The 72,089-nt window shown below is 39.9% G+C and overlaps 3 protein-coding genes across 4 annotated transcripts in view; 1 reads left to right on the top strand and 2 right to left on the bottom strand.

The window, feature by feature from the left end:
* Positions 1 to 1,549, bottom strand: part of LOC115020333 ((E2-independent) E3 ubiquitin-conjugating enzyme FATS) — a 6,775-nt gene extending 5,226 nt beyond the window's left edge. The window contains exons 1-2 of the mRNA XM_029450294.1: positions 1,471 to 1,549; positions 12 to 192 (exon numbers count right to left, since the gene is read on the bottom strand). Coding sequence (XP_029306154.1) covers positions 12 to 192; positions 1,471 to 1,494 — 205 coding nt within the window. The 5' untranslated portion in view covers positions 1,495 to 1,549. The remainder of the gene's footprint in view (positions 1 to 11; positions 193 to 1,470) is intronic.
* A 25,059-nt stretch (positions 1,550 to 26,608) lies between these two features.
* Positions 26,609 to 31,252, top strand: LOC115020208 (indoleamine 2,3-dioxygenase 2-like). Its single transcript, XM_029450164.1, has 10 exons — positions 26,609 to 27,093; positions 27,917 to 28,012; positions 28,168 to 28,287; positions 28,743 to 28,861; positions 29,050 to 29,064; positions 29,158 to 29,257; positions 29,431 to 29,548; positions 29,664 to 29,715; positions 29,932 to 30,080; positions 30,255 to 31,252. The coding sequence occupies exons 1-10, from the start codon at positions 27,004 to 27,006 to the stop codon at positions 30,596 to 30,598; spliced, it is 1,203 nt and encodes a 400-aa protein (XP_029306024.1). The 5' UTR covers positions 26,609 to 27,003; the 3' UTR covers positions 30,599 to 31,252.
* Positions 31,253 to 33,157: 1,905 nt separating this feature from the next.
* insyn2ab (inhibitory synaptic factor 2Ab) lies at positions 33,158 to 54,465 on the bottom strand. Of its 2 annotated transcripts, XR_003833550.1 has the most exons (5): positions 54,426 to 54,465; positions 46,342 to 47,500; positions 42,776 to 42,847; positions 33,997 to 34,455; positions 33,158 to 33,836 (listed from the first exon to the last, which is right to left on the bottom strand). XR_003833550.1 is itself a non-coding variant. In XM_029450163.1 (4 exons), exons 2-4 carry the CDS (start codon positions 47,493 to 47,495, stop codon positions 34,272 to 34,274), a joined length of 1,410 nt encoding a protein of 469 aa, XP_029306023.1. In that variant the 5' UTR covers positions 47,496 to 47,500; positions 54,426 to 54,465; the 3' UTR covers positions 33,158 to 34,271. The 2 variants fall into 2 exon arrangements, 1 of the variants encoding a protein (XP_029306023.1); XM_029450163.1 differs by having other exon boundaries at positions 33,158 to 34,455.
* Positions 54,466 to 72,089: the final 17,624 nt, after the last annotated feature.

Below are 72,089 nucleotides of genomic sequence, written 5' to 3'. Positions count from 1 at the left end.
GCTGCACTTACCACTGAGTGGATTCGGTGTGGTGCAGTTCCTCTTTTGCCTGCCTCGATCCTCCCCGAGGCCCTGCATCAGGTCTGGATTGGAGTCCTGCAGCGATCTCCTTTTCCGAGCCTTCTGCTCCAACCTCATCACTCGACCTTGAGATCGGCTGATGAAGTCTGGCCTGAAGAGCTCCAAAGCCTCCTGAGGTGGGGAGAGGGATACATAAGCTGCTAGTTGATGGGAAGAATACAGTACAACTCATAGACATTAATCCTGCGGAAAGAGAATGAGAATCATTTGGTTTGAATCTATTCTGAACGTATCCTTAATCTATTCCTTAACCTTGGGGAATCCTATTCACAGCCTTGTCAAAGGTAAGAGGTATAGGCAGCATTATAATATTATGCTTAGCTTTAGTGGGGATAAAGGTAAGAGAGCTTTACTCTCAGGGGGAATGTGAATCCTTTACAAACCTCAATGGATCTTTACCCCTGACAACACTGAGATAAAACTTGCAACATCAACTGGGTAGAAATAAAAATAAAATTCAAAAAAAGAAAGGAGGCAAAACAAATGTAAATTGCAAATTATTAAATATTGTTTTTTTTTCATACCCCCTTTACTTGGCAGAGGCTGTGTCAAACACCAACTAAAGCAAGAATCCCTCCAAGTGTATAAATCTCCCCTCAAGAGACGCCGCTTCTGCGAGGATAATGTTTATTCCAAAGAGTAAACACATTAAGATTCTCTGTGTGTTAAACCTTAATTGAAATAGTCTAAAACATCATTCCTGAGGGTTTAAAGGTTTCATATGGCACATCCACTTTTCCAAATCTGATCATAAACCTTGTGCCGTCGCTCGATGTGGAATACTAAACAGCTATTCATGGTATTTTCTTGACTCCATAAATGACCTTTAGGTTGTCAGTCTCGGTTCTGAACCATGTTTTGATGTATTTCCTCAGCAGCTCCGCTCTTTGATCAAAAGCGGTGAAACAAGTTGAAATTTGGAAATCAATTTGCCACTGTGGACTTTCATTCAGCTTTAGTTACAGCTAACGGTCTCCCAGATCTCAATAGGAACTAGAAGGGCACTCGTAATTCTGCTGACAAACAGACAAAGAAACAAGACAAAAAAAATCAACCGAAAACATAACTTCCTTGGCAAAGATAATGATCTACACTACATGTTCATTATGATAATGTAGCCTTATGCACATGCACATATATTATCAAACAGTTAAAATAACAGGGTTTGAAAAAACATTCTTAGCACAGGATCAACTTAAAGGTAAATTGTGAAGATGCTACACATCAAAGTCTGTTTACAGGTCATGTTGAGTTCTACTGCATATGTAAAAATAAGAAAAATAAGTATAAAGCATTTTGGCTCCAGGAGTAGCTGCTTAAAATCTGATAAATTGGAGCTGAAGAGTAGTAGTTTGAAAATGAAAAGAAAATGTGGATGTGTGGAGTTACCAGACTCTGTAGGCCGCTCCTCATTTCTGCTTAAGGCTAGCAGCTCAAGACTAATTTGGCTGCAACTAGCACAACACACCAGTCTCTCGGCGGGTTGCATTGTGGGTAATGTAGGCGCCCGGCTTTACAAGAAAGATGAATGTGTGGCATAAAAAGACGGTTCATTTGTTAGCGATGCTAGGGACCATCGCTAAAGAGACACCAATTACCAAACTCGTGTGGTGTATTTCCTGAAAGGCAAGTTATTATTTATAATGTGGTTCCTACTTTGAGGCTGAGAGTCTTGGGTATGCCTTCCAGAGGATCAGCCTTCACTCTGGAATAACAGGTCTTGAAGGAGACGTTTTGAGTCTCTGAGGAACAGTCATGTTCCTGTCGTTCCTCTGTCTTATCACTCCCTGCTTGTTTGTTCCAAGTTCTGGAGTCCACTTGAGAGACACAGAGAGAAGTGAACTGACCGTAAACTTTCATTTGGCAAGTCGCATCATTCCAAGAAAAGAAAAGAAAAGAAAAATAAAGTGGATTGGAAGACAAAGAGCAAGCTTGTTTTCACAATGTTCCTTTCCAGGGAGAAATCACTTAAAATAGATGTGTGTTTTGCAGTTTGTTGCAGTTTGATGTTATATAAAAGACATACAGTAGATGTAATCCAGACGACTGTATTCTTCTACTCAGACTGAGTTATAGCACAATTTTCACAATGTTCTCGAGTACCATTTGAGCTTTTATGATCTGGAGAAAACAGGAAAATTAACAGAACTTGAATAACCCTCACACACACACACACACGCACACACACACACACACACACACACACACACACACACACACACACAACACACACACGCTCAGAGTGAACATGAGTAGGCCTTTGAATAATGCAAAAGATGACCCTGCATTCGTCCTGCACCCATAACCTCATTCCTCTACCTTTGGTTGAATACATATCTTCACTGAATTCCCTTTCATGATCATGCTGCATGTAGAAAGTGCATCATCACATCGGTCAAGCCTTTGCTACAGGATATGTGTTGCCCTCGAGGCATTTGAATACATGCCCAGTAAAAAGAACAAGAAGTTTATAGAAGAAAACACAAGAGGGGGTTGGATGATGCAGAAAATAAATGTTGTAATGAGTGGAGAGAGTGCTTTAATAATTAAAAACATGTCATGTTGCAGTTTTTCTTTTAGCCGTGGTAACAGGGGAGGTACAACTGCAGGTAAAACTGCTCCAGGCAGTGAGATCACACTGCCATTACTTTATAAGCCTACTGACTGTACTAAAGGTACAGTAGATATACTGTACATGTGGTCATGGCCTGCTGCAGTATCAATAGCAATACATCCAGCTTACCCTTGCAGCTACATTCAACCTACATAGTTATAGAAATAGCTTGACATTCTGGAAGGAATTATTTGCTTTCTCGTGGAACGTTATATGCAATATATGGATATCACTCTCATGTTCAATATGAAGCAACAGCCAGCAGCCTTTAGCTTAGCTTAGCATAAAGAATGTAAACAGGGGGGAAACAGCTGCAGCTGGAACGAGCCAGACTAGATGCTTCCCCTGTTTCCAGTCTTTATGCTAAGCTAAGCTAAACTAACAGCTGCTGGCTGTAGCTTCATACTTAGCGTACAGACTTGAGAGTGATATAAAACTTATCATCTAACGCTCTTCAAGAAAGCAACTACAGCATTCCTTTAAAATGGCATAATTGAATTAATGACCTATTAGAAGAACAAACTCTGCAGGGTAACATCCAATTCTGTTGCTCTGTTGTGTTATTTCCCATTTATATCACCCTGAAGAGAGACTTCCACCAACAACTAAACAGGAAGCTCCTCAGTGGCTTAAATCAAATTATATTCCTTAACACAGCTCTCATATAACCTTGATCTTATCCTAATGTATATACCAGGAGACCTGTTTAAAATCTTTTCAACTGACTGTTAATATATACAGTAACAGTTCATAACTAAGATTTTATATAGATGTATTGGATAAATTAAAGTGTTTGTTCTTTATTTAAATCTACGGTTGGACTGAGTGTGTGTGTACCAGTTGGGATCTATCTTAAACAATGGGAATGTACAGTGGGAACAATGTGGTGGGTTGGTGTGATTCTATTAACAATGCATGAGGTATAAATGAAAAGACGAGAGGCAGAGGGAAAAAATAAGAATTCCACTCTCTGAGACCACCTCGGCACCACGTTCAGCTTGCTGTTACGCCTCGGAAATGTGATCTTATCTAAAATAGCTTAAGGGTATACGGGCCACTGAAAGGAATGTACAGATCAATTGAATAGGTACTTTAGATTTTCGCTTGTGAAGCAAAAGGATGAAATTCATACCTGGGCCAATATTGGAAGTGTGCTGCCTGTGCCTGAAATTGCTACGGATAGGGAAGGCTGCCTCATCTGCATTCCCCTCCTGCCTGACAGCCTTTGTGTTTGAGGGGCTTGGCCCTCTGAATGACAATAATCCCAAAGCAGTGCTGTGGTTCTGCGTATCATCAGCCTTGCTGTTAACACCGTGAGCCGGTGCTATTTGCTCGACCTTGTTGCTCCTGTTCTTTGATGGAGGGCTTCTGCAGTGACCCGAAACACTCTCTCTGCCATTGCTTTTGTTTCGGCCCAACATGGCCGCTCTTGGTCTTCCGTAAGCCTCATTTATTTTGTCCGGTTTGTTATCTGCAGAGGATCTGTGGCAGGGTGAGACACTGATGCGAACAGACAAGGTGGACCTGTACAAAGTGGGTTGACTTGCTCTTCTTCCCTTTAGTTCCACAAGGGAAATGGAAAGTGACTTGTCCAAAAACACAACAGAGCTAATGGACCTCAGCGGCACCTCAAGATGGATACAAGAGCGGTACGGCTGTGCGGACTTGCTCATTAATGAGCCACCTATCTCGTCCTGCTTCCTGTTGCTCTCTGTGTAGCTCAATCTGCATTGTCCAAGTTGCACTTTCCTCTTTCCTCGCTCTCTCACTTGCCAATCCATCAGCGTGTGAGTAGGTCTGTCTAGAATCATTTGGCGTCACGGTGCTAGGATTCTGTCTGCACTCGCCCGGTTGGGAGCTTGACACTCTCATTGGGCTTGTGGGACTGAATGAGGCTCCTTCTCCAAAAGTTTCTAGTAGTTTTGGGGGAGTTGATACCTTCCCAGGCTGTGTTGGAGTGGGTCGATACACAGGGTACTGTGGGGTGGCAAACGATGGCAAAATCCTCTGGGTTGCGATGGTGATAGAAGACAATGCCGACTTTGGACTCCTTCCCACCACATATGGGACACTTGCAGCCCTGAACAGGTTGGAAACTCCTCTGTAAGATCCACTATCTGCAGTCTGAGAGGAGGAAGAGTGTGTTATTGCTCTAAGAGACACACTCCCCTTCTCCTCTGTCCCCCGCCACACAGCCCATGACAGGACATTCCTGTGCAGTGAAGCAGTGACATCCTTACTTGAGGCCTATGAAAAGAGGAAAGTGCACAATTTACTCCTCTGCCAACTGAAAGATTCAGTTACTCAAATGAAACCAAGAAAGATTGCAAATACAAAGATATTAGCCGCTGTGATGTGGAGGGACTTATTATCTGCTCTCCTACTCTTGATCTGTTGCTGTTGCTATGACGATGGGTAACTTGATGGACAGCACTTGGGGACAAATTATCCATGACATTTAAAATTAACAATCCACATTTGTCTTCTGGGAGAAAAAACAACAACTAAATCCAGTATTTAAAAACACTTTTTGAACACACAGTAAATAAAGATACTTTCCTGCTGCTTGTGTAGAGAGGGTACCCTGTTAGGTTACATTTGTATTTTCTCTCTGTTTAAAGGGCAAACAATTAGATCTTCCTCAAACAGCACTCGTGTTGGCTCACGTTCCCAAAACCCGAAATGCCAGGAGAGTTTTACACAAATATAATTTGGCTTGATTTGTAATTCTGTCTCTCGCTTGAGTGTGGAGTAAAGGAACGCTGAGAATATCAGCTAATTAGATCAGAGATCAAACATCATGATGATTACGGAGGAAATTATATTTTGTTACATATTCAGACATGGAGTTTTTTGTTTTTACAGAATATGTGTCTTTAGTTGACAGTGATGACAAGTGAAATTGCTCCGGCTCAGAGATCCATAATAGCAATCATTTATAAATGCTTCAAGCGTTCTCACAAAATGTAAAAAAATTGATTTCTGTTTCACTCTTAAAACCATTTGCATCTTAAAGAACAAAAACAAAACATAAGTACACAGCGTAGCAGTGTTTCCACCCAGTATTTGCAGAAACATGTTTAGTAACTTCACAGGCTATGAGACCTTGTGCAAACAGATAAGTTCACCCAGAGCAGTTTACCTCATTGATGTGAGGTGTCGATAGGCTTGGAAATCTCCGACTGCGATAACCCACTGACATCGACCAGCTGTCTTCTATTCTATCATCTGTAAACAACAGAAAAAGAAGAACACTATGCATAAATCACTGCAGTTTCTGGTTTTTAAGTAGGCTGCACACACCATGACATAAAAGTAAAGGCCACTTCAAAGGCAGCACAATTATCAGACTTACCTACTCATCATAAAACTACGGGTATCTCGTCACTGAGAATAGTTTCTCTGCTAATACTTCAGCATCGCATTATTCACTTCACTTTATCTTCCCATCATTTATGCAATGCTTAGAGCCATGTTCATTCCCACCCATCAGCACTGAAAAGAAACCTCTCTCTCTGTTTCTCTGTCTTTCTGTTGCTCTGCTCAGCTCATGATGACTCGCCTCATATTATCTGCCATGCTTGCCTGGCACATTTTTGATTATTCACTATTAACACCAAACAATAGCTTAAATGTTGAGGCCTATTGTTTCAGAAGGCATAGGACGGGGCTTATCGACTCATTTTATTCGCCACTCGGTGTAATTCAGTTTTTTTTCTAATGATACACCAAGTGCACGGCTCTCAGTTCAGCTGGTATAAAGCCTGATGCAGCTATTACAGTTAATACAACTGAGATTATAACAAACGGAGGCGTCGTTTACTCTTTAAACAAACTTGTCAAGCGTGCAGAGCATTCATTCCGTCTTACACAATGCAGTCACAGTGAGACCTTTCAAATGGAAGTCATGTTTTTTGGCCTGTTAATATGTTTGTATGAATGGTACAGTTCATATAATACAAGAGAAGTAATTATGTTTACCCCGTGTGTTCCACTTTGAGGTGAGTCACATGGGACAGGAATGCTGCCTCAAACAACACCACTGAAATAGAAGTTTATACATTCACAGTTGCACCCCATGTTTCCTTTGATATATTTTTTGCCAACCCAGCAAGTGTAATTGGAGGAATAACAGCATTTTTTGTATTTTTTATGTTGCACTAAACAAAAGAAAGTTTGTTTGTGTGAGAGGAAAGGACCCTAAAGGACATAAATCTGGCTTAAAATGGGGAATAATAGTAATAATAAAAATACCTGGAATAAACACTAAAACAATAGAAGCAGTGGGTGACAAGTCGCTCAACTAGATCCGGATATTTCTAACATTAAATTGCATATATTCTGCAGTATATACAGTGCATATGTATTAAAGAGAATGCAAATGAGTACTACTGTATATATGGATCTGAATTGTATGTGCATATATGAGTAAATATACATGTATAGGTTTTTTGTATACAGATTGGTGACCAATTAAAGGACACACCTGATTAATGAGTAGGGAAACATAATGAAAGCAGATTCTTCCATATTCTGTATTGATTACATATGTAAATGTTGAAAATGGAAGCTGCTGCATGGCCGTCACAGTCACCAGTTCTTAGACTCACCATCCTCAGTAGATTTCTGAGACTTGAAGAATCTATGCCTAACAGTATTGAAGCTGCTGTGGTCGCCCAACACCACTAACAAACTATATGTTCATTGTTCCTTACATCTTTTTACAGTATTGTAAGAACAAGTATACTTTCATTCACTCAACTGTTCTCTACCAACTGTATATCTCTCCTTTGAATAAAAGTCATGATATCATAAAAGAGTGCATATGAAAGCAAGCGATACAAGGTGAGTAAAGTTGAGACCCCACAGGCACACATATTGTTTTTCATGCACTGGTCAAATGTTCAATAACGTGCCTTCTTTCAGACTAGTGGAAAGAAAACCTTGAATAAACACATTCAAGTGTTTATTTTACAAATGTTGTCTATTTGAGTCTCAGTTTAAGTTAGCATTAGAGAATGTCTCCTTTGGACATTTGAACATTACTTTTCAGAAAAGTTTCATGGTGATATCTACCATATTAGTTACATGTAGTTTTACCGTTTTCCTATATTATATTATAGTGCCTCTATTCTGGAGGTTTTTACAAAGAGGCTTGTTCATACCATACACATAGCCTGATTTATATAACATTTTATTCCTAAAAAACATGGCGAAAATGAGTTTTTATGTTTTTTGACAGAATGTTCTGATTAGTGGAGTGAGTAAAAGAGATATCCTAAATTCCCTGTTGACACTAATATGTCAAAAAACTGAAATGAACACATACGTATGTAATAAGCCTCATTTGCATATTTAAATATTACACAGACCTTAGAGCCACAGACAGGCTGGGATATAGCCAGCCCTATCCTTTGAAAGTAAACCATATACAGCAACCGATGGGTCTGTGAGAGAAAAATATGCAAGACGTGTACGAGAGAAAACAGAAACAGAGTTTGTGTTTGTCAGAGAGACAGCTCACAGAGAGCGCACAGGGTTTGTTTTTGGCTAAGCTAACCATATGCTTATTGTTTCATGCACGTACACCAGTGATTGAGTAAACCTTTGTGCTCCTGACAGTGCCAGGAACAGGCAGGGAGGCCTTGGGACCCACAGCTGGTTAGGAAGCAGACAGCAGAGCTGTGGATATATGAAAGATAAACACATCAGCACAGCCAGTGTTGAAATGCAGCTCATTGAAGGAGCTCTGGGACAAAACGTGGGTATTAAGATGTGTCATACGTGCTGGTGTTAGTTAAGGTTATATTTTGTCATGGACTAGTCCTAAAATCCTTTTTCTTTATGTATGCAATTGTCTCTATATGCTCTCTATATATTTTGATAAAACCTAACCTGCAAGAGCCAGATAATGACTTTAAATTGCCTCTTGTAGCAGGAACATCTCTATATTTCATTTCCAAGTGTGCTCGTAATTTAAATTACTTTCTGAACACACATGCATTATTGGTCAATGAATCGTGAATTGTAAGGATGGCGTACATGCTCCTTGTTATTATCTGCAGCAGATACATACTGATCTCTGTTTTAGAGCAGTTGGTCAGTCTAGCGTGCTGTAATGCCGGACTGTGGGTCACTGGAATGTGGTCACATGGGAACATAATCTGTTTAAATTCGCTGTAGGAAAACATAGCAGTGGCCTCATTTGTATTTGATATTCAACATTTATCCCTACCTGAGACAGCAAGAATGTGAATGTTTTACAGATAAGCAAAAATGTAAATTCTCCAATGTTTTCTGTGGAGTGGCAGTGCCTGTGAACATAATATCTAAAATATGTGGTATATATTTATACAGATACCTTTGCCATAAATGCAGAAAATTCTGTCCTAACATTTTACCTTGACATTTATTTATTATAATGTTTTTCATTAAGGAACACAAGTTTGACATAATTACTGTTAAAAACAGTCATATTTCAGAGAAACAAATAGAAGCATAATTCAGAAATCTGCCGTCTAACCTTTACTGTACACATTGTGGAGCCTTCTTACCGGATAGCAGAGTGTCAAGGTTCAAGACATCAGCTGTCTCTCCTCTCTCCGGAACAGATGTATCCACTACTTTCAACAGAGGCCACGGTGCCAACTCTCCTGCACTCAACAGGTAGCCGAGAGCGTTCTGTGGTCCTTTTCTCAAGCCGCTGGTTGAAACTCCTCTCAGCTGACAAGCACAACTCATCAACAGAGTCAATATGTTTATACAAAGGAGCCTGTGAGCTTATGTTAGCCGCCTAAGCCTCACGAGCTGAATATGCTCTTCAAAAGTCGAGTCTGTGACCTTAGTGGAACTTTAACGGTGATGACTCTGGTGGACACGCTTCAGTGGATCTCAGTTAATTTATTCTGTACACAAACCTCTGGTTTAGTAATGCTGGTTTAAAAAAACAACAACAAAAAAAACAGGCAACTGTGGAGCTTCCAGCTGTATCCAAGGCATATGAGTCCTTATGAGTTTGAGTCTTAGGCAGGCAGCTCAGCGAGGCCATCTACCTTTCTTCTCTCCTCCATCCGCCCCCAGAGCCTAGGCTCAGGTAGCAGAACAGGTGACTGGCTCTCAGGTTTCAGGCCTTGCATAACAGGTCCCCACTGCACAAGTTATTAATGGAGTCAGATGCGCTCAGCAACTCCTGCAGTTGCTTTACTGACGCAGCAAAGAAAAGAAAAAAAAACACATAGATAAAATAAAACTCTTATGCTCCATCTCTTATTCTTTTCCAGCGCTTTCTCAAACCAATACTTTCCACAGTTTCCCCAAAGCGTCTTTGAAAAGACACATATATCTTCTCGGGAGTAGGTATGCGTGCATGTGGACAAAAGAACAGAGAGAGTAAAGAGAGAAACCTATAAATAAACGTCTAGATATGGTATTGTACTGAAAGTGCTGAATATTCAAGTTATTGTTTCTCCCCAGCCAAAGTAGGATATAGCATTAGAAATCATGCTTAAAGTGATGCAACTTTATAGTGTCTCAATGATCAATTACCCAGTTAGTCAACTAAAACAGTGAAAACATTGAGGTATATTTCCCTCCTCTCGCTACTCATGATGCAGTGGTTACGCTGAGAATAACACTGAATGAAGAATGGTCATGATCAATGACTTACTGTATATCTCCAGCTTTAAGTTTGCTTTTACACTTCTAAATAGTTGTAATTCAAGGTATACCGTACACAGTAATCATTTTATAGTAGCCTAATGCAGAGTAAATGGTGTCATTATGAATAGCAAGTCGTTTTCTTTAACGGTGCTTTTCCTCTTCATAACCTAGTATCCCCTTTTGACCCATCTCCATGCTATTTGATCATCTTCACAGTGTTGCTGAAGCAACTGAGCAATGCAATTACCTGTTTGGAATAAAAATATTATAAGAGTTAGCTGAGTATTAACTGATGTTTACAGTATGGATGAAAGATTGCACATAGTTCTGTTTCAAATCACAAACAGAAAGTACACACAACACACTAGAACACGACACAATAAGCACCATGCAGAGCAGAGTTACAGAGTTAATTATAAATACAATATGTTGTGCATGAAACTAAAAAACAAAGCAAACAAAGATATAACTGCAATAAATGTAATAAAAGGCAACAGGCCACAGCTGTGACAACAGTGGGAAGACTTAATTCAGACATACAAAGATTTTATTGCAGACTTTAAGAGTACAAATTATATATCTTTTGTGTCAAACTTAAATTGTTAAAGTTGTTAGCATTCAGTTCCTCTCAGACAAACAGCTGTTTATTCTTTGAGGAACACAACATGACCACAGTGCATGTTGTATCCAGCTTTTAACTCTTTTAAAGTCATCCTTGTCCCTAATCCCACTTTAACCTTTTTATTTGTATTATTCATATTAGAATTTCCTCTATGGGTGGACTTACCCTCCAAGATCTCTTGAAATAAACAAACAAAGCATCCGTTTCTACTCTAGTTAGTACTCTAGGTCGAGGGCTCTTAGAAAGTACCTGAGAGAAAATGTGCCTCTAGATATGTGTAGGGGAGTCTATGCTGAGCTAATTAAAATTCTCATGTTGTACAGTATGTCCTTAAGTCTTCCAGCACTGTCACTTTTCATTTGATTGCCACTGTTTCAAGTGTCATGGGGATTTATGCAATCAATAGTGTGCTCTAAAGCAATGCTGTGTTCATTAGAGAAAATCTAAGCAATTTCTCTTCTCTCTAACCCTAAAGGATCCTCTTGCCTACATAAGAAACACCATGGGTGTACTGTATCAAAGCTCTCTTTAGGTCTGTTATGTTACTTCTCCACAATAGCATGAATGGATTTATCATTCATAACTGGTTTGCTTTAAGGCCACTGCTTGGAAGAGTTTTAATAATGCAGATCTGGATCATAAAGTATGTGCAAAAGAAACTCCAGCTTCATTCAATCACAGCAGTTCTGCTTCTAATCACTGGAATGTCGCCTATTTATAAGTCGTTCTTATTGTACTGTAGGTGGACTTGATGGAAGACGACATGTTCAGATGATAACAATTGGACCAGAATTACACGTGTAAATGTATAGACGTAGTGGCATCTGCACTCAGTGTGTCCATGTGTAGAATATGCGGTGAATCCAGGGCTTTGCAAAAAAGAGTTCCTACTAACTATTTTGTGGGAATTCAACAAGATTCAGCCGAACGTCATGAGAAAATAATGAAAAGCCCTATCTTACTATGATTAAAATCAGTGATAAAAACAAACCACTTGTTCCTTGACCCATGTCTATCTATCTGAAAAGATTGGTGCTACTCCTGGGCAGAAATGAAGTTACAGACTTCAAACTTACTTCAAACTCCTGCTCCTTGAAAACAGCACTAAGTCATTTCAGGTGTGAAGTATACAATTGTGAATCATGTCACAACATCTTCTATTATTTGAAGAGACATTGAAGACATTATAATGCAGTTGCATAATGTTGAAGTTTATTAAACTGCGGTGAAGTAGGGTCTTGCATCAAGTGCAGGTGTGACTATGATTTACCCAGGTGCTCAGATCTATACAAAGCAGGCGCCATGATTTTCATTCAACAAGAGGAATATTGCTGAAAGATGAAAAGTTTTTAAGGCAAGCTCTAATTCATGCAAATCATGTGAAGCATGGAATAACTTTTTGAATTGTGCTGCCACGTTCACTGGCTGCAGGAGACGAGAAAAACGGAAATGATTTCTCCTGCAGCGAGTCTATGACCTGAGAACGGTTTGCAAGATTAATACTCGGATACCTGCTCTCGGGAAGACACGTTTAGCAGGTTGCGCACGTTGCTATACTTTTCCAACTTTAATATAGAACCCGATGTGGCGGTACACTGGTGTAAATGTCATTCATTGGCTCTCCATCGCAAAACATTTGTGACTAAACAGCAGGCACACTGGATAGCCGAGCGTGGGGAACTTTCTTTAGTTTGACTGACAGGCAGGGAGAAGACATGAAGCTTCACTCACCTGACAACCCTGGCAGAGACAAGCTTATAAACCTGCACAGAGAAACAAACATGGAGGAAGCACACATGGTATTTTAAAAAAAGTGCATCTGCATCAGAGGAAAGCCAGTATTGATGAGATCTATATTTTAGAAGTCTCAATGATCTAAATCTGTAAGTCATTAAACATGTTCAAGCCTTTGTAAAAAGTTTAGTCAAAGTTATTGACTGTATTGTCACTTTTTGCATGTGTAATATGTACAGTCCATGTCATTTGTAACTGTGTTGTTCGCACAATTGTGCATCCCTAATGATTGTATATTTATTTGCATACAACAGGACTGTTGAATCAGAAACAATGCCCACACTTCAAAATGTACCTTTTTAAATTGTAGGCAGTATTTCTATTTTCTTTTACTCTACTCTCTACTCTCTACTACTAGTCCATCCATCGTCTACCACTTGTCCGGGGTCGGGTCGCGGAGGCAGCAGCTCCTTCCCTTTGTTGTTATGCAGTGTCATAGCCTACTACCGTTCTTCTTACTTCTGAAGATATTCTATTCTCTCAATAACTATTGCTCCAGTAATTGTTTTTGTTGAGCAGGTACACGGCACACCTCCTCGTCTTTGCAGTGAGGTTGAGCAGTTGTTGTTAGCACAGATAAGAAGCGTGACGCTCAGGGGCTGACAGGATTGGCTGTCATGCCAGCTCAAATCACAGGGCATGCGTATGTGTTTGAATTGTCTAGATGGAGGCTGCTTGTTACACCACTCACCTGTGACAGTCCCGCCTACAGCGTGTGGGAGGGAGACTCTCGCTCTACACACACGCACGCACACACACACACACACACGCACACACACACACACACACACACACACACACACACACACACACACACACACACACACACACACAGTCACAAACACCTCAGCCCTGGCAGCTCCCTGGTTTGTTATCAGTGCGCTGCCTTACTGAAGATACATCTTTAGAGTGTTGTGCTAGATAATACAGTACTATTTGTTTTTCTTACAGCATTACACTAACACATTGATGTTCCAATTTCTCCAATAGTTGTTTTTTAGAAAAGAGTTGGTTTGCATTATTATGCATTTTTCATGAGAACAACTTTGAGATGTGGCATCTGTTCTTTTCCTTTGCCTGAAAACAACAACAACAACATCAACAACAACAACAACAACAACAACAACAACAACAACAATTGCTGGCGTCCTACTTGGAAAGTTCCCTGATATAGTGAACCGTAGATAAATTAGTAGTAGGGATTTACATTATTGTTGCTTTGCTGATTGGTGATATTCTTACATTATGTTCTGCAGTCAGTGCCAGGCCGGCTGCTCTTTCAAAACCCTCTCAATACTACAACATTGTCTAGATTTGTTGTTGTGATAATAAATGTCTTGCATTATTAAGACATAATCTAAAGAATAATACAGAAATGTAGGTCATCACTTGAAAACAAATCACTTGAAATCTGTTTCGACATTCTTAAGAGACCCTGCTAACTTGTAAAATGATAAATAAAAGGGATGGCAAACATAACCTCAGTGGCAGAAGTAATTACACTGAAGGTACAAGGGAGGCAGGAGAGCTCCTAATCAGTTTGTCAGCCTTAATAAGACCTTTCTCCTGCTGAGAGGAAGTAATCTACTGGAAACTTATTTGACTGATGAAGCTCCAAATCAACCACCAAGCCAGTGAATCCATCATATTAATACAGCACATTATCCTCGTGTTATTATGGTGATCACAGAGGTTAGAGTACAGAGCCTGTCTGTCATAATTCTGGCGGTGTAGTCAGTGATGATATAACACTTACAATTATGTATGATACTGGCAGCAGGTAGTGTTGAAATTAATTTGGTTACAATGACCTCTGTAACACTTCTTTGTAAATCCCAAATAAATGTATTTAAAAAAACTACATCTGGAATTGAATGCCAAAGCTTTTTATTTTTTTAAAGAATGTATTTAATTGAGCTATTACAGAGCACTTTAACATTCTCCCTGTGAAGGCCAGTCAAGTGTTTCTATCATTTTTCTTCCAAATTCAATTAGATAACTGTTTCGTCTTTTAAGACTAAGAAGAATTACATCCACATTCACGAAAAAACGAGACTGTAAAACATTGAGCCCAATGGCCAGATGACATTGTGATATTCAGAATAGCAACACAGAAACTGCTGCTCTCCCCTTTATTACCTAAAGCTTTAAAAAACAACACATTGTATATTGTGGCTATGATGAGATGATCTGCTACTCATGATCACTTAAGCCCCAGAGATCTCACAAATGGAAAGTTAGCTGAATGTGCAGTGTGACATGATAAACATGCAGTAAAGGGACCATCTGCCCGTATGGTTGGCAATTACATTACAGTTCCAGCTCTATAATGGTAATTGAGTGAGATAGAGCAATAGAAAGATACACTGTGCATGACAGGTGAAAGTCCCATGTGGTCAATATGTTTTTACAGGATGATCCACTGTAAGTAGAGCTTTTCTCCCCAATGCAAAACTTAAAAGTGTCTTCACAAACGGCAGATTTATTGTACATTTGTTGTTCTTCTTTCTTTCACTCGCATTGATTGCTGACACGACTGCCTGCTGCTTTGCACTAAGAGTTTAATGTTCTCTGTGCAGAAGTATGGAAAGGCCTGTTGTGTATGCACGCCCTGGGAGCACATGGCGGTTCCAGTGAATGAGACTCATTAGAAAGAAGGTGTCATGTGACAAATTGTGTCAATTGTTTTGCACGGGGAACAGTTTCCCCTGTCCTGGCAGTGTTACACACGATGGCCATCTGCAGCCCACATGTCAGAGAGCAGCAGCCAACATGGTAGCAGATAATTGGTGAGGGATGACGGCTGGAACAGGGATTTAAACCTACTGAAATCAATTTTGAAAGAGCAGGACTTACAAAGCATGCATAGACACATTTGTGTGCACAAATGCAGAGTGTGGGAGCACATTTCCATTTCCATATCCTCCATGTATTCTGCAGTATATGTGAGAAGCCTTTAGATAGATTCACTGACTGTGAAGGTCTGTGAGTTATTCATGGCTTGAAGGGGGCCATCATTCTTATACATTTCACTGCACCATTTGCTCCCATTTAACATCACTCATGTGAGGTAATGACAAAAGTCAATACGTAAAAAGACACGAGGAAGCACTACTGTAGCAGTACTGTTGACTCACACAATCGTAATGTACATTTGCTGTAAAGTGCTGTGCGCAATGATTTTTCATTTAAGTTAGCATTTGCATTAAGTGTTCATTTTGTGCTGGTCAGAATGACAACCCTTAAAACATAAGTAATTGATTACCCGTGCCAAGTTAAAATGGGCTTCTTTATGGTGATTTTTCTGCATGCAAGCAGCCACTTTGTTGGTTGACATTTTTCAAACGCTACACATTTGTTTTTTGAGAGAATATTCTCTTGTCAAATGGCAACACTGTCCCAACATATCCAGAAACAAGCAGACCCAGACAAGCACAGACACATTCGCACCAAAAAGCCATCACAAACTGAATGACAGACAGTCTGTCAACACTTGCGTACGTCTCATTTGTCTTGAAATTAAAACAGGAAGACAGCTGAGGAATCACGGACAGTAATCCATCCCTCAGACAATATGCTTCGACCACTTGTATGAGCCAAATGATTATTTACAACCTGCTGTCAGCACAGAACGAATGAATAAATTCATAAGGGTGCTTTGGACTGCATGAGGCGCAAGAATAAACTTGCACGGTTATTGATTCCCAGATGAGAATCACCGCTGATCCAATTACAAGAAAGAACATAACTTGTGCTATTTAGTATTCTTTATTTTAAACTGCCAATCATCAGTTTTTTTTAGAATATAACCTGGAATTTCTATCATTTACAAAATCTTTGATTACACTTCTTAAGCTTATGCGTTTTTTCTTCCACCTATGATCCAGTGATGTTGAAAAGACAGACTACAGTATCTGGTTCAGTGCATCTCTGGGAGGCTCCATGTCAAAGTTGTCAGAACTGGCTTCCAGGAACCAGTGCTGATCCCGGACAACAAGCTTTCATCATCCGACCGCTCAGGGCTGCTGTTTGCTCACAAGACAAACTAAGGCTCAGCTTGCCCATTAAATGATACCTACAGGTCACTAAGTATGACACAGATCATTGGCTGCAGCAATTGTGCGTTAAAGGACAGAGAATAAAAAAAATAAGCTTTTGCATATTGCCCAGAGTGTAATTGGTCCATCCAGATAGTTTCCCTTTGTTTTCCTGCAGTGAAGTAGCTCACATTAATGTTTATATTTTGTGTTGTATCTGCCTGGAGATAGACAAACAACACAAAACCTGTTAACACGTCTGGGGATTATGATGTGTGACAGTATCACTAAATTTAGTAAGACACATTTCTGTCGTCAGATGTAATCTTCTGCTATGTAGAACACCACAGACCAGATGACTCTAATTGCATTGCAATGAGGAGATATACATCTCCAAAGGTAAGCAAATAACATCAACATGATCTGGATGAACAGATAATTCTTAAGGTGAGTCTAAAGATAACCTTGGATGTGTTTTCATGTAAGTAAGTTTTTCCTTTAAGGTTATTCAGAGGTGTTTCACATTAATATCTCTTTTTATGGATAGTTTTGTTGTGCTTTTGTGTTATTTTCTGTTTATGCTGCAGCAGATATGTGCAGTTGTGAAAGTCAGCCAAAACTCTTGTTGTGTGATGCTTACTTTATCACAACCAGCAGCCAGTACACAGAGAAAGAAACTTATTTTTCACATAGTGGATTTCAATAAATGCTACACTGTGACTTCTGGATGCATTAATCAAATACTGTACGACTGCGAGTTTATTCAAGGGCAACTATTCTCTGCATTTATCAGCTGTTACAGGATCTCTAACTGTCAACATGCATTTTCGATACATAAGTCAAGGACTTGGATCCATACAGCCTTTCAAAGAAAAAGTCTGCATGTATTGTTTTTATTTTAAGCATTAATAACTACACCTCAAATGTTCTTTATTCCATTAACATAAAGATGTGTAAATAACTATAAACTATAATGTTCTGGAGATTAAGGATGTTCACGAGATGCACAGCTGTCACGAATACTACGGACTCTTAGTTGTTTTCTTTCATCTGGTTTTTGTTTCTTGTTGTTTCACTAACTCTCATGTCATTTCAAATTCAGTCTCCTGCCCTGCAATCACCTCATTCCCTTCACCTGGGTTTCTCCTCACCTGAAGCTCATTACCTCATCAGCCCCTCAGCATATATACCAGCTCACTTCTCTTTAGTCGCTGTCAGATTGTCTTGTGCTTTTGCAAAGTGCGCCAGCGTTTCCTGTCTTGATTTGTGCCTGCATTATTGATTGGTTTTGGACCTTAGATTACCTGCCTGCCCCTTGTCAGATTTGTTTGCCTGTGTGACTGATGTCCTGGTTTTTGACCTCAAACTTGTTTGTTGACCTAGTAAACTGTTCTCATCGCAGGTTGTGCTTTTGGGATCCACTTATTTGTGCCAGAGATCTTCTCAGTAGATCTTCACAACAACACTAGATTAGTCATGTGTTATTTAGTTTGCTCTATTTCAGTATATATATAAATCCACAACTGCATGATGCATTCCATAGTGTGAAAGCCACACAAAAATACAGACACTCTACAGCTAACATTACCATAAACTACTGTTACATAATCAACATGAAACCTTACATATTAGTGTGCCAATAAGGAATGCAGGCTTATTAACACAAGTGCTCTGGGGTCTCGGCCTATGACACACAGAAGTTAGTTCACAAATCTTACATTTCAGAATCTTTGACATTCAAGACAGGAATGAGGACATACAAACTAACCCATCTTTTACACACTGTAAGCAGTGAGGTAGCACTGGCGCAGTGTAAACACATCCCACCTGTACACAGTGTCACAGTCAAGTGGTGCTGTGAGAGAGGTTCCACGCTGATAATGCAAAGGTCAACAACTAACAGCTTTATGCAGCATAAGTAAAAATGAATGGGCACTGCTAATCACATTGTCAGAAGGAGTATATAAATACATCCACTTAACCTTTTCACCAGCACCTCGGTGACCCCCTGAGCAATGTTATGATGATTATGCATTTAATGTGTGTTATCTCTGGAGTGCATAACCTTAAATCCAACCTCTCTGCATTGGTTACCTTTGTTCCTTATTGAAGATTCTAAGGTTTTAATGATCTTTTTACCGTGTGTATGGGGTTAGTTGCTGACAATATTACTGACCTCATAACCCCAAATGAACATCCTGAGATTCACAATTCGCTCTGGTTTATACATTTTTCTAAATGTACAGTATTTGTCTTTGTAAATCTCTTTCTGAAATTATTTTTGAAAGGTGCTTTACATGAGTGAAGTTACAGATGTTTTTACATATTTCGTAGATGTGGCTGTCCTGTGCTCTTTCCTGTCACTTGAGTTTTAGAGGAAGTATTCTTGTGGGCTAAAACTTTAAGTTAAGTTATTACAATACATAGAGAATAGTGTACAAGAAGTGACATAACAGCATTCACCCAAAACACACAAACAAACGTGTACACATTTCTTAACACTTTGATAAATGAGGCTCAATGAGTAATACAGTAACTTAAAAAACTCTCAGCCTTGCAGCTTATCTGGGTTGCTCTCACCGTCTAGAATCATCAATTATTTACTTAGAGCAAATCTCAGAATTCAATTTATTGTCGCATCAAAACTCTGCACTCTTGCGCTCCAAATATAAAACACCAGCTCTATTTGAACTGTTTCTTTACCACATCATTAGCACACTTGTTTGTTACAGGAGCAGCAGCTATACTGTGACTGACTGGCTGCTTGTAGAAGTGCCCTCAGCGCTGGGCTCTCTGACAGTTAAGTTGAAATATGGATATAATTAAAGAGGGACAAAAAGGGGGGAAGCATTCTCTGTCCATCCCAGCATCTGTTGCGTACAAATACCGAAAGGGTTCCTACTGTAGCGCAAAATGGATAGCATACTGCCCTACCAACTCCTCCTCTAGCTTTGAATTATGACCCACTCTTGACGGTGTCCATTTGGGGGGGCTGAATGTCGTTGAAGGTAATGGAGAGGGTGGTTTAGTGGGGGCTGTGTGTTCTTGTGTGATGAAATGTGAAAGAAGACACAACAAAGACAGATGACGAGAACTACAAATGGTTATGTTCTTTATCCAAAACGTTAAGTCTTTGTTTTCTTTCTCTGTTGACATGTCCATATGTTAGAGGCATGACCAGGAGCAGGATGGTGTCTGTGCTTGTCTCATGTGACATCTTCAGGAGATATACTAGCGTGCGGATAACAAGGGAAACTGATAAATTGGCTGTCATAATTTGTCATACCTCTCATTGTTCAACAGAGTCACAGATTTCACAGATGAGAAAGAAAGATACGACATGCATAACAATGCCATTTTAAGTGTCCTACAACAACATTTTATGATATGGGTTGAATAATGCAATAACATTCATAATGCTTAATGTATACTTGGCCCCTTGAAGCATTAAATTATATTTATATATTCTAAAATGACCGTTTACTAAACCCCCCCTAGACCGAACGATCGTTCAACGATAGCTGCTGAAATGATGTGCATGTGGCTGTTAGAGCGATGCTCTGCATTTAACGAGTGCAGATGATTGTGACTGCTTTTTTAGATATTACAAATAACAGGGCACAGCCAACGTTACCCAAGACACCGTTACAGTTTTCCAAACACATTGGACAGTCTTTATCCTAAAAGTATTTTATCTTGTAACCTTATACATACAGTTTGAAAGTATGGAAACTAAGCAGCCAAATATTGAATGAAATTGTGAGTATATAGTAGACCTATAGGCCTATAGTAGGCTATAGCCTAGGCCAGGGGTCTTCAATGTTTTTTTGGGCCATGGACCCCCAAACTGGTGTAACGTGGTGCAGGGACCCACTACTGTATATATTGTATAGAAGATGCTTGCACCCCTCTCCTTTCCTTCACTCTGTCTCTGACTGTAGGTCTGTGTCGCCGCCCTTCGCGAAGTACAGCGGAGGAGGGAATGTGAATGGCAAAGCAAAAAAGAAAATTGTAATGAAAAGCCGCCCTTCGCGAAGTACAGCGGAGGAGGGAATGTGAATGGCAAAGCAAAAAAGAAAATTGTAATGAAAAGCATTCTTTAATTACTTTATCTACAAACAATTTTGCAACCCCCAGCAGTACCTCCGCGGACCCCCTGTTGAAGATCTATGGCCTAGGCCAGTGGTGGCCAACCAGTCAGAGGTTAAGAGCCAAAAATGTTACTATGTTACTGCAAAGAGCCACATCATACACTCACAGATGCGCACCCCCCATCTCCTTCTCTCTTTTGTTTTCAGCCTTACTCTGTGCTCCCTCACTCTCTTCCTCCCCTCTCTCTCTCACACACAGACACAATTTAAATCTAAAACTTTACATACACACACACACACACACACACACACACACACATAGCTCTGCTCAGACAGATTTATTGTAAATGTCACACACCATAATATTGAGAGAAATTGAATGAAACCTCTCCTACCAGTATTCAGATAGGCCAGTTATTATCAACAATGAACATTGTGTGCACTCTCACACACAAACTCTCAGTAAAAAAATGTGAAAAAGTGTTCCTATGCATGTTGCTTCTTTAAATTAGTGGGAACAAGCCTCCTCAAATCTGGCTTGTATTCCGTTGTGGTCACTCGAAGCAATTATTTCACATGTGTGTCATTCAGAACATATCGATATTTTGATTTCACGTGTTTCAGGGTAGAAAACACCGACTCGAGAGCCACGGGTTGGCCACCCCTGACCTAGGCTATATGAAAGTACCGCCCCCGCTGCTCCGATTCTCCGGCCAATCTCTCGCTTCATCATCCCCTCACTCGCGAACAAGACCCCGAGGTACTTGAACTCCTTCACTTGGGTTAAGGGCTCATTCCCTACCCGGAGTAGGCAATCCACCGGTTTCCTGCTGAGAGCCATGGCCTCAGATTTTGAGGTGCTGATCCTCATCCCAACCGCTTCACACTCGACTGCGAACCGATCCAGTGACTGTTGAAGGTCACAGACCGATGATGCCATAAGGACCACATCATCTGCAAAGAGCAGCGATGAGATCCTCAGGCCACCGAACTGCAACCCCTCTCCTCCACGACTACGCCTCGATATCCTGTCCATGAAAATCACGAACAGGATTGGTGATAAAGCGAAGCCCTGGCGGAGGCCAACATTCACTGGGAACGAGTCCGACTTACTGCCAAGTATCCGGACACAACTCTCGCTTTGGGCATACAGGGATTGGATTGCACTCAGAAGTGACCCCCTCACCCCATACTCCCACAACACCTTCCCCCTCCGGTCATACGCCTTCTCCAGATCCACAAAACACATGTAGACGGGATGGGCGTACTCCCAGGCCCCCTCCAGGATCCTTGCGAGAGTGAAGAGTTGGTCCGTTGTTCCACGACCAGGATGGAATCCGCATTGTTCCTCTTCAATTAGAGGTTCGACTATCGGCCGAACCCTCCTTTCCAGTACCTTGGAGGAGACTTTATCAGGGAGGCTGAGAAGTGTGATACCCCTGTAGTTGGCACACACTCTCTGGTTCCCCTTTTTAAATAGGGGAACCGCCATCCCCGGTCTGCCACCCCCTAGGCACTGTCCCAGAGTTTCCACGCAGTGTTGACGAGGCGTGTCAACCAAGATAGCCCCTCAACACCCCAAAGCTTCCAGCTCTGCCTCTACCATAGAGGGCGTGTTAGTCGGATTCAGGAGTTCCTCAAAGTGCTCCTTCCACCGGCCGATAACCTTCTCAGTCAAAGTCAGCAGGGTCCCACCCTTGCTGTACACAGCTTGGATGGTTCCTCGCTTCCCCCTCCTGAGGTGCCGGATGGTTTTCCAGAAGCACCTTAGTGCCGACCGAAAGTCCTTCTCCATAGCTTCTCCATAGCTTCTCCCACACCGGCTGCTTTGCCTCTGACACGGCAGAGTTATAATTCTAAATAGCCTAATATAGCTGTCAAACTGTTGTTCAGTAAAAAAAATTCTGCTTCATTAGATAGTTATAGCTGAGAGAGAGAGCGAGAGAGAGAGCAAGCGAGAGAGAGAGCGAGAGAGCGAGAGAGCGAGAGAGCGAGAGCGAGAGAGAGAGAGAGAAAAAACACACCTGGGTGAGCCGGATTACAATACAATTATGTATTATATAGTAGCCTATAACATTATATAAAAATACTCCCTTATAGAAAGTCATGTGATGGACCTGGTTCATTATAGTTATTACAGTGTAAGCCCACAGTGATTTTTTTGACATTGCGTTGTCTGAACAGAACTCTAATTAGACCGAGTTTAGCCCCAATTAAGCATTTTTCTGAATACTGGAAAGGCTGAGCTCTAAATCTCAGGTTGTAATAGTTCTCAAAGACTTTCTCAAAATACAAAGATCTTGAAAATAATTATTAGCCTCCAGCAGCTTTGGAGTTCGATGAGTTACAACTAAAGAAATACGTCCAAAGAGCATCTTGTTAATGAGCCTCAGTGCAATAAGTATTGTATGGTACAGCACTTTCTTCGGCACTACCCACTTTAACATAACATGATTAAAGCGAAGAAGAGCCGTTTGTAGGAGTGAGTTGCTGTGAAATTGACTTATTGTTATTAGTCCAACTGTGGGTAAAAAACTGGAATCAAGCAAGATTTGAAAAAGTTCCCCTGAGGATAGGACTGTCAGATTTAAACAGGCTTACGTTTGACACTTGGATGGTGCGTCATTTTGACATATTTCGTAGAGAACAAGTCTTTAACATTAATTTCATTGCTCAGCTGTCCTGAAGCCAGGATGACTGTGCATGGGCAATTATTATCTCTGTTAGGAGATTATGTGTTTGCCCGTGCGTGTGCGTGCAACTGTCTGTTTGTCCACTGCTAATCTTGCATAATACTTGACTCTTGAACCTAGTATTTGTTTAATTTAATTTATGACTCATGGACCTCTCCTTGTTGCGGTGACTACCAGCTGGACAGTGACGTTGCATTTGTTTTGACTTTTCTAGTTTTAAATGAATTACAAATGATACAAAACTCGACACATAAGATGACAAAGCCAAACCTTTTAAACCTTAACCTTAAACAGTGATTTATGTTTGATTATATTTTTATATTTCTATTGTGAATTTGACACATTTTAATTAGACGAATACTAGATTTTGCTCCCTCATTGGCACAATGTTTGATGAATTTAAATAAATGCAAATGTGTTCTTAATTAGCAACATACCGCATAAATATCATGACAGGATGGATTAGGTGCCCATATACTGTACATGTAGATGGTGAGGAAGACTTAATTATTAGGATTCATTACTGGGATTTACTCTAAAACTATAGACTATAGAAGATATTAAATATTTTTCAAAACCTGTTAATCTCATTCATATACAAACTGTAACCCAACTAACACTCAAAGGAGAGCAAAAAAGGAAAGCATTTCTCTGAGCAATTCCTCTTTCCATCAGAAGATGTGCCAGTTGGACATCATTCTTTTGCTTCCAGACACCATGGATGTGGGAGAGCAAAGAAAACAAGTTGGGAGTAGCAGAAAGTGATCAAGAAGAAGAAAAAATGTACATATCTACAAGATGAACCTCAACACTGCTGCTACCCTTTCCCACTTTGAAGTATAACCCTACACAGATACTTGCCTGATTCCTGAAAGTCCCTTTTAACAATTAACAATTTATCTACTTCTCCCCTTCCAGAGTAGATTTACTGTCCTTTGCGCCCCCTGCGTCTGATGACTCGGTAAGTGGTCTTGAAATTAATTTAATCACCGCAGCTTTCATCCCTCCTGCTCCTCTCTCCCTTCCACCTTTCTCCTTCCTCCTTGGAGGGTTAAACGGTTTGAGAGATTGCTGGCCATGGCAGTAAAGCATACTGACAATGGGGGGGTGGAAACCAAGGGCTTGCATGATAGGTGGGGGGAGGCGACTGCTCAATGTTGCTGTGATGCAGCCGTTTGACAAAGCAGCTCAGATATGGGTCTCAACTCCAGACCTGATCAAATCCCAGAGAAATATCCCAGCACCTTCCTCTGACAGATGACAAAGCAGCCTCCATAAAGCAGTTACATTTACTGTATGATACCTGTTTACCAATTGGAGAATATATCAATAAATATATTTGTATGCATGATGAGATAAATTCCAACTCATGCATAATGGATTATGATATCATTTTAAGTACAGTGTATCTATAGATGTAATTGGATATTTCAGAGGTATTAATGGCACTACTTGTTTAGGAAAGGCTTCAAACTTTGGATACAAATCTAAATATTAAGAATACGATATTTTTCATCATATGTTATATGTTCCGCTAATTAGAAGGGAAATCGTCTTTGACAGAAGGAACGTGAATATTGCGTTAATGAAGCCTTTTGGAAATTCATTCTCTTGATGGGATGTTTCACATATTTTGGACTGAGCTTAAACTGATGTGTAAAGCAAAGACACTGGTACAGCTTTCTTAAAGGCTCACATTTGGTACACAGCCTTGGTCAACATTACACATTTCATTTGGCATGTGCCAGGGAGGAAGCATAATTGAGTTGTTGGTTGTTTATAAAGCCTAACCAAATGTTACTGGAGATCAACATTTGCATTCGTTTGATTTCATGCTGTAGTAAATTTGTGACATGAATAAAAAGTTAGCAGCTTCATATTAGCTGCAGTGCAAACAAATCAAAGTAAGATGTTGCTGTGGGAAGAGTCAAACTAATTGGAAAGAATTCTACATATTCCTTTACAATACAAATGGATGTGTCCAGTGCGGCTTCTGCTATAGCAGAACAATTATGTGCTCCTCTGAAGCTCATTAATTAACATGTTGTGTATTGTTTGTCTAATCTACACATCTGGCCTTCCTGTCGTCCATTAATTCCTGATAATTGACACCTTGTCGGGCATTATCCTATATTAAACAAAGTGTGGCAGGTTTGTTTTTATTATTACAAACAAATACAAATGCAATTACCTAGGCATGTGTACAAAGCATGGTAGGGTGAAAGGAGACAAATGTAAAACCTTTATCCACAAAGAACTTAATTTTTTTAATACATTAGCCAAAACGTAATACATTTGTCCAAAATGTTTTTCAGCTGTGAGGAATCAACATAAGTCATGTTTTCATCAATAATTCATCACTGTACATTGAGTTTGGAACAGACAGGTGTGTCTTTATTAAATCATTTAGTATTCGTTTCAATAACCAACTAAAATATAATCACAAATCATCAATATTTCAAAAGGTTGAGTCATAAAACCATGATGTGTCACTGGTTATTTTAGTAGAAAGTGTGCCAGTATAATCCGAATATTTATTAAGTTAATACTGAATATTTTATTGGGCAGCAGCTATTATTTTCAGTTTCTTTCATCAGATGCCAAAAAGGAAACATATCCTTTACATTGCACAAAACCGGGAATTTCTGTCACAATCTGGTTGTACTTTCGGTTTCCGGTTTACTGGTTGCCACGTGAGTGGTCCTGCCAGCTTCGCCATTCTCCAGCTCCGTCTCCCCGGCCCCTTCTCGCCGGCCACCCCCAACCTCCTGCCCGGCCTTCCCCGTCTAGCTACCCCCTTAGTTCCCTGGTCTGTTTGTACTGTCATGATTCGTAAAAAGGAGGACTCAAATGCAGAACAGCAGACGAGGGTTTTAACAAAAAAAGAGCTTTATTTTACAAAAAAGCTGGCAAAAATACAAAGTAACAAATACGACGTAGACACGACGTCGACACGACGTAGACACGACGTAGACACGACGTAGACACGACGTAGACACGAGGAAGCACACCATCTAACAAGGATCAATGAGACAGACAGGGATATATATACACAGAAATAAATGAAGGGAACGAGACACAGCTGGGGGAGAAAGGCAAGGACACGAGGGTAGGTAGGGTGAATGGACACAGGAGGATCAAATCAACAATCACTAAGGGAGGGAAAACACACATACAGGAAGTACAACTCGACATGACACAAGGGGAGTGAACTTTAAACAAATAAAAAAAGGAACAGAAAGCATAACAAGGTGCAGTTTTGAATACAAAACATTCCAACACATTAAATCTGATTGGCTGTTAAGAGTGGACAAAGGTTGCAAAATCAGGATTTAAACATGTTTGACAAACATACACCGATTGATTTCCCTCTCAAAGCCAAACTACTGCATGAGAGTAAAGGACAGATCATATGGAGACTAACAGCAGAGAAGCACTGCAGGCAGACTTTGATGCATTTGGTATCTCTGATGAGCTTGGATTTCTCCTTGAAGAGCCACTGGTAAGTTTTATTTTCTCATAAAACAGACATTCCCCGTTTGTCTAGTATTATCTAGTATCTAGTATATCAATCAAAAGAGAACTGAAGCAAGGGTATAATATGTCATGACAATAACACTACTGTACAAACTGCACACAGACGTTTGAGGACTAGTTCCTCTTTAACTATTGCCTTTATTTAAGTATTTGGTCAGAAGCACACACATCAGCTGAAGCTGATAATTATGTTTGTTTTTGAGTTGGATTATAGGGGGATATTGATCTGCTGAAAGCCTGTCTCTTCAAGTTTCTATTGAGCCATTCACATGACTGGGACTGCACACTGCTGTCAAACTGTTTTATTATGCTTAAAATGCCAAATTTGGATATTTTTTTTACATAAACTCCTTTATGTCTGAGTTGATATGTCTGAGGACATATTATAAATAAATATTACATAAAAATCAGTCTACAGCCTGAGAATGATAGATTTGTAAATGTTGCAAAACATATATATCAGCATTGATGTTAAATATCAAATGAAGAATTAAACATTGGCATTAAGCACAGCCTTGTTGTCTGTTTATACAGTGATTTTCCATCAGGGCATTCCCTGTTTTCTGCTTGGTTAATTTTCTCAGTTTTCCACTACCTCCTTCTTTTAAATTGCCTTCTCTCTCTGATTGATAGCACCAGTCATTCCCTGACATGCAGGTCAGGCACCATGGCAAACATGGGCTGATGATGTTACTGATTACACTCTACATGAAATCCACCATGCAAAAAAAAACACAATCAAAAATAAAATCAAGAAGCAAGTCCTTTTTTTTCTTATCATCATTCAGACTCACCTTCCAGACTATTATCGGGTATGGTTGGACATGGCAAATAATCTCACACATCTGATAGAGTCACGCAAACTACGGGATCTGGTTCACAAGGTGAGAATGAGCAAAGCCTTCCTAATGCAAATCAGAGTTGAGAAAATCATTCAAGTAAATGTGACGCATACAGTTTAATTTGTGAACTCTTAATGGTGTTCACTGTTCCCGAGAACTGTAATATAAAAAAAACTGAAAATCTGATCCCAATCCAGATGCCGGAGTTGAGTCCCCATCTCTTGAGTAACCATCGGGAGCTAAGGCTGGCTCACCTAGCGCTGGGATTCATCAGCATGGGATATGTTTGGCAGGAAGGACAACAAGCACCTGCTCAGGTAAAACACTACATTGCAAGGGAACGAGGGATGGTGAAGAAGAAGAGGAGGCATTTCAGTCAATGGTTGTCTGGCAATGTGGCATATAACACAAGGCTAAGAGTCTGACACAATCCTCTGCAACTGTTTTTCTCTGTTTTAAATTTTGTACCAATCCATCAAGTAGGTGCTGAGATATTTCACAGAATAAGTGCTACTTATCCTAATTCACACTTCTTTTGACCAAGGAGTGGCATTAAAGATGCAAGTCAGGGGAATCTTCAAAGTCAGTAGGAGTCATCGTCTGGGGACATCATGGCAATCCATGCAATAGTTGTTACGATATTTCAGTCTGGATCAAAGTGGTGGACTGACCAACAACCATTGCTTTCCCTAGAGACAGCATGGCTGAAAACCTTTGAAATCTCAGTAAGGCATCACCGGGTTGCAGCTTTACTGTTATGCTTGTTTGACAGGTTCTTCCTAAAGCCCTGGCCTTGCCTTATTGGCTGGTATCTCGTCGGCTCGGCCTTCCCGCCATCCTGACTTATGCAGATTCAGTTTTATGTAACTGGAAATTAAAGGATCCCGCAGGGTGAGTAATGCTATTTTATTGCCTTATTTAATGACTTGACTTCGTGTCGACAATCCACGGACACTATTTTATTATAATAGTGACATTACAATAAAGCAGAACGTGTCTAAATTTCAATCGCTCAAATAGAAAATAGATATTTCTTTCCCCACTGAAAACGTTTGCTTCTCTTTTCACTTTCATTTTAGGAATATGGAAATGGGGTGAGTAGAAGGAAAAGAAAAGTAATTTCACAAAATCACGTTGTTTTTAAATTGATAAAGTTCACTTTCACATCATTTTTTGTGATCTGGTAGGAACATGGACTTGATATTTTCCTTTCCTGGTGGCGAGAGTTGCAGGGGATTTTTCATTGTGTCATTGTTGGTTGAGATGGCTGCCAGTTCAGGCATAACGGTTAGTACTGGATACTGTTATTCTTCCTCTTTTTCATGTTAACTCTTTCGTAACCTCAGCCCAATGTCTCGCCATCCATCCCCTTCCTTTTATTTTGTGCCCCATCCACATACAGTGTGTGTGTGTGTCTTTGTCCCTTGTCATTCATTGATGGGTTTTTCAACTCTAACCAGGGGGCTCTGGAGGTGATGCATGCTATGAAAGTCTCGGACCTCATCGGCATACAGAAAGGGCTCGTGAAAGTGACTCAGTCTTTGAAGAAAATGAAGGAAACTTTCAAACTTATGCACAGTAAGTTTGAATCAAACCTAGCCTAATCTGAATTTAGTCAATTTACATGCTGTGCCTTTTTATGAAGGCAGAACAATTCAAGGTAATTAGAATAAATGAATTGTGCTCTTTTCAGATCATGTGGATCCAACTGCGTTTCATGGAACATTGAGAATTTTTGTCTCAGGGTGAGTTTTAGGGCCGTGACAATATCCTGCATACTGAAGTTATTCATGTTTTTAATATTTATCTCATCTGGTGCAGATGAAATTCCCTTCTCCTATTGTACTGTTCTCTATTACTGCACTCTATGTTTAACTGGAACAGCTGAAATGATACTGTGCGCTTCTAATTGCATCTATAAAAGGAGGTTTAGAGTATGTATGTGGTTTGAACTGTTTTAGGTGGCGAGACAACCCCATGCTTCCAAGGGGGCTGTTGTATGAAGGTGTGAGCAATGAGCCAATTTTGTTATCAGGTGGAAGTGCAGCTCAGAGTTCGACCCTGCAGTGCTTTGATGTTTTGCTGTGCATCCAACATGAGGACGAGACAGGTAAATATGTGTTTCCCTCAACCTTTGACCCCATTAGATGCTTCTCATGAATAAATCACTCTGTTTGTGCAGTCAGTTGATTGCTCCGACAGAAAATGTTTCCAAGAAAGGTTGTTAGTCTCTTTTCTGTTTTCGCCATTGATTCGGTTCTCGCCATTGATTCGGCCTATCTAGGAGCCTTCCTGACACGCATGAGGGAGTACATGCCTCCTGCCCACCGTGGACTGATAGAAACTCTGTCTGTTTGTCCATCTCTGCGAGACTTCATCCTGCGTCACTCCATCTCTGATCTCAGCCAGGCTTACAACACCTGTGTCTCAGCGCTGGTCGATTTACGGAACTACCACCTCAATATTGTAGCCAAGTACATCATTTTGCCTGGTATCAAAGTCCGCACCACAGGCTGCCCAATGAGCGGCGTTGGCACAGCGCTCAACACCTCAGGGGCCGGTGGATCCAACTTCATGGTCTTCCTCAAGAGTGTTCGTAACGCCACTCAAAAAGCACTGATCTTATAGAGGCCATGTGCTTCAAGAGAAACTGAAATGTAAATTATAGCACATATTATAATATGCACAATATCCAACACCTTTTTTATACACTACGCTCCTTGAGGTTGTATTTATAAATTTTAAATGCATACATTTGCTGTGTCAGCTGTGCAACCTACTGTATTGAAGTGCTGGGTAAATGTTTAGGGTGCTCTTTAGTAACCATGACCCCTTTCATAAATCCAAAGAGAGGAGCCGTTTAACACCAGATGAAAATGTTGTTTATGCTGATCTCTAGTGGTTTAACAAACAGACTCTAAACTTTGAAGCAGAGAGGTCAGTTAAGTGCTTATGGTAAGACAAAATAATGAGATACTTAATCAAAATGATGAGAAAAGTATATTTTTTTACCCGAATAAAAAGTAACATTTTTAATTATTCTTTTTCTTTTCTTGGAAGAATTCGGCTTCCACACAATATAGTCCTTCGATATCACTAAATAAACTACACTTTACTTTAACATAATACTTCATATAATCATATGATCTGATTGTAAAAGCCTTTACAGACCTTGATGCAGAGAGGGTTTATGTTTTTATTTATTCTGGTTTTATTTGTATCCATAAAATAATATATAATGATTTTTGATATGTTTATTAAAATGCATATTATTACCAGTTACTTTGACAATACCTGATCATGTTTTTTCTGTTTTTAAAATGATTTATCATAAGGACATTTACAGATTTGTAAAAATAATGCTGAAAATAGGAACTCCTACATGCTTAAGAGGCAGATAGCAGAGGAAGGAGAGAAATGTAGAGAGAACAATGAGCTGTAGAGAAACAATAGAGGAAGGAAATGCTGTAAGAATGACAGAGGACACTGGTAGAATGAAAACTAAAGGGAATCAGTTGAGGAGAATGAAAGAGACAGACACAGTAGGGGTGATCAGGGGAGAGGGACGGATGTGGGATCAGGTCACTTAGTTTGATGGAGTGGAACCCTCACTCGCCTCCTGGTCTTGACTCTTCTTGCTATTGAGCACTAATCACATTAGAAGGGAGAAAAAGGAGCTCAACCACAATACAGCTGCTGAGGCCTGGTCATGGTCCAACTCTGCCTCACTAAAGCACAAAAGATGTCAAACGTGGACTGTCTGACAGCGGGTGAACTGTAACTACAGCTAGTACTGGTGTAGTTGTCGGATGTTACAGAGTTGCGATATAGGATGGGCTAACGGTCTTTTTCCTCATTCTGTATTCCCAATTTAATATTTACCTTAAATGATATTGCCACTGTTACTTATAGAAATACAAGACTCCCCCTGAATAATGTAATAAGTAGATAGGTTTATGTTATGGCCACCGGTTTCTATAAATTAAACTGTGATGATATTATATTCATAGTCTATTTTGCCATGGGGACGGCTCTAAATACTACAATACCCATGAGCCTCAGCCGCCGTTGCGCAAAGCAGAGATTTCACTCTCTTTCATTGTAGTTATTAACTAAACACAGCGTTATAGTTTCTGTACTCAACAAAACGTTATCTGACTTTAATGGCAGATAGTAAAATTGGTTTTCTCAATGACGCACATGAAATGCACCTTGGCTGTCGTAACTTCTCCCCCGAAATGTTAATTGTACACGCGCTTGTATTTTCAACTTTTTTTTAATCAAAGAAACATATTTTCTTACACAGCTGTTCATCTTTTGTATCAAGTGGGAGAGTTTCATGCCAATCGAAAGTGTAGAAGTGCTCCAACTGTGAGTCATGTAACATCGACTATGAGAAAAATAATAGCTACTCTCACTTTGCAAGTCTATTACCTCTAGCTTTTTACCAGACATAGGAGCACATCGAATCACTTTGAGTTGAAAATGTTTTAATTGTGATGTAGAAACAGTAGAAAAATGCATAATATTTCACATAATCACTAAATTGCACTTCCTCAAGGTACAGATCTTTGTATGGAAATTGATGACCTGAATGATGTAATCTACCTCCATAGTCTAACGATGGGAGGCCAGTATGAGTCTTCCTGACGTTTCTCAGACATGTACCGTAATCTACATAAGAGCTGCTGTTATATAATCACTATAAGACGTCAGTAAATACCTGCTTTGTGACAGCGTTGCACGTTCAGTATCATTGCTACATCATCAGTGTTCGTTTTTTGTACTTAACCAAAGCTGGTGGCTACAAGTCTTCTCTGCTGTAAGATTGCTACCATACTCCATTAGCACTGTACTGTATATATATATATATATATATATATATATATATATAGCCCTTCTACTCTTGCAAGTTCAGTGCACGGTTGTTTGTGTGGGTCAGATGTTGTGTTCTGCAATTGTTTTTCTGCAAATAAAAAAAAGAAAAGAAAAGTTGTTACATTTTTCAAGATGGAACTTATAGTTGAATGGCAAGATAAATGAATATAACAAAGAAACACTTCAAGTGTTCGCCAACTGGGCATGAAACAGAAGTAGATTTGGATCAAGACTTCACATCATAGCTTTTACTCTGACCCGATAAGTGACTGAGAGGCAAGGCAAACTCTTAATGGACTCAAAGAGAAATGTCAAAATAGCCTTTACTTTTTGTTGGATATTTTTAAAAAACAAAACACTTTTTAAGATATCATAGAAAATATTCTGCCTTAGAAGTAGTCAAAACATTATATATGTTGTTAAAAATCATGACCTAACCCAGAACACTTCTGCATTTTCAACAATTGTACCTGCTTCAAGAGGAGGGGCCCAAACATATATGTTTTAAAATATCATTTCACAGTAAGCAGATATTCTAAAATATAGATTCTGAACATTATGTGTCAGTGTAGCCAACAGAAAAGGACAGGATGACTGAGGCAAAGTTGGCTGGCTAGTTGATTAGTTGCACAGTGAGCTAAATGGAGAGATAGATAGAAAGGCAGAGAGAGATAAAGGGACAGAGTTACAAAGAGAGGGAGGAGACAGGGGTTATTAACAAAGGCAGGCAGACGTTCAGTCGGGCAGACAAACTGAGCAGGGTGTTAACAGATAAGGAGGAAGAGGAGAGAATAGACGGGGTTATAAGTACAGCGCTGACACATTGCCATGTACTGTACTGTATTTCAGTCTTTTACGCATGTTCTTCTCAATAGTCAAATATTTGTGCTTTGCCGGCGGTGGGGCTGATGTCCATTCAAAGATTATAGCTTCACTTAAAAAAAGGCCCCTCCACATGGCGCCTCCTCTTGTGGCCAAGCAATATGCTCTAAGGGAATAAGACCAAAAGTGCATTGCATTGGAGAAGGCAATAAAAATACACACATATAAAGAGAGGGTTAGGGTTAAAGAGAGGTGCATTTACCCCAGTAGATAAATAACATCCATCTTTACACAGTTTAGAAACATACATGTATCCCAAAGCTCACCTAGTTTTTTTTTTGCAGGTGTTTGTCCATCCTCTTCAGCAACCTTGCCAGAAAAAGGTTTGACAGAATTTAAAATGTTTTTTTTTGTCTCTGCTGTGCCCCAGCTGACATAATGTGCAGTCTCAACTCAGCGACCCAAATGAACTGGTTTCTGTTGTTATCCATCCTCATATGTTGATTATTCCCTCTGAATATTCCCTCATCCATTTTTCCAGAACAACAAGGGTATGAATGTGCCCGACAGAAAGGCTGTTTCCAAAGCCTTTATGTTTTATTCAAAGGAACCAGAGTTTCCAACGAGCATGCTTTTTGGACTCTGTCTTGGACTTGCGTTTCGGGGTGGATGTGAACACTTCATTGGAGTAAGGCAGAGCGGGAAATTGTTGGCTATCCACGGGGCACAGTCTCTTAATCAGGGGCTGAAGCTTGTCCTCCTGCAGCTTGAAGTCCAGCTCGACACTGCAACACAAGCATAAGAGGCAGAATTTTAGAACACATACATTATTTAGTTCAGTATAGTACTTTAAAAACAAGGATTTGAATGTAGAAGTCTTGACTGACAGAAAAATCAGGAAGTCTTTAAAGTAAACGTTTTATCTTTTCGGTAGCTATAACATTTATGACTCAGTTTTTTGTTATATTAGTAATCCACTGATGTCCAGATGGAGGATGGGAGGGAGGCAAACAGTTCAAATGCACTCACAGACACCCTGACAGCACAGATCTCTTGTGGCATAGATCTACATTTCACAGACTCCTCCGAGTAATAGAGTTCCTTTGCATCATCTCTGTATCTATTATGCATGCAGTCAAAGGGCTTTTCCTGCACAGATTATATTTGTATAAAAAAAAAAGAGGCAGAATATGGGTTGCTCCTGACATCAGACTTTCACATCCGCTAGTGTAATCCCAGGCTGGTCATCGTCTGATTTTTTTCCGGCACCGTAGTTGAACTCTCTCTCCGATTAAATCTCCCAGGCCTGGGAGAAATGTGGGGCTTAATCCCGTCCAAATGAAACCATTGAGAGGCCAAGCAGATCCTGATTAACTGCCTGTATTCAAGCAAGGGATAAATGCATTATTATACACCATCTCCTTTCACTTTATTGCTATTGATTTGCAGTGCTCCGTTAATGTATTTATTCCTGGTGTATGCAATAAATATTTGAAAGCATCCAAGTGGGAACGAAAGAGAATGAATCATCTGCAGAGTGCCTGCGGACGTGACACTCCTCAACAAACCGTACCTGATGATAAAAATGTTCTGTTGCTTTTTTGGTTCTGGGCGTTTTTTTTATTTTTTTCATCCCTAACATTACTTAACCCAGTGCATTTTAAAAGCACAGTGAATACTACGGCTTAGAGCTTATTCCTGCCAAGTCTGGAGGATTAAAGGTGGAAGGGAGAACTGGAGCTGCCAAAAGAGATGACATCTGACATGTCAAGGTCAAACAAGGAGTCCTCTCCTTGTCTGCAGGCACACGCATACACGTTAAGGTACAAAGCGTTGCCTGATAGGGTAACAGCTTTGATGGGCAGTGTAATTAGTTTGCTGAAGGATGTGCTATACTCAAAGTGACATAATGAATGCTGGGAACTGTCCTCACCCTTAAGATGAGTGTCGGTTAAGAACAGAGCTCTAATACAGCCTTCAGGGGAGAAACTGGATGGAGGGCTGGATAGCCGTTTGGAAGGCTTGGACTACCAATGAATCAATATGCTGAATTAAATGAAGAGTCACAATACAGGAGCCTGCATGGGTTTGTGGATGCTTGAAACTCAATCATCATTATAAAATACAAAAAGAGATTTTTAAGCATGTTTTGTTGTATCACAACAAATCATCTTTTTGCCCAGTGCTTTGCTTCTACTTCATTTTCCTGTGTGCTTTTTCCTCTTTATACTTTAAATAAAAGCTAACACTGAATCCTTGACAATGAGGAAATCAGTTATTCGAGTAGACTGAAGTCCTTTATCTTGACAAAACTGCTGTGTCTTGCAGTACGTGATGCGATTGTTTTACATCTCTTATTCATATTTTCCATTATTTAATTTCCTTCCATGCTTTTATCTCTATTTGTATCTTTTGTTAAAACACGTTGGGTCTTTTGCAACTCCATGGTTAAAGAATGTTGACTTGACAGAAAGCAGAGCAGGATCTCAGCGGCACAGAATAGCCTCAGCAATTATTAAGCAATTAATCACTTGGCAGATCACTGCAATTACTGTACGCCGTGGACAAATGCCTCGGTGGGAAGCCAGAGGCGGCACTGTACGATGCGGGCGGCTCTGGGGAGCAGGTGCCGCAGCAAACAAAAGCCCTATATCTAAGATCATCTCTGTACACAAACAGATTGAAGCGGCTGGAGACAGGGAGGCTTTTCCAGGGCCTTTAGCAAAGCAGATTTATCATCTCTGGCTATGCAGTGTGAGTAGCTGTGATCAGTGGCGAGCCGTTTGTTTGTCTGTGGTCGTGGTGTGCTGAGCACCATTCAATGATTGTTGCTCCTGGGAGGGATTCTGCCGCTGTGATGTGTCTTTTTAGCACGGCATACTCTATTCATTCAGCGGTGTATACCTGCTGCTATTCTGTGTTCTTTCTGCTGCTGCCAACCTTTCAGCGTTAAGTCATTTTCCCCTCTCATAATATCCCCTTTGGCCATTCAAAGTTCAAACTCTCCACTTGACAAGATGAGTGGTGCAGGCCCAGTATAGTGTAACATCTTCAGAACTACATGACAGGGCAATAGTGGATTGAATCACGGGAGACTGACAGTTATTTTCTCCACTGACAGACAGGCAACAGTGGAAGCAGATACTTCCCACAGGTTATGCAAATCCGATGCTGAAATCCTTCCGCTGCCATGTACATCTGATATAAAAGCCATTGCCATCATCTTTTACATAGCGTTCTGCTTCACAGACGCACAAAGAAAAAAAAACAATCTCATTAATGAGAACAAAATCGGCAATCTTGACAATTGTTCACCAAAACAACCACAGCTCCTCCAGCTCAGCGTGGGATACAAGTGCTAATTAGCTGCTTGCGTCTCATCATGTTGCTTTGCAGTTGCTTTTCCCTGAACTTAACTGTGTTTCAAAGTCATTGTTAGTTCCAAATTGGAAATAACTACATCATATACTTTGATTCAAATGCCGGTTATTCAACACAGCATGAAAATAATAAAATCCTTTAATGCTTTGATCTGAGCGTGTTTGTAAAACTGGGCTGCAGGTTGACTCAGTGGTACACCACATATCATTTGCAACCGATGCTCTTGTAAATCTTGTTTGAACTACACAAGTAGTTACCAAGAGACTATGAGAAGCAGTAGGTGGATACAGTCTCCATCTTTGTTTGTTTTTGTACCGTAAATATTGATACTACCACAAATACTAATGAACAATGAATTTGGATAAAGAAATGAAAGCTTTCGAACAGCTATCGTCACAATGCGGTCTAACCAATTGTTATTCATTTAGATTCTTTAAGGTAAGTAGTTCAATTTTTGATGTTTTGAAAATGAAATGAAACATATACATCCCACTGAAAAAATGTATGGTTACAAGATGGTTTAAAATAATACAATGTAATCATCACAATTAAATAAATGGGAAAATTAACTTGAGCTGATTGGGAACAAATGTGCAAAAACAACTCAAACTATTCAAAATGAGATACGTGGAAGATTATAATGTAACATTTTAAGACATCCAAGCAGAGGGAAAACCACAGTCATATATTATGGTTATTTAAATCTATAAGTGGCTTCAGGGAACATCCTAGAGAACTGTCAAATGCTTTTGGTATTTCTCTTAATAAAAACCCAGTAATCCTACCACTTGGGAAAGTGCCAGAAGAGAACAAGAAAAAGATTTACTAGTAATAAGGGTAGAAATAATTGAACAAATTACAAGGAATTGGTTAACAGATGAGTATTAGTATTAAGTATTAACTCTAAATGGAAGGATCTTGTAAATTAAATATATTGTGAGAATTAGAAATCAAGTTCATATCTTTAAAGACAGAAGGGAAAATCTAGGAAGTTTACAAACAATACTTCTAATGATCCTCCTGTAACATGTGATAACCAAGATGATATGCTGCCCGGTTATTGTTTCTCTGTTGGTATAATGTATCATCAGACCTGAAGTTATCAGTTATAAGTCAACTATATCCCACAAGCTTCTATATATGTAATCAATTGTTTCTTTGATTATTATTTATTTTATTTAGTTATGTATATCTGTAACTACTTGATTTCTTTAAATGCATAACAAAAGTAAAACAATTAATAAAAATGAAATGCTTGGTCAATTATTGGGCATTTTGAATTCTCTGTTTTACACCTGTGACTGGCCTCTTCTTTATTGCTATGGCAGCAGAGGCTCATGGGTAATAGTATTTAGACCTGTTCTCATGTCAAAATGATGCACAAAACATGATTTCTCAGAAACAAATTTAAAATAATTTAATTAAAATAATTTAATTGGCATTTTTTTCTTTTGTAATATGTGTGAAGGGATCCTTTAAGGCAGGCGTGTCAAACATGCGGCCCTGGGGCCAAAACCAGCCCGCCAGAGGGTCCAATCCAGCCCGCGGGATGACTTTGCAAAGTGTAAAAATTAGTTGTTTTGATCATAAAGTAAAATACTGTTCCAGATACCTGTGACGAAAGGTTTTGTGCCTTTGTAGATACACTGTGATCTGTACGTTGTAATGCACATGTGTAAATCTTAAACTGAGGCATAATATTGTTGAAATTGCAACTTGTTCATAATGTTTTGTAAAAAGATCAAATTTGAACATTTTCAGAATGTACTTCTAAAACGAAGGGAAACACTTGGAGTTGTCGTTATTTATAGGTTACTTATTTTGCTATGATTTTACTGGTCCGGCCCACTTGTGCTGAATGTGACCCCTGAACTAAGATGAGTTTGACACCCCTGCTTTAAGGGATCCCTTTTTTTTTAAAACCTGATTTTAGTTATTCCCCTAATCTATCATCCATACATTCAGCCTTTCTCCTCCTCTCTTTTACTTGCCATATGTATGCCCTATTTGTTCCAGTGATGTATGATATACTGCAGTATACCGAGGGTGGGTGGAGACTGTCAGGAGGGAGCTGAAGTATTGATAAGACCTGCTGATACCTGAGCTCAACAACTGCTCCAGTCCTGAATTTATCGGACATACTGGAGATTCTGGACTAGTTTGTTTTAATTTGCCTCACTGTGCTCAGGCCTCCTCATCAAGGTGTCACAAAGAGTGGTTTGTCCAGCCTTGTGATTGTTACATCCCTGTTAGTAGTCTAATAGTATTAAAAGACAAGGATGCTGGTAATGAGGTGAGGTAGTTGCATATGACAATATAAAGTACATCTTAAATCAGGAGCAGAGAAAAACTATAAATACTAATAATAATGTTTTTATTTATTTTCTCTAAAAACATAATTCACTCTAGGAAGGTTTGTGCAGCTGAATATTAAGCAGCACTATTTGCAGAATTTAGGATATTTATGACAATTGCTTTGGCAGAGATTGAAAGCACTGAGATGGAGTACTACGCTGCTTGCCAACTAAGACTCTGCTTTATTCAACGACTTAAAAACCAATTGGGTGATCTGAAATACACAACATTTTATGATACCGAGCACAGATGAAATAATAATCTTCCACTTTATTAGTACTCCGCAGAGTGTGTCTTCAATGTGATTTTATTACCAAACATGCTTTGGTTTAGTGTCAACAGACTGAGGGGCAAGTCTTTGCCATCAGAAATAGTTGGGAGTTTGTTAATTAAGCCAAACTGCTCCACCGACATAGAGAGTTGGCACAGGATAAGATCAGTCAGGCGAAAAAAGAGAAACTCAGCTTTATGCTTTAGGACTTTTTCTTTGCTCCTCTACACAGTGGGCTTATTGCTTCAGTCATATAAATGATGTTGCTGTTACATTTGTAATGTGTTGCCTGCCTATTAGATGAAACCCAAATGCATTACAATGCCTCAGACAATATGAACCACATGACACAGATATATATATATATATATATACCCATAGTTATAAATATTCTTACATACCCACTGTGCTCAAACTCCCAGATTGAAAGCCTCACATACTTACAATAATGGCTAAATCCATGAAAACAAATCAAAGAAAAGGCCCTGTGTGATCAATAGGGACACAAATAGACACACTGCAGTATTCTGGCTGTAACACGAGAGAGCACCTACAGTACTGCACATAAACAAAGACATGTAAGAGAATGAACACAGGATAAGATATATAAAGAAATGTATACTTTGTTTCTGTTGCAGTGCACATCTTGATTAAGCCTCTGTAGGCTTTGTCACACGATCTGTGATCTTTGCATGATTCATGGAAAATATGACGATGTATAAATTACATATATATATATATATATATATATATATATATATATATATATATATATATATATATATATATATATATTTCAGAGATTGTTATCATCTGCTGTCAGAATGATCATACAATTTGTCTGGAAGGAATGGGTCATTCACTAAGCATTGCTTTGTTCACTTCAACATCTTTAGAAGTGATGTGAACAGCTGGGTGTAGGAGTAGGTTGAAGGTGAACAGCTCCGTTCTATTTAGGTGAACTCCATCTGTTTCAAAAACATAATTTAGTCCCACAAGAGTCTTGACAGATAGGTAGGCAGGCAAGACTTGAAGGATCTTTTTATTTAGGTCAGTCACCAGGTCGTCAGGAAAGCAACATGACTCACAATGCTTCCTTCCTGATACCTGTCATTGTCTCTTACAGCAGATCAGATTCAGGTCCAATACTCTCTGCTATTGTTTTGCTAAGGAGTGTCGAGTCAGATTTTCAGCTCTTATTCTTTCATGATGACTCAGGCTGATTCAGTAGAGGCTTACATCTGCATTTCAGTTTTCATGACTGCAGTCCACAGCTGCACTCTGAGTTGCACTGGCGAGAGTGTCTGTAGCACCCTGACTGTTTTTGAAGGAAGAAAGCCTTTTGTTTCTATTTTTGCTTCTACCTAGAGCAACATTAGACCAAAGCGTCTGTTTTGAGGCACCAGGAGCAGAACATAAAATATTGTTTAGTCATGCTTCTTAGGCAAGCCAGCGGCCCATGTCTGGGTCAGATTGGGTGTTCACAGCCAGTAGGTGTTGATTACTGTGCGGACCAGATCCAATGTGAGGCACATTGTGAAGTTGAGTTTGTCCAATGTTTGCGTTCATCATTTGATCATTAACATAATCAAGACGCTTAAAGTCAGAAGTCTAAGACAAAATAATAACATCATTTTTTTTATTAGACGGCCCACAAAACTAGAAAATATTACTACAGTTGTAATCTGAACAGAGGTGCACTGACAGAAGTAAAGAATGGTTTGACATGAATTAAGATGTTGGAAAACGTCTTGCGAGTGCAAAGCACATGACTTAGATGGGAGGCGGTCAAGGAGACATGACAGTCATGGAGATGGACGAGAGAATACATTTAATTATAGATGGGTTTTATAGTGCCGAGTGCAACAGAAGAGGAATTTTAATGAGACCCTGCAGAAGCTTTTGGAGTGTGACAACTTTCCTTTTTATATCACATACATTTATTTCTTATTTTTTAGCTGATGTCAGCAACATGTTTAAATTCAAAATTCATTCCGATTTTTTACTTTTTTACTTCTGTGTAGAAAAGCACACTATACATAACATGACTCGTCATGCGACACTTGTATGAGAACAAATCTGTGAGGCCAAATCATTTCTCATCCCCCTGCATCTGATATGAAATAGAGATTCTGCCTTTAAGGTCGAATAAGGTGTTACAACACAATCTGGGTCAGTTTGAAACAATGCTCTCGTCACGGGAGAACTGAGAGGCGGCATCTTGTTTTCCAAAATGCTAGACAAAGCAAAAACCCTGCAAAACATTTCCAGGACCAGGCAGTTTTCCTCTTCTTTGCAAGAAATGTCCACCGGTATGTATCCAAATGAGTTCAGAATATCCAAGGTGTTGTACATATCTGAAATTCATCCCAATAAATCCAAATGGACAGCAGAGTAAGACCTTATTGAACAAGGTCACAAGTGGGTTCAGCAGTAAAGGCTTTAAGTGGGATTTCCCACCTGCTTCTAAACAATTTTCAACACATCAGAACACACACACCACATGAAACCGCTGTGTATTTTTGACAGAATAAAATGTGTTTTTTTTAATCCAGAGAGTTAATTCAGGCTTCGTTTCTAAAAAGTAAATTGACATTTTAATGGGACGTGATAAAATTCTAGTTAAATCCTCATAAACTCTGTAACAGGGCCAACTGTATTTCCTATCCTGTCTAATTCATTTCCCACTGCTGTGTATGATTACTTATGTACTTATTCACACATATTTCCCAGAGAACCTTGCAAATGATATTGGAGGTATTATCTATTCCATCATCTATTGTGGAAAACTATGCTATAGTGCAGTACAGTAGCTACACATTTACTTCTTTAGGGTATTCGTCCTATATCACTAGTGCTTATTTTATCACTTATTGTTACACCCAAAACATTTCATCTTCATTTTATTCAACATTTGTATCTGTCTTGCCTTAGTCAGATCATACACTACATCTCCCTTTACATTTTCTGAACAGAAAAGCATCACTGCACCAAACACCTTCTTGTAAGCATCCCCCTTTCACACTGAACCAAATAATCATTCAGAAAACAGCATTTAATGCAGCGTTAATGACACACTGGCAGTGAAAAGGGCCCACCTGTAAATGATGCATGCGCTGTTTCGACAAGTGTCACAATTTGCTGTGTCTTGTCCTGTTCGGTAGGTGAGCCTGTAAACAGAGAGATGAAAAGATATATGTGATCTCCAGTAACAGGCTTTAGCTTCCATATTTCAACACCTGTGGCCATCAGGCATCAGTCAAAATGTGTTCAGCTTGGTTTTTTTTAACCCAGTGTTGTTTATTCCTCACAGTTGAAAAGGCAGCAGGGGCTCCGATCCTGCAGTTCTCTCAGATTTAGCTAATCAAGTGTGTAGACTTACTGATTTTACATAACAGGATTACCTCGCAGTGCCACAACATAGTTCTACAATCTGTTCTATGCAACTATTCTATAAGAAGTAAGAAGCAACTAAATGCTGTATGAATCATTTGTAATGAAAAATCAGTACCTTTACATTCTGCGCTATACTGTATATGTATTTTATTTTCATCCAGCTTCATTTGCTATAGACATAATAAACATTCAAAAAAAGCAATAAGGAAGACAAATTGTACCTGCTCTGTTTATGGCACAGGTACGCAGCCCTAAGGGGATATTGTATTTACTGTATAAGACTTTTAATTTGTTATGTTGAAAGACCTCCACAAAGGAACAACATAAGCCATCTCTCGGGACACGACAGAGGCTTATGCATACACTTGTCAAAAATGTCGATTAAATATACAATGGCTTTGTGGTGACAGTCCTTGTCTTTCACATCTCCCGTTTTTATTCATATTTCCTCATTTATGATTACCATGCAGGTCTGCGTATTGTTATTTGTGCTATAAATCACCGCATGCAATGGCAGGCTGCAGTGGTCTGGGGAGGATACGAGGGGCTGTGCTAGAGCTGCACATGTTCTGTAATTGCTTGCTGTCACAGCAGCCCTTCACCCTGTTGGATGACATGTGGAGGTGTTGGACCTCAACTGTTCATCCAGACATGAGAGGTGACCTCATTGGGGGGGGGGGGGGGGGGACAGAACAGCATGTGGATTGAAAAAGCTGATGGAAGCTCAAGGTCAACAAGTTCATCCATCCTGCCCTGTTCCCAAATGATGTGTCTCTGAACAGCTGTGAGCAAGGACAGTAACTCACTGTGCAGACAAGGTGCACACTAGTGCTGCTGCTGCCTGGCCTTTCATGTACAGCCTTGTAATTTAAAGAGCTTCGCTCTAATAATCAAAGCGCATTAACCTAAATTCATAATCACTGTGTGTACTCAGCACAAAACAACCAGACACTTCCTTTTCCCACTCAGGGTAAAATGCCCATGACCCAATATAGTGCCACTGTATTAAAAAGCACAGAATGTCACAGAGGATGAATTCATAGAAAAAATAACTGCACCTCTGAAAGTCGTTCTCTAAGCTTTACTGGTTTGTTGGCACAGATTCACTGCTGTGTTGTTTGCCCACGTCAGCTGTCCTGGGATATGTCCTGCCCTCGTCATTCTAGTTTTACTGTCCATACCCCCTGCATATGTTCCCGCTGCTCTGCCTGCCGGCACACTGCATAATATCTTGTTATCTTGTTTTTATTGATAACCTCTGAGCAAAAACTCAGCAGGCCGTATCGTCTCATGTGGCATGCTATGCTTTAAAAATGGGGAAAATACTGTATGACATGTTTTGTATATAGTATACAGACACAGCAGACATTTTGTGTGTAACATTTACTGACTAGGACGCAGCATCGTGACTAACATGGCATAATTGTGTATGTATGACATTATTATGGCAATTGTATCAAAACAGTATAACCATGCGTGCATTACACAAATCAAAACAATATTATATAATATTCTGTGTGTAACTAAAATGTCTGTCTTACAACCACATCAAGATAAAAAACCTTGAACACTTCAGTTTGCATAAATGCATAAAAAGCATATTTTGTTAAGCATCATGTGTAATTGAATAAGAAACTAGAACAACTGTCATCAGTGCCTAACATCAAGCTTTATCATGTGTCACTGAACCACTTCCACTTTTTGGGAAACCTGAAGAGATGTGAAAGAGATGACAAGCACATGAAATGTTTATTGTTCCTTTGTGCAAGTAGTTATTGATGAGTATTCATTGCTCGTGACTTCATTAAACTAAAGGAGATGTGAAACAGATGACAATCACTTTGAGTTCCGGGAAATATTTGTATTTTTTTAATTGTCTCACAGGACACACATGGGACAGTAAGTAAAATTCCCAAAAATGGAGAAGTGGGATATTTTGTAATAATGTTATTTCCAATTCCAAAGAATTTCTCCTTTGTATAAAATGCCTTTTTACAAGAATTGTGCCTATACCCTTGCTGGACCAATAGATTACGTTATCCTTTTTGCCACTGCATATATGTTAGTGGCTTAAAAATCACTGTACAGCATTTATTCCCCATGAGAACAGGGAGGCTATTAATTGGATTTATCTCAAAGTGTGGCTTTAAAAAAAAAAGGCTATCTGACTGTCCAGCCATGCAAAAGAAGAGTATTTGGGAATGTATTGTGGAAGGCAGGCTTTGTTTTCTGTAACTGCACCTCTGTAATGACGATGCAGGAACACAACACAGTGAAGGCTCTATAGCAGGCACAGTTTTGTGGAGATGAAAGGCAAAAGCGTTATGAGGCTGCACTAATTGAGCTTTTACAACCAAGTTCCACAGAGCCACACTGGGGTGCCTTGTACTTCACTGCATGTGGATAAGACTTAAATACAATTTGTTTTGTGTTGCTATGGCTTTTAGAGATGGAGTACATTGATTCCTGTAGTTGCACTGCTCTGGGAGTCTGACGTTATGAAGCTTGTTAATCCATTTTCTTCCTTTACAGGTACGTCTCGAATGAAATATGTAACATAAATAATTATTGGGGGCACACTTGCTCAGAGATACAGCATTAACATGCATTTTGGTGTATATTTGAAATGCCCCAATGGACCTTGATGGTTGATCATCACACCACGAGTAGGATGTTTCGGGCCATGCTAGCGGTATGGTTTGGTGATCCTCTAAGTTTTCCTCTAGCGCCACCAGCAGGTCATAGTTTTCACTTAATATGTACTTGATGGATTGGCACCTCACAGAGCTGCTGGCCTGGATGTAGATTCTTTGTTTTATTAAATGATAATTCCTGTTGTTAGTATAATTGTTTGTAGTTAAGGCCATAATTGCCATTGTTCATAATAACTTTGCACTTGTAAAGTTAATTGCTGAAATCTGAGAAAACAGTAATATCGCTTTAAAAAAGAAAAAGAGACACCAGCAGTCAGACAAACCTTTATAGGTGAATTGATCTTTAAAGAAAGCAAAGACAAACTGTAAAGTCATTACTAAAATGTATTGTGATTGTAAACATCAAGGATCAAATTTGACCTATCATAGACCTCCTTACTTTGGTGAGTTCAATATTATCATAACACATAGAGAGTATGGCCAAAGCTACGAGAATCAAGACTTAAGTCTTTTACACACAAAGGGCGCGACGAATCAATGAATACAAATGATGTCTCTTTTTTGCATTTTGTTTGAAAGTATTCATGACAAAAAGTAAAGCTTACTGTACTTACCCTCCTCTTTGTGCTTCACCTTTCTCCAGCTCTTGAATAACTCCGAGTAGGACCTTGATGGTCTCCTGGCTCGAACTGATGAGGCTCTCCATGGCCTGCAGCTGCGCTTTGATATCCTTGTCTCCAGATGAGGGCATTATCTGCTGGCTGCTCCCCATGCCTGGGGCTCCTGTGTCTCTTGGAGGAAAGCCCTCGTCCCCCCCAACTGTTTGCTGGAGTTTAGAGGACGCTGACGCATGCCTGGTCCGACACTGCCCTTGTGACTGCACAGAACATTTGGCACTGTGAGGAAGCGTCTGTGACTGCTGTTCGTTAAGCTCTGTACCCTTTTTCCGTTTACAGCTCACAGACGGGCTTCCTAAAGACTCCACCTGTGTCATAGAGTTCCACACAACAGGGCCTGTGCCCTTTGACTTGTCCTGTGAAAACTCTGAGTAAGCCAACTGGCGCTTTGCGGAAGTGCCAGCGTCCACGTCTTCTTTGGGTAATCCTTTGTGTTTGGTCCTTGTCCCACAAACCTGGTACTCTGTTTCTCTTTTGGAAGGAGGGCTAGTCTGATGGCACTCTTCCAAGAAATGTGAAGAGTCTGGACGAGAGGGCCCGTCCACACAGTTGGCCCTGGCAAGCAAATCCTCTATGTCACTACTGTCATCAGTGTGGTGAAGCAATGCTTTTGTCTGCCCCACAATCTTGGAGGACTCCCCAATAGGCTGTCCATCCTCTCCTCCGGTCTTTATATCACTCAAAAAACCATTGTTTTGTCCTTTATAATCTTCCACCAAAGCAGTATGTTTAAATGTATGTCCCTTTTTCCTCTCAAAAGGGAAAGTCTTGTATCTCTTAGTGAGGTCCGGCGAGGTCTGGACACCAGTACTCTTGGTCACATTTGGAATAGAGCGTCTGGCAGGCATGGTCATGTACTTTCTGTGTGTCACTTTGCAGGAAATGGATCTTGAGCGCTTTCCCCGATACTCATTCTGAGCATCACAGATATCCTTAAAACGCACTTGTAAGGCTTTGTTTCTTTTCTTCACCTGCGGCTTGCCGGATTCTGGTCCAGACTGTGCATCAAGGCTGTGTGATGGGTCTGTCTCGGAATCTGAATCATCTGAATTTGAGACAACAATGTATTTGGTGTCCTCTTTGCTCACCATATTTCCTGAAAGAGGTCAAATAGAAGAAGAAAAATCAGTGTATGTGTTATCCTATCCATCTAGTCAGTGGGAAGGAGGTAAGTAAGATACTGTGACAAATTATTATTTTATCCTCTGGGACCATAACTTTAAATCCTGGTAACACATTATAGACCTTTATTAAACACACAATCTGTGATCCAAAATCTTAATTGAAGTTCCAAAATGTATAACACAGTATTTAACATTACACATGGTGAAATGCGCCAAATGACAAAGATATTTCATCGCCAATCAAAGTTATAGTTATAAATAATTGCTTTTCCCCATTCTCTACTCCCATTTCAAATAACTTTTTTAATGACATCCTCAGTGTTACGTAACATAGGAACATGGGAGTCAATGCAACTAGCCTATAGTTGTATGTTGCAAAGCCTAACATCATTTTAAGATCAATAATTGGATGTTTCTTGTGGAGTGAGGGGTTGGGGGGGCTTTTCACTTCTCAATTAATACCTTGTCCAGCCCCCCCCCACACACACTTTTTTTGTTAGCCATTCTGCTGCACAGCTCATTGATAACTCTGTCACTGCACTGGCTGCACTGGCTCCCAGTCTCACTCAGGATTGATTATAAAAATCTCCCTTTACACCCATCAGTGCATTCACGGAAATGCTCCATCCTACCTCAGAGAACTGCTCGCCCCACAAACCTCGATAAGAAACCTCCGTTCTGTAAAGGCTAACCTCCTCCTTTCCCCCCCAGGACCAAGCTCAAAACCATGGGAGGATCGCGCCTTCTGCTCTGCCGCTCCCAGACTGTGGAACGCTCTCCCTGAACATCTGAGGACGCCACAGACTGTGGAACGCTCTCCCTGAACATCTGAGGACGCCACAGACTGTGGAACGCTCTCCCTGAACATCTGAGGACGCCACAGACTGTGGATGCTTTTAAAACAGGCCTAAAAACGCATCTTTGCTGGACTTTAACCATTTTAAAGTGTTGTCTTGTCTGTCTATCAAATGTATATTTTGCTGATCGTTTTTACTCTGTAGCACTTTGAGTTTAGTTTACGCAAATGAAAAGTGCGCTTATAAATAAAATGTATTATTATTGTCAACACTTGCAACTGCTAGTTATGTACAGTACTTTTCTCATAAGCAAGCATGCCTGCCAAAAGTCTGATAGTATGCTTCAGCACACCTTTTTGGAATACACCTTTTTTTGGAATAATAATGTGTTCACGCTACTTGCTCCTGCTGCCACCATTCAGAAACTCTGCTCATTGACTTATGCCAGTTGTCAGCCTCATTACACGCCTTGAGCTTGAAGCACAGTTTTGCCGTTAACTTGGGGTGTCATCGCTGTCGAGATGCCAGATCGCTGATTTAAGCATTTGCAGATTATCCTAACATATAGTAGCATATTTAATGTGATTCCATGTTGTTAAGGAGATGTTTGTGTGCTTGACAATATCATTAAACTACCTGACTGGCAGAGCTGCTGGCTGTTACTGCTCTCCCGTAGGTGTGCATGTGAATGCTAACTTTGAATAGCAGACCTTTTCTCCTTTTGGCTTGTGTTTTACAAATACATTATGACTCATTTATGTTATTGACTTATGTAGCGGTGATATATAAACATTCATGTTTCAGCGTTAAGTGATTTGAGCTCAGATTTATGGCTGATTTCACTTCCTTTTTGGGACTGGAGTGCCACCGTGTACATGGGCTTCAGTGATTTAAACACACTGCAGCCTTGCACACAGCCCATTCTCTTGGCTTTCTGGGAAACTCTTTTGTTGCACCTACCGTAGCGGAGTCATATTTACATTTTATCCTCACAGATCTTATTGAGCTATACATTAGGGAAACATTCAAACAGAAATAAATGGGTGTCTGTGACAGCTCGCTTTACACTTCTTCATATCATAATTACATCTAAACTGCTGAGCTCCTGTTCTGTGCTCTGCACTGGTACGCTCAGCCGCAATCATTGCCAATCTCAAACTTCCTGTACATCCACCCACTTATGGTCATCTCCTTATCAATGCAACATAACATTTCATAAGACATATATTTTGTTGCATTTTTCTGCATTTAGATTGCGGGATGATTTGTTCCCTACATGGTTGGAGGTGTTTTGTTAAGGAATTGCTGTGGGGTTGGTGGGTAGGAGGTGTTTAGTGTAAAATATATCCCCCTTGTTGGTCTGAGGTCCCTGGCAGAGGAAATGACCTACACAGCAGCTGTGGCCCTTACATGCAAGACTCTAGCACCTGTATCCACCTTTAGGCTAAACTCCATAGGGGGAAATGTATTATGTTCATGACTTCATTAATGACTTGAAATGACTTGGACATATTTGTAAACGAGAAACAGTTTTCACTTTAGAGTAGGAGTGTTAAAGTCTCCAAAAAGTGTGAAGCATATTTTCTGCTTTAGTGCTTTAGCCCATGCTTTATAAAACTAGAAATTGAAATAAGTGCTTTGAAGTGGTGAAACCCTAGTTATTTATGATCAGTAAATTATTAAAATGATAACTTCTTGTGTTTGTAAATGAAGCATCATGATGAGCTGGAATCGATGTGCTCCATTTAAAAGATGTATCTCATTTAACGACTGTCATACAGTACTCCTATAATCAATAACTACTTTCTTATGTTTAATTCAGCATTTACCAAATAGTTTCAATCACTTGTAATGTCATTGTTACAAAGTTTTGCCTTTATTTTTTCACATGTTTCAAATGGCATAGCTTGATTTATATTGATTATGTAATAAATCACAAGCTGTTTTGATCAAACAAAGAGGCTGCAAATTACTTTCGTAATACACAATAGAGCGTGCTGCTGAAGTCACTGCCCATGGAGAGTTTCAAATTAAGGTCCATATGATCAAATGAGAAATATTGCATTTTCTGTCTCATCCGTGATGAAACACATTTCTCAGCTTGAGCATGAAATATATCAAGCAGCACAAGGAAAGGAAATGATGTCTGATATGGTTGAAACGAAACATCAGAAGAAGCTGGTTAATCATTTTCATATGACAAGACAACCATGCAATAAATAAACTCCAATGAATCATTTATTACCACACAAAAGCAAGTTATTCATGATTTTGCAGCTTTTCTGAAAGTAATCATGTTTTATCATTGGGAGACATTGTAAATCCATCAATGTAATTGTTCCGGTTGGGAAATTCATACTGACGAGACATTTCCTTACCGTCAGTTTCACAACTCCCATGAAATTAGTGAAAGGAAAAGCACGAGTAGATAAGATTAATGTTAATTTATGGCATCTGATCTACATCTGCAGTATGTGTCGCGTTGCAGTGACGTAATGACTAAATGTGTAAAAGTTCTCCAAAAAGAACGAGTAACTCTGTGTCGTATGAAAAGAATACACACTTTTTAATAATGGACATGTGACTTTTTTATGTCTACATGCATATAGGGCACTTTTATGTGTGTGTGTGTGTGTGTGTGTGTGTGTGTGTGTGTGTGTGTGCATCGCTGTCACCTTTCAAAGAGAGGCCTCAGCCAGCATTGCCAGAGCGTGTGTACAAACACAGACACACACACACACACACACACACACACACATACACACATACACACAGACACACACACACACACACACACACACACACACACACACACACAGACACACACACACACACACACACACACACACACACACACACGCACACACACACACACACACACACACACAGCAGACTGATAATAAAAAGCATGAGGTTGTATTTCTTGGGTGTCCTGCCACGTGTTTAACCTTGCAGACTGTCCACTGTAACCTAACCCTCAGCTCAAACTGTTGATGAAATGGAAAATATTTAGAGCCAACTATGTTTCATCTTGCTTCCTATTAATGCTGGGGGAATGAAATAAAAAAAACCCAGCATGCCAACAACTTCTAGTGTCACTTCAGTCACTGCAATGCATTCAGTGCCAGATGAGAAAAAAAACAAGCAAGTAGCTCAATCTCATTATAAACGAACAATATGGTATGCTGTGTCACACATTTACCCACAGTTGTTTTGCAATTTTGAGCAGCTGAATTTTATCGGGGGTGATATTTGTTCTGAAACATAGCTTAGTATGAACTTTGATTTTAGCATAAGTTGTTGCACGGATAAAAAGGAATTTGTTCGAGGCTGATTCACATGGGATCATACTATTTCACAGTCACATATACCAATCTCACACCATTGAAAAGGTAATCACATCTGCAGGAAGTCTCCTCTAAGCGCATACAATTTCTTATGCAGTCATGTAAGGCATGTAAAGCAGCTAAATACTAATTCACACAAAGGGAATCAAGAAAAGCTCTTCAATGAGTTATTATTGTTGGAAGTCAGATACACACAGACTGAGTAGGGAGACGCGACACATACATATATACAGATGATTGAGCGAGAATCTCCTTTGGCTCGTCGTCTTCTTTCTCCTCTTCCTCCTCCTCTTCTCAAAGCATGCTATATCTCTGCTAATGACCTGAGGTCCTTCCCTGATTTGGCCTCAGCTATCAAAAGGATTATGAATAATGCATTGACTCTAAAATTGCAAAAGTAATCCTCTGAAATCTCCTTATGTACCCTGGCAGACCACGCTGTCTGTTCCAATTGCCCTTCAGTTCTTCATGCTAAAATACTGCATGTATGAGAAAAAAACACCTTTCACTACTGTTTCATGATTGATTTATTATGACCACAATGTTTCAGAAACGTGGTTGTTTGTAAAGAATGTTAATAGGGAGGTTGGATCCATTTTCCATGCAATAGCAGGTCTACAACACTGCTGACTCATGATTTATGCCCCATCGCAGAGCAGAGAGAAAGAGGCGGCTTTGCTTAGATCGCCTTACATCCCTGACAGCCCGCATCAATGCAATAATTACTGAAGTGCATCTGTAGGATGATTTACATAGCATAACACTGTCTAGCCACTCTCATTAATGGTTACGTAATGTTATTATAGTGGCCTCAAACATACCTCCACTGCACCATCAATACAAACTGAGTGCATCAGGAACAAGGGGTGTTCCTCAATGCTTCAGCTCATCATTTTAGTGCTATGTGCGAACACAAGTGTGTATCACAATGTCAATGCTTCACTCTTCATTACAACGCCGGTTGATGCTGTGCTCATCATGCATTCCACTGTATGCATTGTTGCTGTGCAATGTATCCATTTTGTACGAGGATTTTTTTTTTTGCTCATTATTTGCATAAATTACAGAGCGTGACATTGCACCAACTAAGCACAACGAGATATCGCTACCTTTGTCCAATCCATAAGGTTTGCGTGCGTGCGCAGTCATATGCATTCCTATAGTGATGTGCAATTGTACATTATAGGTTCCGGCCCCTACACCCTCCGCGTTGCAGTAATCTTTTTCCCAGCACACCATCACGCTCTTCTTCCAGCAACAATGTAAGCCCCTTTAGTCCCAGATTTGTATACTGTCTTTTGTTCAATTTTTGAAAACAACCCTCGGCAGCTTTTTTGAGATCTCCACAGTCATGCACACACACTAAGACACACACACACACACACACACACACACACACACACACACACACACACACACACACACACACACACACCATCATATTCCAGCAGTCGTCCAGAGCTATCTGTAGCTATCCGGGCCGCCGGCTACACCTGTGAAAGTTTTCTTTATGACACTGGCTTAAAAGATTTATCACTGAGCAGCACTTTCTGGTATGAGGAATAGCGGGAGGGTTTAAAAGGGTCCTATCCCTCTATCTCCTGCATGAGAGCACTGGCTGTGAAATGGATCCCTGGGAAGAGTAAGTTAGGAGAGGCTGATATGCAGAAGGGCATTTTTAGTTTTCTTTGGAAATCACTTGCTTTCCTGCTCGTGTGGGTCTCACTCTCGTTTAAAAGGATGGAGAAGACAGTCTCTGCCTCTATCACTTCAGAGCTTACATCGGCAGTGCATCACCCTGATGAGTTCATTGATTAATAATAATAAGGTTGGGGTTTGAGCATACATGTGTACTCAGGTCGATGTGATGATTGACTCGGGTGTAATGTAGAAGATGAGAAGTGAAAAAGATCTCGAGGTAGACATGCTTCAGTGTAAGCTTAAAGCTGTACCCCGTCTTCGTTTCCTGTAAATTCAGGTAGTCAAGGAATGGCATGTAGAAAATACGGGGACAGAGACAAAGAGATAGGGGGGGGGGGGGGGGGGCAATATAAGTGCAGCTCTGTATGTGATGCGGTACCCAAGAGCTTCGTACATCACACATGTCATTAGTCATGATAAGTCTGAATCCAGCTTTCGTCAAATTCAGCCTTGAGGGGCGCATCACTCATCGCATACAAATGTGTCATATAGTCTACGCCACTTATATAGGTGTTTTCCAATAAATGATCATCATTCTGGCAGTGTATTAAAGCACAATATACAATAGTGTATTAATGAGCATGTATCAATATTCTACACTGTAAAGCCCAGAGAATTCACAAGTACAGCAATCTCGATAATCAGTCACTGCATCATCAGATAAATACTGCACGTCTGTCAAAGGCTGCAAAGACACGCATTATAAGATGTATATAAATCAAATGACATCATCATTCATCTTAATTTTCAATTGAAAAAAAAAAAAAAAACCTTGACATGTTCTCCTGATTAGTCATTAAATCTTTCAACGCTTGGATGCAGAAATGCTCCCTCCCTCATTTATTCAGATCTAATGTATATAGGGATCGTACACATGCATGCATCACTAACAAAGTCTTTAACAGTATTTTATCATAATCCGTGCATGCTTCTGAAATCCACTTTAATTTAAACAAGATTTTTAAAGGCAGACCAGATGAATCCCCCACTCTTTTTTTTGCAGTACCTGTGAATATTCGTGCAACTCCAAAAAAAGGAAGCAGAACTCTTACCTTGAGAAACAGATCAGAGGTGCAAAGGACAAGAAAGCACAGATCCCCTGTAGAGCCAGTGTTCATCCATGTATTCAGTGGGTGCCGGGGTGCCGTCCAGCCACCGGAGCAGCTCTCACGGGCTGCGGGAGGACACAGAGAGAGGCAGCCGGCGCAGTGACAGCTGGAGTAGTTGTGGCACATCCGGCAAAGATTGAGGTTATCGTGATGAGAGAAGGAAAAAGCAGAAAAGACATTGCCTCAAAACCTCATCGGGTCCTCACTGATATCCCCCTGCTGCCTTCTAATCTGCTCTCTTCTCCTTTATACACCTCATTCAAGCATCACTGACACTCATTCGCTCTTGTCCCTGCACTCACCGGGAATAGGCACTCACACACGCAGCGGAGATCTCCATCTCGCTGTGCTGCTGCTGTTGCTGCAATCCCTGTGCATTCGTGATTGAGTGTATGTGTGTATGTGTGTGTTAGAAAGGCAGGGAGAGGGTGGGCTGGTGGGTGGATGGGTGGGTGGATATGGCAAAGGGAGGCAGGAGGAGGATGAGGAGGAGGAGGAGGAGGAGGAAAAGGAGGAGGAGTGAGGGGTAGTAGGCTATGCAAGCTGCTGGGGAAAGTCCAGAGTCGCTGAGCTGCATCATCGGTGAAGACCCCCTTAACTTGTCCTCCACAGGCTGGCTCCGGTGACACCGAGCTGTTATATAATCTGAAGGGCTTCGGGAGACGGCAGAGAGGGGGAGCTGTGCAATAATAATGCATTGTGCTTTTAATTGGATGTCTCCTGCCCCTCCTTACTTTCATACATCTGACACATTGTTTATGAGAGGTGGTGTAGGGGGCTGAATCGAGCAAAGGGAAAAAGAAGTGGGGAACAGGCAAGGCGAGGAGCCAACAGGGCAGCTGTGTTAATGAGAAACTGAGACGAGGGAGAAAATGAAATGACAAGAAGGAGTAATAGAGACAGTGAGACAGAGAAAGGCACTGGGAAATGTACTTCACTGGAAAATGGGGAATATTGATTTGGCAACTCTCTAAGTTTCTTAGAAGTTCAAGGCTTAGCCCAGTGGTGTTTAAAGTCCTGATATTACCGTCCACCTGTACGGTCTAATGCAATCCAATAAACTCTACATTTCTTTATTAAATGGGAACAAGATGCAAACTGGACATACAAGAGGGAAGACCGGCTACAAGTCACAAAGATGACTCTATTTGAGGAAATATATTCAATGTGAGAACAAAATGTTTTTTGGGAATATGATATGTCTTGTATGATACGATAAGTCTGTTGTCTTGTGGGTACAAATGCAAACAAGTTTTTATCTTGTGAGAATAAATTGATAAAGCTATTTTTGGGGTATGTGTTTGCCCTACTGAGTGAAAGTCAACGCTCTTTAGTTAAAATCTTCGATCCTCTATGACTGAGGTTTTTTGCAGTTATTTATCTAGTTCTGTTAGTTTCGAGCTCTGCAGTTTGCTTTATTTAAAGCTCCTCTGTGTAGGATTTCTAATTGTTGTATTAATAAAGACACAGCAACACTTGGAATAAATGAGCCAAAAGCGACACATAGACTGCACCAACTTTTGTTGGAATTGTTACATATTTCCACAAAAAATATGCCATCAGAATAATTTGCCAGATTTGCCCTACACTGTAGTTGCCAAGCCTCCATCTTAAACATGTTTTGTCAATAATGCATATATAATATATGTATATATTTATGTATGATATACATATGTACTGGTTATATTGTTTGCATTCATCTGAAACTTTCTCTAGTCCTGTTTACTGCATTGTTGTATTTATCTGAAACATGCTGTTATATTGTTTTAGTGTCTCTTTGTTAACAAATTAACTCATTTTGTTACATATTATTCTATTTGTTAATAAGTTAACACATTGTACCAAGTATGATTGTGTATGTGACAAGTAAACGTGATTTGATTGGATTTAAGTACACCATAAACCTCACACGTTAAAAAGGTAAAGCAGTAACTCTAAGAAGGCTGGCAGTGAATTCTCTGAACTAATCCTTTTAATTTCCATGGGAGCAATACAGAGTTTCATAGTTTGACACTCTGCTTCATAAGATTGCCCCTTGAGATTTTAGTTATAGTCCTGCCAGCGTACCTTTCACAGCGATAGTTATTTCAAGTTTATTAATTTATTGCAGAACGAATACCACCAGAGCACCTTAAGTCAATTCTATATTTCAAAGCGCAGTTTGTCATGTCTGTCTATTTAACTTTAACTTTGATTACTGTGGGGTTGTAGGTTAGAGATGTCATAAAACTTCGCCACCACAGGACCAAAGTTTTACCATTCTTTGCTTGTGTAAACATCCCGCTGCTGTAGAGAAGAATATCTTTTTCAAATCATTGTTTTCCTTTCAAAATGGCAAGGGGGAGCAGCAGTCATTGCAGTGATCTGCTTACTGCTGTCTTATTGATTTAATTGTCTGTTTTCCTCCCAGCCCTGCCTGTTCATAGGTCTATGACGAGCTTCTGACTGCGCCCACTGCATGCATGCCAGTCCAGCCCGCCACAAACCACAGATCCCCCTTAGACTCAACACCAGCTTAATCTCACTGTGCTTAATTAGTGGAACAACACAGAGTTGAGAAGTAGGGACAATCCCCCACCCCTCCACCACTTTCCTTAATCTCTTCTCTACTATGCCGTTCATTGACCTGCCAAAGGCTGTGAGGGGAGTGTCCAGATTTATGCAAAAAAGCCCTCACTGCTTGCCGATTTCTGTCAGCTTAACCATTCATTATGGTGAATCCCAGAGGACAGATTGTACATGCAGAGACTTTAAAGTGGTCATACACCATTTGAAACAGGGAAGTTTGTATTTGAATGAAGGCTTTGGAGAGTGAAAATTTTAAACAGGAAAACAGCAGATGTTTCATAAAAGATTGAAGGAGAATGTTGAGGTTCAGACACAAACACTGTTCTATTTTTTTCCCCTGGTTGATTTCCCAATCTCTACTGATAACTCCAAAGTCTCACAGGTGAGGGAAGTGTGCACTGTCAAATGCTTCCCTCAGATCCGCAGAGCATCCCTAGGTGAACGAGAAAAGGTTGCATTAGATTAGGAAAAAACTAAAGCAGTAAACATAAACTTTGATCTTTTATCTAAATTATTCATGAGTATTTTCCTACTGTATGCAGCAAACACATGGGGATCAGAACAAGAAAGATCACTGCAAATAGCCACAAACATGCATACACAAGGACTTCCTCACCGTGAGTGGTTGCTTCACACATCCTGATTGCACCTGCTTACAAAAAGGGTTTGTTGAATGATGTTTGGATCCTTTGGGGCACTAGCACTAAACATACACGTAGGCTTCAAAGGTTTTGAGAGCAATGAACACAGCTGATGACATCACATCAGATGATGATGCAGTTCTTAGTCATGCTAGTGGCGATGACAACATTGGTTGGTTGGTCGGTCGGTCCACCACTTTGGTGCAGACTATAGGATGAATTGCCATTGAGGTTTGTACAGACATTCCCAGAGGATGAGTCCGACTGACTTTGGTGATCCACTTAGCTTTTCTTTGAGCGCCACAAGGAGGTTGACATTCGTGGCTTTGAGTTTTTGATTTTTTTGTGGTACAACCATTGAATGGATTTCCATGACATTTGGTACAACTAAACACGGTGATTCGTAAAGACCTCCCATGAATGTTCCTCTTGCACCACCAATAGGTCAGTTCCCAGATTACCCTAATGACCTAATGATCCCCAGACCTTTCCTCTAGCATCACCACGAGGTTGACATTTGTGGCTTTTGAATGGATTACCATGCCATTTGGTACAGATGTTCATGTCCCTGTCAGAATGACTTGTACAAACTTTTGTTATCCCTTAACCTTTCATCAAGCGGCATCATCAGGCCAAAATGTTAATTTGTCAGATATGTTTTATATCGAAATACCTGCAAAACTAAAATTCCCATCAGCCTCAGCTGTACCTTCCGTTTAGTGCTAATCACAACATGTTGACATGCTAACATGCTAAAGTAAGGTGGCGATCATTGTAAACAACCTGCAAAACAATCCGAATTGTTAGCATTGCCATTGTGAGCATGTTTGCAGGCTTGCGTTAGCATTAAACTCAAAGCACAGCTGTGCCTGAGTACAGCCTGGTAACATGGCGTTGGAGTTGCTTTCAGATTATCCATCTCGAGAGTAATCCTATTATTTGTGAATCTACAACAAATGCATGGACAGACACATATTATCCACATTCCACTCCTAAAATAAACACACACACACACACACACACGCGCACACGCACGCGCATACGCATACGCACACGAAGAAATGTGCGCCTTGTTAAACACAGATGGTGGCCATTCTCCAAAAGGCCATACTGTTAAATGATATTGTCCTGGTTAAGCAGATAATAGTTCCTAATGCATTTACTCTGGTATAATTTAGGAGTCTTTTCACAAAAACAACCACTCTAGTTTTATCGCAACAAAAAGCATTAAAAACAACTCCGTTAATCACTATTAATGTCTCTGGAAAAATAAATAATCAATGTAACATAGAATTGTTACATAATCCATTATTTCCCTTTTGGCTGCAGATGATTACTGGGTAACTATTTATCATGATGTATAAAAACCATCATAATATACTGCCGTTTTGAAGTGTAGTATCTTGGTGTCCTCTCGTCCATACCAGTGACACAACTCAATCAGACTAAAATCCACTTTATATGATATGCTAATCAAACACATTATCATCAGAACTTCTTCTTACTGTGTCTCTGACCCTCAGTCACTCTTTGACTCTTTGCCCTCGCCTTTGTGGCCTACTTTAGTTTGAGAGGTTTTCAGTGTAATTGGTTGTCTGTAAATCTATTTGCATATGCACTGTGTGCCCATTTCTCCTGAGACTACATTCAAACACAAATAATCTGGCATCGGGGACGTAGAACAGCACGCTTTCCTTGGATCAACAAACGACAGACAAGGAATGAGGAGCTCTTCATTATTTTTTTCAGTTAGGACAATGCTTGTATCAATCGTTCTTAAAGAGTTTTAATATTTGCAAACTATTAAACATTGATTTGAATATTAGATACTCATGATTTCTGTTTACTTTGAGATCATTTTGAGAGTTTTTCAGAAGAAATATTTTAGAAACATTTGACTCAACAGATAATCAGTCGATTAGAAAACCAAGGGTTGTCATTTGATTCAGTGTTAATAAACAAGAGTCTACCATGCTAGTGACTCTGTGAGGCTTTACTTAAGCACAGCGGTGCTTTGATCTTAATGCTAACATCAGCCTGCTAACATGCTTACAATGACAATGCTAGCATGTTGATGTTTAGCAGGTATAACATAATGTTTAAAGTATTAGGTCTCGGCCTGTTCGTTAGATGTGTTGTGTTGTGTTTGTACTTCCTGTTTTATTTTGTTAATGACCTGTTCTCTGTTGTTTCTACTTCCTACCCCCAGGTGTTCCCAATCTGTTCGTTAGTGTCCTCACCTGTGTCTCGTTCCCTCTCACTTCTTGGTGTGTATATAGAGTCTGTTTTGTTTGTCTCTTGTTGCCAGTTTGTCCTCGTACTTCGATGTCAAGAGTTCCAGCATTAGTCCCGTGTTCCCGGTTCCCAAACGCTTGATTCCCCGGTTTCCGTGACTCGATTCTGCCCTTGCCTGATCCTTGTTTGCTGTGCTGTTACACTGAGTATCTGCCCGTGTACCAAACCTGTTTCCGTGACCCGACTCTGCTCCTGGATTACCCCTTGATACTTTGTATGATCAACTGTCTATGCGTGTACCATAGCAACTGCAAAGTTTTCAGTAAAGACTATTTCCATTCTACATTTATCTGCCACTGTGTCGTGCAATTGAGTCCCACCTCCCTTCTGTCTTGATCGTACCATTACACAAAGTACAGCTGAGGCTGATGGGAATTGTTAGTTTTCCAAGTATTTGGTTATCATCTAAATACTTCCATAGTAATTTAGACCTGATGATGGCATCAGATGAAAGATCAGGGGATCAGAGTCTTTACAATTCATCCTTTTTAGGGTTATTATGTGGAAAACATTAATGTTTGTACCAAATATTGTGCCAATCCATCAAGTAGATATATTGTATGAGTGAACACTTTATCTGCTGGTGACACTAGAAGAAAAGTCAGAGAATCCTCAAAGTCATTAAAATGTATCTGCTTGCGTCGTTTGTCTATAGCAAATTCTATGGCAATCCATCCCATAACTGTCAAGGTATTTCACTCTGAACAAATGTCAACATCATGGTGTAGCTAGAGGAAATGTTTGCATGTATAATCCTCTGGGGACCATGACTATGCTCAAAATTCAGAATCCATTAGTATTTAAAAAAATAGTAATCACCACATTTAATTGCCTCTCTTAATTGTTACTTTTTCTTGTAAACATAATACACCAGCATTTTGATTTGCAGGATGTGACAGTTTATTTCCTTCTTGCAAATACTTTGAGTTTCTGTGAGTCTGATCTCCTTGAATAATATGACTACATACCCAAAAATAATCTCAGTGAAGCATACCATTTAAAAAGACTCAATCACAGTAATTGGAGAGAATAAAGTGAAAAAAACAAAACAAATGTTTATTGTTGCAGCCCATTCATCCATTCTCTATCATTTCCAGTGATGCTTTTCAATCACACTGCATAGCAGCCATTTCAATATTTGCACATTGTGCACATATCAGCCTCAATATTATGTTTAAGTCTTTGCAGCAGTACTGACATGCTGTCCACAGAGTCTACAGAGTAACAGCTACGGTCTCTCGGGGTGGGTAGTGCGTGTGTGTGTGTGGGGGGGGGGTTGTACCTCCTCTTCCATCATTAAATACATAATGGCCCAGATTTTGTTTGCTCTTGGTCTGTGTCTACACCAACGGCAGGTTCACGACACACTTCAAAGCAAGAAATGATCTCTGAGCCCCAGTGATGCTTGGTTTCCATTTCTCTTCACACACACTGTTTCAAATTGGAAAAAAGATTTTTCCATGGCAGCCCATATTGTTGCGACTAATCAAGATATTTTCAGATATGCATTCATTTTGCAGCCGGTTTTATCTTATCAAAAAAAAAAAAGTCTGCCTCTCAGACTAGCACAGAAGAACAAAACATTATGTGGAATTAGTAAAAAGATATGCAGTGTCTGCTGCTCTCTAAAAGAGATGAGCTTCGAACAATATTCAATAGGGTAGATGAAAAAATGTTAATCACACATGTGTAGTTTAGCACTTTGATATATCTCGGCTACTATAAGAACTCCAGAACACCACTCTCAGTGGGCATCGTTTGTGGCTCACCAAATATGGCTTTGAAGTTTCCTCATGCGTGAAGATGTCATCTCTGCTCACCCAAATTAAATCACTGTTACTCATCAGTTTTTCCATTTGTGTTCATATGCTATCTCAGTGGTAACTAACCCCACCGGCCATTTAGTGAAGCAGACACGCAGACTGTGCTGTGTGCAGCTGGAATATTGGAGGATTAACCCTTGACACAGCATCTTTGAGCCATGATTTATGATACTTTATTACCAAGGAAAGCAATATTCCCACATAACTATTAGTATATTTAACCTTATGGGCCACATAAGCGCGGGTGCGTTTTTAAATTAGATTTAGTATGTCACTCAGGACCGTGCAGGCATGAAGGCATTTTCCATTCAGTGCTGATCACTGTAATCTTTCATATATGTAATTTATAACATTATTTATCTGTATTTGTAAGATATTGTCACTTGTTCCAACTATAGTCCGACTCGCTTCTTCACTTTTAGGTGAAATAGCATAGAACAACTTTTTATGTTTAATGTTATTTATCATGGACTAGGCTACCTGTCCATAACATGTGAAAGGATTCTGGGAAACACTTTGAATGTTTTGTTTTATTAAGCCTAAACAAGAGTTTGACTCTAAACAAGAGTTTGACTCTAAACAAGAGTTTGCCATTACCGTTCTGGTACGCACAGCAATTATTTTTCAGGGCAAATTACACTGTTCTTCTCCATTTTCTAGCTAAACTCAATGGAGTGTGTGTGGAAGGTACCACTTTCCCTCAAGCAGCTGGTGTTTAATTAAAAATAATTAAAAATAATACGTATGAATGAAAGCACACTAAATGTATATTCAAACGTCTATGGATTAAAGAAAATACATGATGTCTCTATAGCAGTAATACTACTCAGCTCACCATATGGCCATCTGTTTTAACTAGACATTTAATATGATGTCTAAGAACCTCTCGCAAGCCATCCATTAAGACATGGTAAGCATCACACACACACGCACACACACACACACACACACACACACACACACACACACACACACACACACTTAATCCACATTCACATCACAGACTATATAAGTATCATATTATATACAGTGAGTGCATACACAGACCTGCAGACACACATTACCTGGAACAGAAGACTTTGCTGTTAGCACTGCAGTTGCAGAATAGAAATTCTAATCACGGTGTTGCATGAATATATCAGCTGCTCTGGGGTTTGAAAGACTCCCCCCCCCCCCCATCTTTCTAACTGACTTGCGAATCCTTCATTTTATTTCAATCCTCCATCTCTCAACATTCTTCACCTCCCATGTACTCAGTCATAACACTCTGTTCCGTACCACACAGAGGAACACTGGTTATTCTCGGAAATGCGGCTTCCACGGCTATATTAGCCGGAATAGTTTCCAGACTTTGTCTCGCCGAACCGCTATACAAGGCGGCACCGCCGAATCGAAGCAGATTGTATTGAGGACTTAATAATGACAGTTCTGAATCACTCCCCAAATAATCTGTCTCAATTCATAAACCCTTCAGATGAAGCTGCGGCTCCGTATTACTGCAGAGAAGCTGTCAGATCTGTCAAGAGCAATAGTGGAAGTGCTTACTCATCACTGGGTTTGCACAATGTGCTCTTGAACACCCATCGCTGATCTCACTACATACTGGACATATACTGCTTATTGAATGTTTCTGTGCAGCATCCAATGCCCATTGACTTCTTTTCGCCAACATGTGTCTATACACTATATATGGTACCTTAGTATGTCTTACTGTATGTGGTATGTTGGTAACGTTGGCCAGAGACACAGAGGAGATGGTATTTGCTCTAAATGTGCATCTGGCAATAAAGGTAATTTGCAATCCAGACAGATGTACACACACATACATGTTCACATTTTCCTTCCAGCTGCTGTGACTCAGCAGAATACCAGCCAATTAAAGTTGTTGGGGGCTTGGACCATGATTTTGACGCAAGGCACAATTCCTGATGAAAAGAGATCCGAAATCAAAAGGGAATATTCCTGGCAAAGGAAATTCAAGGTACCGGCTGTAGGCTGAGCTAAAGATCTGTCTCTAATTGGATGGAGGTAATTATAGCTGTGTGACACAGGTCTCAGGCAAATTGGTATTTCGGGGATGAAAGCAGGAGGATTCCAATTATGTAACCATAAAACCAGTGTTTTCCCGAGCCTTTTTGTCTCTTCCTTCTGCCCTTACATAAAGGGGATGTTTTATTTACAATTAGGCATTATAGACGTAACTTTAGACATTGTGTGATCTATAGATCAAACGAGATAAAGTATACAGTAAACATTGATCAAAGGTTTAAGGTTTTTCCCGAATGATGAGATTTGGAAAAGCACTAACATCACATGTCATTTAGCAGACACTCTTATCCAGACGTACAGTGAACTAACTACAGGGACAGTCCCCCTGGAACAACTCAGGGTTAAGTGCCTTGCTCAGGGGCACAATGGTGGCAGCCCTGGTATTGAACTCACAACCATCTGGTGTTCTGTTTGGAAGCTGTACCACTAGACCACTGGGCCGTCACCATCACAGATCAGAGTCTCGCTAAAAGGGGCTTCAGGTAAGATTTGGTCTGTCAGAGATATAAACCTGGAACATGTGAGCTTAAGCTTGCATGCTAATGTTAACACAGAGGAAGTATGAGATGTTGATTGTTGTCCTTCAGCAATGAGGGATTTTCTACAGAAAGTTCTATATCCAAACAGCAGGCAGGTTGTGGGTTGTACAAGTATAGCATCTCCGCTGTCAAACTGACTTCGAGTGTCACTCTTTAGCTTCAAGGAGGTGAGAGTGTGTAACATGTGGATACATAAACATGCAGTTGAGACAACTTTTCATGTTGATAACATTGATTTAGCAGTTTACAAAGAAATCTTTGAGGATGTTCATTCCAGTGAATAACAATGAACAACATATATTGATGGTAATTTGAGAGTTTAGATGTCATGAATAAAAAATGAATGTTTCTCTGTTGAAAACAAAATTAGCAAGAAGTGCTGTATACATGACACCCGAGGGAATTCTTTTTAAAAACTGTGGTCGCTGTCAAAAACATGTTGCTAATCTGTGAAGATGATCATTGTCAATGCACATCCAGATAGTTTCCATCGTTCTCGCACTTCTTTTATTTAGAAAAACACTATTTTGTTTTGTTGCTTAGAAAACAAGGACATTGATAGTACACAGATATTTTAGATATCCAATTCAAAGAAAACAAAAAACAGAAGCACACTAATAAATGATTAACATCATACACCAACACCAAACCCCAAACTGTTTGGTCTTTATCCCATGCGAGGAGTTTGATTGTTTGTTACTAAAGGGCATCGAGTGAAGAGTTCTTTGAGGAAAGAAAGATGAACTGCCAACCAGATAATAGCTCTGCTTAGCTGGTGGCCTGTATCCGTGTCGGGTACTACACAGCAAATGTCAGTGGTTAGCTCCCCCCTTTAATACTGCTTGTCTGCATTGTACTGTAGATAATGATACGTTATATTAATTTATATACTGTAGTGTTAAATCCTGGACTGGTGTGACCTTTCATACGGAAAAGGCAAAGGAGAAATGAGCGGTCGTTGTTTAGAAGGGACGCATAGACTGTCCTTCATTTTGCATAGCTTGATCCTCTTAGAGGGCTGTAATGGGATATAAGGGATGAATATAAGATGAGAATTTCATACATATAATTTATATTTTATACGTCTAATTCCATATGAGAGGCCTTGCGCTGTATGTAGGTTTGTAAAATGGTATTTACTGCATGTCAAGTCGGTTACATGCAGGTAATTTCATTTTGCTAACCTTAAGTGGGATTTCCCAAAGGCATCGTGACTGAAAACACTCTTAGATCATTGTAGATTACCGACTGCCTGTCAGGGAGTACTGGGAAAGAAATGCAGACATGGTGACGGTTGATTACATATGCATAGTTTGACATTCAGTCGAGTGTGTGTGTGTTTATTGTAACCCTAACCTACCCTCATGTTGTGTCATGTTTTACAGGTAGACAACAATCCAAAAGAAGACTTCTTTTATAGAAAATGAAACAGCAAAGGTCTCACATTCTTGCTAATTCCTACTTACTGATACAATAAAAATATACTTTCCAAATGTTATTGGTCCCAATTGATCAAATTATGTTAGTGAATCTGTTCTTTTTGCGGGGGTACAGATATTTCATCCACTTTTCTTTACCACTGCTAAAGCTTATTTCTCATCTTCTGAAGGTGACTTGTTAAACATCAGCATAACTGAATTACTGTATCATTTCCATAAAGGCCTCATACTGTATGTATTATCTTCCTTGTGGGATGTGGACAGAATACTTTGTTGAGGGCGGCAGTGATCCAAATCACAACTGGAACAAGGGATGGAGTTTTTGCAGGAGCAGGCGGTAATAGTCCAAAATCCTGCAGGAGCAGGTGGGTGTGGGATTAAATGAAAACAATCCTGCTTAAACCTCTATCTCCTCCCTACTTAATGTATGGCAAAAGGAAATGCGTGCACAGACTCCCGATCAGTAGCCCAGGTCTTTGTACACCGTTAACACAGGTTGCCACACTGATCGGTATGCTACTCCATTTTCCAACCATTTGACAAGCAGACACACACACACACACACACTTCATCACTGATCAGCTGTCAATGAACATTGTGCTTTTTTGGAGAGATCTCTTCATTTATTCAGCAGTTGTGGGGACGGGAGCTGCTGGAAGTCCCTCGTTGCTGCATTCACACGTGACCCATTAGGCCAGCCAAGAAATACTGCAGCTACTCTAATTGGCTCTTGCTGTGCGGTCCTGTTTGTAGAGTTTCATCTACCTCACTCATACAGGAAGTAAACACTGCCAGATTACATTGTATAGAAAGGATGATAATGAACGTCGATCATCTTAAACTAGCTGTAGCCGTGAATACCCGTTCTCTCATGTTATTTTTGTTTTTTTTACTTTAAAGACCGGCCTATTAATCCCATTGGTTTCAATTCATAGGAAAAAAAGCTGTTAACAGCCCATAATTACAGACTCTGTGGTGTGTAACACAAAATGACAGTTCTACACAGTGTTATGTATCAAACCACCAGTTATGGTGCATGGCAATCACACACACACAGATAATAATGAGCAACTGTCAATACACAGCCTTTAATATTTGTAGCATGTTGTATTCTGTAAGTGTCAAGAGTCTACTACCAGGATACAGCACACAAAGCAAAACAAATCATGTCTGTGCCAAAAATGTTTGTCTGTATTGTGAAAAATATAATTTACTTCGCTTTTAATAGGCTCCCTTGTTGGAGAGTTTCTCTTTCCAGCCATACTTCCACTTGCTTCCCTCATGGCTGCATTGATGCAAATGAAAGGCAAGCTTTTCATTTTGTCTGTGTTGAGTAATAACCCACTGAGTGTGCCCCCCTAATTGTTCCTGTCAGGCTTGTAAATCATGGTAGTCTCCCCTCCTCTCCATCACACACAGCCTCTTCTTGCATAATCCTATTAGGCGCAACACTATCACATAGAAGGGAGTAATATTGCTGACAAGGGCTTGAACTTCTTTTTCATTTTGTAAATATTTCTCAGTGGGAGTTATGTGAAAAACATTTCTTAGACAGAGTTTTTTCTTAGAAATCTCTTCACATAAAATTTTAGGTTCATTATATAAAACTGCTTCCATAAATGCTGAGTACAAGGGATTAGAACATAAAGTTCTACGAGTATGATGGTGGTTGATTTTCTCCTGCGCTATTATCCCTTCACTTCTTCGTTGATCCATGTCCTTTGAATTGGCAACAGAATACTACTGTGTCGTATTGTCAAAGGAGCACACTACTGCCAACTGCCATAACACGGCGTAACAGATTTGCTATGGATTATTCAGCCAACTGATACTTTAGAAGTTTTAACAAATTAGAAATCTCATCATGGCCTCGGTAATGATGACATTTCTCAGGAGAAGATAATCATTAAGAACCAAACATCTTTTTTTTTACAAAATGGGTTAAAGTCTAGCAGGAAAATCATTCCTTTTTCCAAATTACCCCTCCCTCTGACTATCTGTTTGAGAAGTCATTCTGACCACGGCCTCATTTAGTCAGCCTCTAAATGAGACGCCAAAAAGAAAAACAGGGATATCACAGATCAGTGATTCCTATCTAGTTCAAAACAATGATTGGATCTAAATAGCTGAACTAAGCAGCCTTGCCCCCATAGGTGGGGTCTAATAATTGCATGACCCCCCACTGGCCCCAGATGTTTTCTTTCCTCTTGACCTACATCAAGTTAAGCTGATCCAATCCCATCCTGATCAGTTGCCAGGAAATTAAGTTAGGCTGTGGGCTGCCCCAGACAGTTTGTGGCAGGTCAGTTCTTTCTCCTGTTAAGAGCTCCAAACACTTAAGCTATTAACCTTTTTTTGTTTGGACAACCAGGATGAATTACCCCATCTGCCAGCCTTCTCATTACAGCTTCACATTTCCAATGTGTGTTTTTTTTTTTTTAAGTTGCAGCAAGATTGAGCCTACTTTTTATCGTTATATGCCAAATGAGAGACAGACTTAAAAAAACCCTCAAGCAATCTCTTGGAGACAGGCATGTGCTTGGACAGCCCGAGAGAGCCAAATGACTCCATTTTGAGTCTATGAGCCAATTGTGAAGAAAGCTATTGGATGCCTGTGCTGATGTTGTTGCAATGGGTTTGTGTTTTAGCTGCCGGGCTAAAACTCATCACTAAGTGCAGAATTACTGGAAAACGAACACCGACCAAGACTGCAACCAACTCCATGGTACATTCAAATACTAATAATTGTAACATTTGTTCTCTGTTTTGGTGGGTTACTCTTTCTCAAAAAATCTGATATATCCGGAACTCTGTAATATCATTCAATATAACTATATATAAATTCACAAAGTTAAATAATAAGAACGGTAGTGGCGTTAACACTGGAGCTCTGAGGTCTCTCAAGAGCAATGAAGGTAATTTCAGACTCCTTACATGCTTTATTATTTCTCACATTCACAGTAACAAGGTACTTTTCTTAGAAGACTGAACAAAGACATTTCTTTGACATGAAAATCTAAACAGGAAAAAAAACGAGTTACTTAGCTTTTAGAGCTAATTACTGAGTCCTACATAAAAAAGTAAGATTTGACAGATATTCCATATTAGCCTGTTTAATCATATTGCACATACTGTAGGAGCTCCAATACAGTAAACCATGATGAATGTTTTTACATTATTCAAAGCCAAAAGAAATCAATGCATACACTCATTACATACACTGCCACTTTGTACTGCATGCTTATTACTTGATAAAATTGATCTGCTCATGTGAAACGTATAATCTTACCTTTCATGTGTTTGTCAATTTTTCACATGAACGTTTTTAATCCCTCCACACAAACACGGGAAGGTTGTACTGCCAAACTGAGTAGGCTGACAGACATTAATCATGCATCTTAGTCTTTGATATTGCAGAATGGCACAACCATTTCTTTTAGGGAATCCTATTTACGAGAGCTGTTCCATTATCGCTTACATGAAGACAGGGGTAAATTCATATTTTATGTATGCCAAATTCTATTACTCTACACTGTCATGTAGTAATCTCTTCAAAGCTTCCTTCAGATGAGCAACAATATTGGAGACATGTTAAGAAGTTTTTTTTTGTGAGTCTTGGATGTTTGATTTCAACAGCTCTGTTCACTTTGCTTTTATCAACTCCCAGTTGGTTTATGTGCCTTGTGTTCTGTGTAATGTCTTTATACTGCCCAGTGAGGACTATGAGTCTGTTGATTGAGTGATTGTTGGCCTATGGTTTGATTCTTCTTCTATGTAAGGCACCATATGGTGTATACTGGTATGAATACATCCACTCAAATATGTTTCTTGGCATCAAAAGGCTAAGGCAGAATTGATGATTGCCATATTGTTTTTGACTGGACCCAAGGGTACATACAAGGACGATGAATCTATAGGGACTTCATCAAAATGCACGCATGTGGACAATGATGCATGGGTGTGAGAGAGAAGCAGGACTCCTTTAATATTAATTGAAAAGTTGCAGAAGCACACTAGTAAGTCTATACATGCAACCAGCAACATGCAACACACACAAAAAAGGCTTGTATTCACTAATACAACAGCGCTTATGAATACTGAATGACTGATTGACCTCATTGTTGTGTGAGAGTGCACACAGGCAAAAGTAGACACATCATGCTATACACAATAAAACTAATCATTTCAATCCATGATTTTTCTCTGACTAAATGTGGCTTTCCCTGATGAATTTATTGTCTTCAACTACAGAGATTAATTATACAGTGTGACAAAAAAAAAAAGCTTTCTTGGTCTGATTCTCAATTACTCTGTAATGAAGTGAACTGTATGGATAGCACAGGGTTAATTGTGTTTGTGCCTATCAAATTGTTCAGCGCATTGTTGGAGCCACTAATGAAATTCAAGTCTATTATTCTTGCTGTATTCTCCTTTTGGTATCTATTATTTGCAGCTACGGTGTAAAATATGCAAATATGTATACTCTAGAAATTGCCTGTGAGAAGCAACGTAAAGCATTTCAGAAGCCTACGAGAAGTGTCTCTTTGTTTTTTGCAGTTTGCATGTTGGGTCATTGTCACACTGTCACGACTTACTGGGACACTTTAATAGAACAAAGCCATCGTTAATGTTATCAGTAACACCTGTGCTCTTCAAAATGTCCTATTCCCGTTATATTGCTCTCCATAATATAACCTTAGCGGAGGTCCAATCAACCAGTATATCTTGAAACACCTGTGTGCGTTTGCAGAGCCTATTGAGCCTGAAACAGAGTTCATGTTTTTGTCTGTATCTCAATTTTCAGACGTTCAAACCACAGCACAGATAATGGAAAACACCATGGACCAACGATATAACAAGTGATGAAGTCAGATGGCATGACCTTTGGTAGTTGGACAGGTGTGATCTCCAACAAATATAATAGTGGTATGGGAAAAGCAATGTTTTTTCCTCATTACATACATATATTGTAGTCTTCAGGATCACAGAATAGATGGTTCAGCATAGACAGCTAGTCATTAGCTTAGGATTTGGGCTCAAACTCAAAAGAGTTAATGGAAAATACGTGGTTTATGAGAAATATGGGGACAGACATAACTCTTTGTATGACTGTAATCTGTTAAAAGGCCGGCTTTAATTTAGGTAATTTGGGTAGTATATTACAAGACATTGAGGTTGTTCAAGGATTCGTAATGTTGAGAGTGATAAATATGAGAGTATAGCAGAGGGCTGTGGTTTAACACTCGCAGAGGGTGAAGGGTGGCTCAGCCAGGCAGCAGGCACAGCTGCAGGTTATCAGGTTGATTAGCAGTCTGATAAATAGACTCTCTTGGCTGGGCCTGCACACAACCACTGGCAAGGAGAGCAAAACGAAGCTCAGCCCTGTTTCATGTTGTTTAGTGGTGCGTGCGTGCGTGCGTGCGTGCGTGCGTGCGTGCGTGCGTGCGTGCGTGCGGAGATCAATTCATGTTAGGCTTGTCACTTTTTTATAAGTAGCATATGCCACAACAGACAAAAAAACGAAGCAAGGGGTACGTGTTGCTTTCCTCCATTGCAGAATGTTGAGTCCCAAATTTGATTGAAACAAATGACTCCCAACCCCAGGGTATGTATTACAATGCTTTTATGCTTGGATGAAGTGGAAAAGTTTGTATCAGTCAAAACAAAATGGGACAAAGTGCAATGGAAACAGTCTTAGCACATAAATCATGACGTAAAGCATGCAACTTTAACGTCCACTCAAACTCTCACTCCTCTGTGGAGACAGAAAACAAATCATATCTATGTATGGACAGATGAGACTAACGTTCTTCAACAAACAAACATACATTCCTTGTGTTTTCTAATGTTAGGGTGAACTGTCGCTCTTTTAATTACATCATCTCTCCTTCTGCAGTAGTGTAATGGCACCAGACTGCAGAATTAGAACAACAAACTCACACTTCTGCAGTACATTTGTATGGAAACTTCACAATAGACAACCAATAAATAAATAAAACATGTAACATTGAATCAGTAACGGTAGATAAAGGTTATCTCACTGAAGTGAGGGCTTCTATACTTCAATCCTGGATTTGTAGGTGTTAGCAACGTGACTTAATTTAGACATAGTGACCTTCTGCTGTTGACTGTGATAGCCCAGGGTGTTGGATTCAGTCAAATGCCATGGATGAATGTACAGTTCATATGAACTGCAAAAGAGTCCAAAGGTTCATGCTTTTTTTCATTCTGACCTTTTAAGAGAATATGCAGT

Source organism: Cottoperca gobio, chromosome 15 (genome assembly GCF_900634415.1).
Source record: "Cottoperca gobio chromosome 15, fCotGob3.1, whole genome shotgun sequence".
NCBI lineage: Eukaryota > Metazoa > Chordata > Actinopteri > Perciformes > Bovichtidae > Cottoperca > Cottoperca gobio.
This window is presented reverse-complemented; position numbering and strand designations above follow the sequence as displayed.

What these genes read in the sequence shown, in the direction of transcription:
- LOC115020208 (XM_029450164.1), top strand. Translation starts at nt 27,004, where the DNA reads ATGGAGACTAACAGCAGAGAAGCACTGCAGGCAGACTTTGATGCATTT. An exon ending in TTCTCCTTGAAGAGCCACTG is followed by an intron (nt 27,094 to 27,916) that starts GTAAGTTTTATT and finishes ATCATCATTCAG; the next exon opens with ACTCACCTTCCAGACTATTA. An exon ending in GACAACAAGCACCTGCTCAG is followed by an intron (nt 28,288 to 28,742) that starts GTAAAACACTAC and finishes CTTGTTTGACAG; the next exon opens with GTTCTTCCTAAAGCCCTGGC.
- insyn2ab (XM_029450163.1), bottom strand. Translation starts at nt 47,495, where the DNA reads ATGGTGAGCAAAGAGGACACCAAATACATTGTTGTCTCAAATTCAGAT. An exon ending in GGTGAAGCACAAAGAGGAGG is followed by an intron (nt 42,848 to 46,341) that starts GTAAGTACAGTA and finishes CTCTGTTTACAG; the next exon opens with GCTCACCTACCGAACAGGAC. An exon ending in AGCGCATGCATCATTTACAG is followed by an intron (nt 34,456 to 42,775) that starts GTGGGCCCTTTT and finishes CTTGTGTTGCAG; the next exon opens with TGTCGAGCTGGACTTCAAGC.